General features: G+C 35.9%; 1 protein-coding gene across 1 annotated transcript; it reads right to left on the minus strand.

Moving 5' to 3' along the window:
* Positions 1-30,867: 30,867 nt before the first annotated feature.
* On the minus strand, positions 30,868-31,593 carry LOC149846758 (protein MIZU-KUSSEI 1-like). The gene has a single exon (XM_089992381.1). It carries the CDS (start codon positions 31,591-31,593, stop codon positions 30,868-30,870), a length of 726 nt encoding a protein of 241 aa, XP_089848507.1.
* Between the last annotated feature and the right edge of the window lie 40,496 nt (positions 31,594-72,089).

Consider the following 72,089-nt stretch of genomic DNA (forward strand, 5'->3'; position numbering starts at 1 on the left):
TCCATTGCCATCCCTAGTGGAGGAGGCTTGAAACGTGGATAAAGAGGGGACCTGCTATGTGGCCCTTAATATGTACATCCGACATATATCACAATAAATGAAGTGCGAGTAGGATGAGGCTAAAAAATCTACATTCAAATAAGAAGCAATCAACAGCTTTAATGTCAGCAAAACAAAATATTGAAAAGCTTGTGGCCAAAATCATGTCTCTCATCCTGAAAGCATTTAATAAGAAAGATTCATATGTGCAATTATTAAAGAAGAAGTTGAAGGAGTCATTGACTGAGTCTGAGGCTGTTGCTAACCTCAATACCTGACTAGATAAAGCAAAAAATGTGGTCACCTGCAGTGGCAGTGATGAGATACAAAGGGAGAGTGTGGACACTATGAGGGTAAGAATGGCAGATGAGGTACCTTAGCAAGGGAAGGATGTCATGGTTAAGGTGGAGAATATAGAAGGTAGAGATGTTGAGATAGAGAATGATGTTGATGGTTTACAGTTGAAGGAGAAGGAGAGTGCAAGTTCTTTTGTAGAGAAAGTAATTTAACAAAAAGAGAAGGCTGGGGTGGAGAGTGTAAAGGAGGATGCTTAGGAGTTTGAAGAGGTGAAAGATCAACCCTTGGAGGAGCAAGTTAATTATCTGAGGAAGCGGTTGTAGTGTTAAATAAGGTCAAGTGCTTGTGAACATGTTCTTTTTTCATTAGTTATTGTGTATAATATATTTGTAATATTTTTGCAATCAATTTTAATGTTATATGAGTTTGTTTCTGAAGCATGTATATGATATCACTATTTTGAATATGAAATGCATTGATTAATTTATCATATATGTGTGAAGCATGTTTTTAGAACAACTAGTCTGAGTATAGACATACATTTTTTAAATTATCATATATATGTGTGTGTGAAGCATGTTTGTAAAGATAAGTAGTTTGATTCTTGCAATTCAATATTTAAAATGTTAAATATGTATGTGTGAGACATGTTTATAAGATAACTAGTTTAAATATTATAATTCATTGATTAATTTGGATATGAATTTGAGTTAGAATTTTAAATAAATTTTATATTATGAATTTTAAGAGCATTTTAATTATAGGTTTAGATTTTTGATATGAAACTTGAATTTAAATTTGTATTTTAATTTAGAATTTAAAATTTTTATTTTAAAATTGAGTTTGAATTTCAAATTGATTTTTTCTTAGATTATAATTTGAATTATAAGTTTGGATTTGAATTTTATTTTTGAAATTTAAATTTGCATTTAAAATTGAATTGTGGCTTTAGATTTGAATTTGCATTTAACTTTTAAATTAAGAATTTGAGTTTAAACTTGAGTTTGAATTGAGATTATGAGTTTGGATTTGAATCTGAATACTAAATTTTGAAATGTGAATTTAAATTTAAATGGGTTTATGTTTGATTTGGACTTTTAACTAATTTAAGAATGAACAAGAAGGTAGCTTGTGTTAGAGGAAAGACTGATCATAAGGTAGACAAACAATTGAGGGCATTCTTGCTTTACATTTTTAGTACATGTCTATTCATCGACATTGATGCAAAGTCGATCCTTTCTTTATATATGCAACTGTTGCAGGACCTAGATCATGTCAATGAATATGCATGGGGTGCAACTTTATTTGCGCACATGTATGCAAGTTTGAGTAGTGTAAAGCGTGAAAGAAAAAACTTGTCTAAAATCTTGGTGTTGTTGGAGGTACGAATATTGATTTGATTTGTTTGATATAAAAGCATTGTTTTATTATCTTTATGTACTAATGTGTGAATAATCTGTGTAATGATCCTTGTAGGCTTGGATATGGGGACACATATTCATTGGAAGGCCCCTTGGACATGACCTAGTCCCTAAATTTTCATGTATAAGTTATGCACTGGAGGCAACCTAGACTCTTAGGAAGAGGAGGTGGAGATTGATAGAGGATGGATGAGTCCTCAGTTGGGAATGGTCCAATGCATTGCAAAGTTGCATGTGTTGACCATAGCACATGTAAATATACATGAGAAAAAGTGATTATATTTTTATATATAATATAATATAGGACTCTAACCATGAATGGAACTTCAATCTATTGGTAACGTGGTGCCCCTATAAAGACTTTAATATAGAGAAGGATGTTATTGTCTAAGCCATGGACCTCACAAGGAAGGGACATTTGGTTGCATAACATGACTGAAGTTAGATGCTAAATGGGTAGTCAAGTGGTTTGGCAGTTTGGGTATGCTCAGCAACAACCTTGCCACTCTCACCTAGTTAGTGAAAGTGTATGTCTGTTTAAAGGATCAGTCAAACAATTACTCCAGGTTGTTCTCCTCTGAACTTGAAAATTGACATGACAATGATGATGACATTGACTTGTATTTCATGGCATGTGTCGGCCAGGAGAACATAGCTGCTGACAACCAGAAGTTGTCAAGCAGTTTCAATGCAAGGAGGGGAATTTAGATGGTAATGCACTTATGTGTATATTAACTCTATTTATAAATGTACTTTTATTATAAATTTATCACATCGCACACTTATATATATATATATATATATTTTGATAACAAATAAAAGGAGGATGATCAAATTGGGTGGAGGAGACAAAAGCCTAAAAGAACTACAAGTGATGAAGGTGCATACTTAGCTCTTGCAAGAGTTAAAATCCATAGGTTGTAGGATCTGCTTGAAACAAAGGAGGTCATTATACATAATCTACAAGAGCTTTTATGATCTTAGGCAACATTGTTCTCTTGCAAGGATAAAAATCTCTCTATCAATGATAGAGAGCTTGAGGAGTTAAGAGCACGAGGGCAAGATATGCAACATTCACAAGAGTAGCTAGCCCTAGATTCCTCACAATTGTAATCAGATTCACAAACAAATTTTTTTATGTATAGATACATTCACAAACAATTATAAATTGAAATACTCTTGTTTGTATATACTTATGTTTCATCGTTTGAATGTATATATTATAAATGAGTATGTTCATTTTGAATAAATGAATGAATGATTATATGACTGGGTTTATTCATTTTTTAATACATGAATGAATGATTGTATGAGTATGTTCATTTTTTAATGAATGAAATAAAATATATGTATAAGTATGTTCATTTTTAATGAATAACATGAATATATGTATGAGCAAGTTCATTTTTTAATAAATAGAATGAATGCATGGATGAGCAAGTTCATTTTTTAATGAATGAATATATGAATATATAGATGTAAATTCGTATTAGAGTGAGGAAAACCATGTATAATCACATTAGAGTTGTGAACCTTAAGTCATTCATATATAATTGAGGACAACCTTATCAATTGGATGATATTTGCACATCAGAATATATGAACCTTTGGACATTCACAATTGAGGACTTAACCTTATTAATTGGATGTCATTCGCAAAATTAGAGTGTGAACCTTACGACATTCGTATATAAGAGTGTGTAAAATTTATTTTTTAGTAGACAAGTGGTTCACATACAATCAACACATATTTGTGAACCTGAAACTATATTTGTGAATGTGGACGCGTGTTTGTGGTCCATCTTCGAGAGTTGCGAAGGTCCAAAGGATTGCATAGCATATTTGTGAGCTACATGTATTTGATGATACTATTTTTAAACTTTAAGTGATTGTATACTTAAAGGTGATCTGCATACAACTAACACACAAAGTTCTCACATCCGTAAATATGTAACACTAACATATAGACCTCATCTCCATCTTAGCCTTAGGTTGGGACATTTGCATCACATAAGCTTGTATTTGTAGATGTCCTTTATTTGTGATTTATGACCTATATTTGTGAACATAAGCTTCTATTTGGGATGTCCTTCGTTTGTGAACTAAGACCTATATTTGTGAACATAGGCTTCTATTTGTAAATGTCCTTCGTTTGCAAACTATGACATATATATATATATATATATATATATATATATATATATATATATATATATATATATGTCAGTGTACAACTTTGTGTAACCTTTTATTATATAACGAGTGCATAACTTTGTAATCAAAGTAAATTTTACATAAAGGTAACAATAAACATTAAAAGTGTAAAATAACATTTATAGGTTAATATCAATATTTTAATTTATAAAACTTTTGATTACAATGTTGTCAACAACGACTCATTAAATCCTATATTTCCTTCATGTCAGCTTCCTTATCAAGGTCCTCTGGTTCCTCTTCCTCTACTGCTTTTTGTTTGTCATCTGTTGTCTTTTATTTGACCTATGGACCTTTTGTGGTAGTTGGATTTGCTTCTCTTGTCTTTGTTTTGTGTTGTGGTCATTTTTACTTGTTTGCCTTCTTCTCTACCTTTTTTTAACTTCCTCTTTTTGCTTCTCATTCTTCTTCTTCAATTTTCTCATAGTATTTGATTATATGCTTCCCGCACTTTGTTGTATCAACCTAAACAAAATATTATTAGTAAACAACTAATTAGCTTACATCACAAAAATACAACAAAACAAAATAAAACATATAAAAATGTACTTGTATGAAATTGAGTTTTATGTTTTTGCCCAAATATTGCACGTATATCAGGATAAATATATCATAATCATGCATGTAATAATCATATACAAAGTCAGCAATATGTACATGCATGTATTGATTTTAGACACATGTGTAAAGTAATAAATCATTCTCTTGTTGAGAAATATCATCCATAAAATATATCATCAAGTAAGCATTGTAGTCAAAGCATTCTCCAACAAAATAAACCTGAAACCCAACATTAATCCTACCTAATATGAGAGAAAACCTATGATATTATTAAATAAGTAATGAATTCATACTAGATTTTTTATGTCCTTATTTGCATTAGTTATGATCTCTGTGTAATTGTAGAGTCGAAACTCTTTTTTTTCATGATTATTTCTCATAGAACCCAGTGATTATTGCGTCAATTGAAAGAAATTAAAATCTGCAACATAAATTGAGTTGAAGACATAAACATGCATCGCATGTGGTATAAACGTAAATATAGGTATGTAATGTTGTTCACCAGATATCTTGTCACATTCCTCAAAATGATACGACAAGTTTTAGTTCTTCAAAAAAGAACGAGTTCATTCTTTCATATTTAGATATTTGACCATTTGTAGTTTCTCTTAGTTGGTAGAAAAACAAAAGGACTATCACTTTAAAGACTCACTAAGAAATACAATGTAAGGTAAATGTTCTTTGTTAATTATGTTTTTGCTGTCATGTCACGATTGTGATTCTTAATAATTCTTTTTATGAATCTATACATATGCTATATAATCAACAAATATGATACATTCATATTAGATTAAAATAAGTCTACATACAAACATAAAAAATAAAAAACAAACATGCAAACCTAACACTTACATCACTAGTCAACAATGTGTCTATGAAAAATTCATGTTTGGACACCTATTCTTCTTTAACACCAAGTAGTTGGCTGTCATCGACCTGTTTTCATGGCTGGTTGTTATGTAATACCACTAATTATTTACACACATAACTTGTTTCATTATACATTTTACCACAATTAGATCTTTGTTTCAGGTTGAGGCTTTAGTTTCTTTTCTGTTGTCAAGTTTACATTGCAAGAGACCTAAGATACACATAGAAAACATAAGACATTAGAGTAGTTCATTAAAAAATGATTGATAAATGCATAGAAGCAAACAATTCTTAACAAATACACATACATAAAAAAATACACACACATTTTGCAACAAGAGATGTAGCCCAAAATTGTAGTTTCATATCGGTGACAATATAACCATATGTGATTGTGTTTTGCTCCCAGTTTTTTTTTAAGAAAATATGTGCACTATGGATTCATGGTTGCTCAAGTTGTGCTCCACCAAAGTGTACTTAATGGTGAACCAAATTTCTTAGAAAAGTTTTTTGTTAAGTGCTTCGTGCAATATCCAACATGACATCTACAAAAAGTATGAGAGATGACATACTTTAGCCCTAGGTGTCTATTTGAGATAATAGTCAATTATGTTTGCTCTCTAAACTTGTCAAAGTGTTTGAATTCGCGCTTCAAAGACTCCAAAAATCATGCCCATGAGTCCTTGAACTCCTTATCTATAACTGCAAATGCTACTAGAAGTATTTTACTATAAGGATCAATACTATGAGCTGACAACAATATATCTATCTATTTTTCTTTCAGTAATGTGTCATATACTATAAGAATTGAAAGACACCCTTTTAGAAAGCTATTAATGCATGGATGAAAGGATAAGAACATGTACTTAAATTGATTTTACCTATCAATCTTAATGAACCTTAGCATTCTTAAGTTTGCCTTCATTAAATGATTCAAATAGGCAAAAATCTTTTTAAAGGAGTTTCATATAAACCATATAACTCCTCATTTATGTGTTCATGTCTATGTTATGCGTGTTTGTAACTAATCTCCGTACTTTCCTTGCGACTGATGTCATTGAGGATTTTTCTTGGAGTCATCTTTGGGTTATAGTGCAAGTGTTTGCAAACAATTCCTACAATCCACATGGAAGACACTTTTCTGCTCAAAGGTTGCCCAATAATCTCTCTTACACACTTCTTCACTTAAAAGAATGCTACTCTTCATACCTTTGTAGAATAGATCTTTCAGGGGCAATCACCCATAGTTTGTGAGTTCTTTCTTGTGCATATTACTCTATTGTTGTCGCTCCTCATGAATTTTATTTTATAATTATTCTTAATCACAAGATCTTTCAAAACTTACGAGAGTACTTTATGTTGAGAAACTCTATTTTAATGACACATAATATGATACACTGTCTTATTTGATTTCATATGATATGATAATATGTCTTCTTGAAAAATGTTATATTATGACTGGATATGTTTTGCCATATATCTAACGAGTATTTGATGCAAGGATATCTCACCCAAAAAGGATGGAGACCTCCTGTTCAAGTACAACCGTGGTGCAATCATACTCCTTAAAGAAAAAGCTTGATGAGCCATGCATTCCTAAAGATCATCTAAAGAGATCAGCTACCTCAAGATGAAGATCTTTTTTCTTCTTTAGAGTCATATGTAACAGAACCTTCAGAAGCATGCATATTGCATATTACATACTCATTCATAAAAGCTATATTTCATAAAAGTATACGATAGTTTCAAAAAGCTCCTTTTTGAAAACAAATAATTGTACCTTCTTACAACCCTTTATGAAAAAGGTATTTTGACATGATTTCAAAAAGTAATAATTGTACCTTCTATCATATACAAGACAACTTGAAAAGTAATGATTTTAAATAAGTAGGAAAAAGACAAAACATGGAAATCGGCTAGACAAAGAAAAACAAATATAATATGTTTTGAAAAGACTTTAGTTACCTTTTTACAACTCAAAGATGTAGACTTACTTGAAGTCATCATTCTCTTTGTAAAACATTAAATACCTCCTCTAAAGATCTTTTTAAATAACTAGTTTAATCCTACTCAAGAATGTCGACTTGCTTAGAGTCTTCATTCTCTCTGTAGACATTGAAAAACACATCATAAAGAAAACTCTTGATATGACTATGTACAAATAAAGATCTCAAAGCATTTATTGTACTTACACTCATTTAAGTAAAGAAGTGACAAATTCTAAATAAAATACTTTAGTACTACAAATCATTAATTAGTATAAAGACAAAACTACATGATGGCCTATAAATTCAACGTTCAATGTACTATTGTAAGAAATAAACTTTTTACATAAAATATATCATACCTAAAAGGTTACAACGACTAGTGTACCCCAAATATTACTTTTATGGAAAGAAGACTTTTTCGTAAATCCATAAAGATGTTTTTTGAAATGACTTGACATCTCACATCCCAAAAAGACTATCATTTCAAAAAGGCAGCGACTATTTTTCTAAAGGCTATATAAACACAAATCAAATAACTTATTTGACATGGACATGTGAGCTTACAACGAGAAAAATTCATATTCGATATTTGAAAGAGAGCCTAGAAAAAGAAAAAGAAAAAGTCAAGAATAGCTCTTTGACAAAGAGTATCCTTTGAGTGAAAAGAACAGAACATTCTGAGAATCCTTCATTCGTGCATTCATATCATTCTGAAGGTTCTATAGAAAGTATTGTAACTTTCTGTTATTCACTGTTTTTCTTCTTTGTTTAAAGAAGTAGACCTCTGAGAAAGAGGGTGTTTTCCTTCTCTGTTGAGAGAAGAAGACCTCTGTGCAAGAGAGTGTTTCTCTTCTCTGTTGAGAGAAGAAGACCTCTGTGGAAGAGGGTGTGCCCCTTCTCTGTTGAGAGAAGAAGACCTCTGAGGAAGAGGGTGTTGTACTATTTATCCGGTGACTCGGATGTTATAGTGGAAAGCTCAAGTGGTTTGCTTGGGGACTGGATGTAGGTCAGGGTTTTGACCGAACCAGTATAAATTCTGTGTTTTTGTGTTGTGCCTTTATTGCATTATATTTTTAATTTATCGATCATATTAGAATTTCACTATTCACCCCCCCTCTAGTGGAATTTCACTTTAGATCATTAAACCTTTGGCCACCAATAATGTCTTCATTATTTAAGCTTATTGTTAGCTACTAAAAAGATTTTTAATTATTAAGTTTTTTGTTATGCAACTTGTCAATCAACTGATATTTCTTTGTTTCAATGATTTTCAATTGCTCTTCATTTTATGAAAATCCATTAAACGAGAACATATTTATCCATGACTTATTAGTATAAAAATAGAAAACAATTTCACTGTTCAATAAATGCTCATATAGCTTGTACAATATACCAAGGGTTTGACTTTTCAATTGTCATTTCTACATCATTTGCATTCATCATAAATTATCCCATGTCATAAGTGTCTTGGTCCTCTTCTATCATTTCTAAGTCATCCTCATCCGATATAGTATAGTCATCAGCATCATCCAATTCTCCATTGTTAATGTGATCACAGCTACGATTAATTGATTGTTCATATATACAAACTAAATAAAAAATTTATTGTATTTCTTAATTTATTTGCTTTCATGCATGCAACATTTCTACATTTTTAAATTTCATGATTAACCATAAAAATAACACCTTCATCATCACACCTATATATGAAGCATAAATTATAAAGTCCAACAACTTGTACCTAGTTATATCATATGCTCTGAAAGTCTGGATGTTATCCAAATTATTGTGGTGAAGATCAATGACACTAAAGATAGAGTGTGCTTTAAGGATCTTCACTGTCGATTGCCTCAACTAATAGAATTATAAAATTATACAATCCCTTAGCTCGATTAACACTCGTAGGTGTTCACATTATTCACTGCACTCATACGCGTATTTCTATTCGCACACAGGCGTTGAGGATTCACGTGCTCACGTCAGGTGCGCACTGATGGCAACACACACGCAGGTGCACATACAAGGTCTGGAGCGGTTCTCTGCAGTGTTTAAAACACAATAGTGAATGGATGTGCCTTCGAATTAGAAAATCAGTAACGAGCCTGATGCACTTAGCTGATCGTCTTGGATCAGTGAAGAGAGTTTTTGCTCATGTTCACTGGAGATAGTCTAAGCTCAAGTAGCATCAGATGCTTCAGATCTTTCCCGCAATTTTCTGTTGTTCGCTAGATGTACAGATCCTGCAAGGAATGAGCACGTCTCTGCAGTAGAAAATAAGTTCCAGATCTGAATAGAAAAGTGAATACACTTAACTTTCTACTAAATGTCGATGATCTAGAGCTCATGAAGCTCTAAGGCTCGTCGTAGGCTTTCCTTCATCTTGTAGCTAAACTCAGCCATTGCGGTAGTGATCAGTAAATTCACTGATCGAGGATCGTCCGAACGATTGATCTACCATAGGGAATTAAGAAGGATGAAATGAAAAGAAAGCAGCGAATCCTTTACTAGTTTGTGAATGAACTAGCAAGGCCTACTCCTGTCAACGAGGCCATCTCCTATAGGAGCCAAAATGGAAAAAACTTTATTGATCTCAATTCACTTTTACAAAAGGTATCACTCACAAATCTCTGAATGCCCCAAATACAAAAGACAACACATATTTATAGCTTTGACTTTAAGTGATGCCCAGCTAGTTGGGCGGCCCATGGATCAAACTCCATTGACATCAACCTTGTTCTGGTTGTGCAAACCACAAGACTTTCCATGACTGATGTTGTCTAGTTGTTCCCTACTAACTGACCCAACTGCAAACCGTTGAAACTACTTCAATCTATTGAATACCAGTTGCAGTGCTTAGCTGACCTTACTGATCTTGGACTGAACCCGAATGATCTGATGACCTGTCAACCTTGGCTATAACCAAATACACCAATTCTGTTGACTGACTTTTCAAACTGGTCTGGCCCTTCTCTAACCGCTCCTACTCATTTATGCCCATACACTATTAGGCTTTTCAATAGGTCTTGTATCAATCCCTCCCTCTTGAAACTGTCCTAGTACTCTAGGATTAAAATCTGGATATCTATTATTCATGTTATAATCTCATTCCCAAGTGGCGGATGCTTCTCCTTCATTGTCCCATTCAATTCAAAATTTTTGAATTCTCCTTATTCCTCTTCACACCAATTTAGATTTCAAAATCCTTGTGGGATGCCTTATGATAGTCTCTTGTATTTCTTTACTTGGGTGTGGTCCATGATATGGATTGAGTCGAGAAACATGAAATACCAGATGAATGAGTACACTTGGCGGTAATTTCAACTTATAAGCTACTTCTCCAATTCTTGCCACAACTTGGTAAGGACCAAAGTACTTAGGCAAAAGTTTAGTTATGGGATTCTTGCTTAGTGAGAATTGTCCATGGTGAATGCGCTTAAGCCATACCCAATCACCAATTTAAAATTCTCTATTCTTTATTTGCTTGTTATAAACTTGTTTCATTCTATTTTCAGCATTCTCAATATTCCTCTTTAGGATTCTTAAAATCTCGTCTCTCATCCGTAATTGCTTGTCTTCTAAAGGAATATTTGTCGTTCCTTCTTTGTATAAGAGAGTTTGAGGTGGAGGTTTCCCAAACACCGCTTTATAAGGGGTCATACCGGTAGTAGTGTGAAATGAAGTGTTGTGACACCATTCAGCCCAAGATAGATACTCAACCCAATCCTTTTGTTTCTCACTTGTAAAACATCTTAAGTAAGTCTCAAGAGTTCTATTAACTACCTCAGTTTTCCCATCCGTTTGAGGGTGACTCGCTATGCTAAAACACATTTTGGTTCTCATCAATGTAAAATACTCCTTACAAAACCTACTAAGAAAGGTCGGGTCTCTATCACATATGATAGTCTTAGGCATTCCATATAGCCTAGCCACATTTTGCAAAAAGACTTTTGCCACCATTTGCATTGTATAAGTGCTTGGTAAAGGTATAAATGATCACTCTTGAAAAGATGATCCACTACCACGAGAATTACCTCCTTTTGTGAAGATGGTAACTTTTCAATGAAATCCATACTTAAGTCGGTTCATATTTGTGAAGGAATAGAAATAAGTTGAAGAAGATCGGGAGGTCTAATTCTTTCTTATTTGCTTGCTTGACATACTTGACATTCCTTCACATATTTCTTTATGTCTTTCTTCATACCGGCCCAATATAATTCATTTTCACCCTTTATCAAGTCTTATAAACTCTTTCATGTCCTCCCACTGTTGAGTCATGAAAATGTTCCAATACCTTTTTGATAAGTGAAGAGTTACAAGGTAGAACAATTTTATCCTTGAAAAATAATTTATCTCCCTTTACCATGTAAGAAGGATGACTAGTAGGATCTTTTCTCAACTCATGTATGATTCTTTGAATCTCTTCATTTTCAATTTGAGCTTGACTAATGTTTCCCGCAAAAGAACAAGCAACATTAGAGATGACTAAAAGAGAGTCATCTTTCATTCTTCTTGATAAAGCATCGGCAACCACATTTTCCACCCCTTTCTTATGTTTGATTTCAAAATCATAACCCATAAGCTTGGTGAGCCATTTTTGTTGGAGAGGAGTAGAAACCCTTTGTTGCAAGAGGTACTTAAGGCGTTGGTGATCCGTTTGGTTTAGGAAGTGCCTCCCAAGTAAGTAAGGCCTTCACTTTTCCAAAGCCAAGACAATAGCAAGGAATTCTTTTTCATAAGTAGAAAAACTTTTGCTCTTTCCCGAAAGAGCTTTAGTCAAATAAGTCAAGGGGTGTCACTCTTGCATAAGCATGACTCCAATCCCAATGTCATAAGCATTGGTTTCTAAAACAAATATTTTGTCAAAATCGGGTAAGGCAAGAATCGGTTCATCGACCATTGCTTGTTTTAGCTTACAAAAAGTTTGTTTTGCTTCACTATTTCACCCTAAACATTCTTTTTTAATAAGTCGTGAGAGATTCGGCGATTATACCATAATGTCTAATGAATCGACGATAGTAACCGGTAAGAACTAGGAACCCTCTTAAAGCCTTAATGGTGTGTGGTGTTGGCAAACTAGCCATAGCTTTGATCTTTTTAGGATTGACACTAACCCCTTTACTTTCAACTATGTGCCCAAGATATGACACATTTTTTTGTCCAAAGCTATATTTACTTCGCTTGGCAAAGAGAGTGTGTTCCCTTACAACCTTCAACACCATCTTGACATGCTTGAGATGATTATCCCAATTAGCACTATAAACCAATATGTCATAAAAAAAGACAAAAACAAACTTTTTCAACATCGGTCTGAAAATATCATTCATGGTCCTTTGAAAGGTGGCCGACGTATTTGTCAACCCAAATGGCATGACTAGGAATTCATAGTAACCATCGTGGGTGCGAAAAGCGGTCTTCTCTATGTCATCACTTGTCATTCATATTTGATGATAACCGGCTCTTAAGTCAAGCTTTGAAAAATATTTGACACCATACAATTCATCCAAGAATTCATCAATAACCCGTATTGGATGTTTGTCTTTATAAGTCACCTCATTAAGTGTTTTATAGTCAATGCAAAAGGGTCATGTGTTGTCCTTCTTGCGCACAAGGAGAATCGACGAAGAGTAAGAACTTGAACTTGGGTGAATGATGCCACTCTCAAGCATCTCTTGCACTAGTTTTTCAATTTCACTTTTTTATACAAAAGCATACCGGTATGGTCTTACACTTATTGGCCCTTGTCCCAACATAAGAGGAATGTAGTGATATTGAGTATGAGTAGGAGGTAAACCTTTTGGTTCTTCAAAGATCTCATGAAATGACTCAAGCAACTCACTCATGTTCGTAGAGATGTAATCTTCTACTTTGGACTCCTCTTGTTGTATAAGTGGTTGTGCCAAACATATAAAAGTCATGTGAGTAGCCCGAAAAATTTTTAATGCCTCTTGGCTATTCACAAGCTCTCCATCAAAAGTGCTATTAGCTTTTAAGCTCATAGGCTTTCCCGCCTTGGCGAATGTCATTTCCATATTAGTGAAATTTTATCTAACACTTTCAAGTGAGCGTAGCCAACACATTCTAAGCACAACATCAGCTCCATGCATTGGCAAGATAAATAAGTCCAACTTGAAATGAGAGCCTTGAAAGTTAAGCTCAACATCCGTGTAAAGGTGGCCACATTTGAGATGGCTTTCATCTCCTACCATAATATCAAACTTCGGATGTTCATGTGGCCTAAACTTGAGTTTAGACACTAAGTCTTATCTCACAAAGTTGTGGGTAGACCCCTTGTCTATGAGCACTTCAACTCTTTTGCAGGAAAGTGTGCTAGAAACTCATGAAATTTGGGGCGGATTTACTTTCCAAGGCATAACATTGGCCAATTGGTCCTTGCATAATATCAATTTCTTCTTGGTCCAATTCTTCCATAATATCCTCCTCTTTTGACTCACTATCATCTTCATTAGTAGTCACAATTAAACATTTAAAAGAGTTGCACTTGTGACCAGGCTTCCGATTAATTTTACAATTGAAACATAACCCTTTTCTTCTTAATTCTTCCATCTCTTCCCTAGAGATGTGCTCAACTTTAGGGTTATTGGCACCCTTGAATTTGACTCCCTTATTAGGTGTGAGCCTTGGTATGAACTTGGAATTAGAAGTAGAGTTTCATAAACTCTTGAGCACCCTATGCATTCTTTTATATTTTTTCTCAATTATGCAATCTTGAAGATAACAATCCTCAAAAGAATTTGGGTTTTTTGCTAGAAGCTCATGGCAAATCTCATCTTTAAGTCCTCCTATGAAAGAACTCAAAAGTGCCCCTTCATTCCATTCCTCGCATAAGGAGCATAAGTCTCCAAAGTAAGCTTAATACTCTTACACACTTCCCATTTGTCGAAGTTGTTTTAACTCAACCCCATGGTTGGTGTAAGGTATAGGACCGAACCTCTTAATGATTTCTTGCTTAAGAATATCCCATGTTGGGTATCCATTCCTTTGCTCAGACCATCTAAGAGCTTCACTTTCAAAGCTCATGATAGCACATTTTACTTGGTATTCGTGCCTAACATTATGGCTTATAAAAAATTGACGAGCCTTGTAAATCCACTCTTTAGGATCCTTTCCTGAGAAAGTTGGAAAGGGTAGCTTTACCGACCTAGGAAAAAAAAACTCATTTTGTTTTTTAAAGTTGGTATGGTTTCTCCCATAGTTCTTGTACCCCACCATGTTTCCATATTCATCTAAATTTTCTTCGGTTGTAAATTCATCTCCAACCCACGCATTGTTTGAATAGGACCCATTCCCATGTTTGCATGGACTATGTAGGTTATGCACCTCATCACATACATCATTCAAAACCCTAATGGGTGCATCATAACCATCACACCCATTTTTGGTTTTCTACGCATTATGTGCCTCACAAGTGTCATGTGCGTTGTGTGTCGCATGCCCTTTGTGCACGCAAAACATTCCCTGAGCGTTGCGCATACCATGTGTCGCTCACTCATCATGCACGTAGTGCCTTTCACAATTATCGTGCATGTCATTCACCTCGCAAGCGCACCGCATGCACATCTTGCATGCACTATGCATCGTGCGTGTCACACGCGTACTGCATCTCATGTACATAGGCAACACAGTAGGCTTCTTGTTCATTGTACGCATTCCATTCACATCGCATATAGCGCATCATGCCATTCACGACCGTAGCATGCATCCTGAGTGCAGTGCGCGTCAGTTTCCAATACCTCAGGTGCATTGTGTGTTGCGGCACGACACCCTGACATTTTTTTGTCAGGTTGTTCTTACATACTTGCGCATTGCAAGAACTCATTCAAGTGATGCTCGACAGAGGTTTGTGCCTCCTGCATAACATGCTACTCCTCGATCATGTGATCTATAGGCAAACCGACTGCAATTGCCCTACCTTCAAATTCAGTCATGATAGGAGCCTTTCCTTCTCGTTTGGTCTGACTTTTTAGCTTGGTAAGTATTTATTGCACACTCATCTGCAAGGAGATGAGCAGCATCTCCAATCCACCTAGCTGATGGTCAGACCTTTCCATTTTTTCCTCCATGGCTGCAACACGAGACGTGCTTTCATCAAGTCGATCTTCAAACTTCTATTGCAGCTGATCCAGTAAAATTTCCTTCATCGGCATTGACTTCAGCGACATGGCTCTGATACCAATTGATAGAGTGCGCTTTAAGGATCTTCACTGTCGGTTGCCTCAGCTAACAGAATTACAAAAATATATAATCCCTTAGCACGATTAACACTCGCAGGTGTTCACGTTGTTCACTGCGCTCACACATGCATTTCTATTCACACATAGGCGTTGAGGATTGACGTGCTCACGTTAGGTGTGCACTGATGGCAACACACACGTAGGTATGCATACAAGGTCTAGAGCGATTCTCTGCAGTGTTTAAAACACAATAGTGAATGGATGTGACTTCAAATTAGAAAATTGGTAACGAGCCTGATGCACTTAGTTGATCGGCTTGGATTAGTGAAGAGAGCTTCTACTCATATTCACTGGAGATAGTCCAAGCTCGAGTAGCGTCAGATGCTCTAGATCTTTCCCGCAACTTTCTATTGTTCGCTAGATGTACAGATCCTGCAAGGAATGAGCAAGTCTCTGCAGTAGAAGATAAGTTCCAAATCTGAATAGAAAAGTGAATGCACTTAACTTTCTACTAAATGTTGATGATCTAGAGCTCATGAAGCTTTAAGGCTCAGCGTCGTTCATCTGGTAGCCGAACTCATCCATTGCGGTAGTGATAAGTAAATTCACTGAATGAGGATCGTCCGAACGATTGATCTACTGTAGGGAATTAAGAAGGATGGAATGAAAAGAAAGTCGTGAATCCTTTACTAGTTTGTGAATGAACTAGCAAGGCCTACTCCTGTCAACGAGGCCATCTCCTATAGGAGCCAATATGGAAAAAAAACTTTATTGATCTCAATTCACTTTTACAAAAGGTATCACTCACAAATCTCTGAATGCCCCAAATACAAAAGACCACGTATTTATAACTTTGACTTTAAGTGATACCCAGTTGGTTGGGCGACTCATGGATCAAATTCCATTGTCGTCAACCTTGTTCTGTTTGTGCAAACCACAAGACTTTCCATGACTGATGTTGTCCAGTTGTCCCCTACTAACTGACCCAACTGCATACCGTTGAAGCTACTTCGATCTATTGAATACTAGTTGCACTGCTTAGCTGACCCTGCTGATCTTGGACTGAACCCGGATGATCCGATGACCTGTCAACCTTGGCTATAATCAAATACACCAATTTTATTGACTGACTATTTAAACTGGTTTGGCCCTTCTCTAATCGCTCCTACTCGATTATGCCCATACACTATTAGGCTTTTCAATAGGTTCCGTATCACTAGTTTGTTGATGCTGTTATATATCATCTACAATGATCCTTTGATCATGTGCAATAATTGTTTGTGAAAATTCTTCATTGCCTGCACGTCGAATATCTATATTCCTAATTGGTTTAACCAATTGCATGCCCTCCACGTGCATATTAAGAATATCAATATTGCCCACTGTTTGGGACAATTGGATGTTTACTAAAGAATTGAGCTCAGTTGATTGTGTCTTAGATATATGCATATTCTCCACAGAATTTCCATCATTATCAATATCAACGACTTTTTGTATATCACTTCAATTACTTGTTTAACTTTGTGAACATCCAAATAATCGTCCAAAGCATCTATCCATATTTGATGGTTATCGATGTTTGGAGAATAACTATATCAAAGGCTCAATAACTTTTTCGCATATCTAATTTTATGATATATCAAAACCTCAAATTTCTTAAAGTTACTATTTTTAACCTTTTTAAAGGCCATCATTAACCACGTACACTAACCATACAATATGTCATTCATCTAATAAAAATAATATGCAAAAAAAGGCTATCAATATATTTAAAATACATTTAATTAACAAAACTACCTGCAACCATTATGAAAAGCAACTGCTTACAAAAACCCTAACCCCTATTTAGTAAACATCAACCCCATCACATTAATTGAATGATTGTGCACAGTCAACCCTAATCCATTACCCCAAGAAAAAACCATCAAATATTAAATGAAGAATAAGAAAACAAACATAAATCCTCTATAATAACAACAAATATATATATATATATATATATATATATATATATATATATATAAATATATATATATATATATATATATATATATATATATATAAACCCTAAAAATGGTGAACCCTAAACAAAAAATCCAGTGCAAATATTAAATAAAATACAAGCAAACATGCATAAATCTTTCATGACAACAACCAAATACAAATACTACAAGGTTTTATTATATATATATAAACTCACTTTAAGATCTAATCAAAAGACAAAGTTGACCAAAAAGATCCCACAACTTTGTTGAAATGTTGCAAAATAATTACAAAAATCATCGCAATAGAGAAAGGGAGAGGAAAAATAGTTAGGGTTTTAATAACAAACAAAATAAAAAAAAATGACTTTATATATGAATCAACAAACATGCGAAGGACAAACATGTGCAACAAGTATTTGCAAATATTAAAAGAGGTTTGCTGCATTTTTTTTGTGAATGTCATACTATATTTGCAAATGTCATACTGTATTTGTTGAGGTCTCATCAGAGTGCAAAAGTTAGGGTTATTTACAATAGGCATTTATGAATGCCAAGTTCGTAGGTTTTCTTTGCGAATATTGTACTATATTTGTGAATGTCATACTGTATTTGTGGAGGTCTCATCAGAGTATGAAAATCGAAGACATTCACAACAAGTATTTGTAAATGCCACACATTTGCAGAGGTTCTTGAGGAGTATTTACTTAAGTGAGGTTCACAGGTTATATTCATGAATGGTGTACTATATTTGCACATATGTTCAAAATCTCCTTTTTATTGAAAGGTTACAAACTTTCTTCAGTGTAGCTATATATCGTGTGAACCTCAACAAGTTTGCATGTGTGAAAGGCAAAAATGTCACAAAAAAGTTAAGAGTCATCGATTTTGGATATAAGAGGAATTTTGCCAAATTGGTAGGTATTTCAAAAAATACACCATTTTGCAAGGACAATATAATTATTTTTTATATAATATATACAAAATATATATAATAGATATGTATGAGTCACCATAATATGAGAATAGAAAATATGAGAACTATTGTATGAACTACAATTTTCATAGTTTTTTTGTTCTTTTCTCTTGAATCTAACCATACAGATGTTATCTACATGTTTGATTTTATAAGGACTGACTCTTGAATCATTTGATTATGATGCATAAACGATATTTTTTTAAAGATTTAAAACCAATGGATCATAATCTTAATAAATATTTAAGCATTCAAAAATCATATTTTTCATAAAAAATACACAACCCAACAACTTATTCCCAGCAACTTTACCATGTGGAACACATCTACATGGTTGAATTTACAAAAAAAAAAGCATTGGAAATGCCCATATTTTCTAGTTCTCATATTTCAATTATCATTTCTAGTGACTTTAATAAGTATATTATAAATATAACATATATACTATATGTATAAAATATATAATATGCAAAACAAGCTTATAACAGTCGAGCTGAGCTGGGCTTGTCATGTTCGTGCTTGGCTCATTTACCTAAACAAGATGTCGCATAGCTCGGCTCATCAAGCTTAATTTCTGATCAGAGCTAAGCTGAACGACAAGCTGCTTGTCTTGTTTCCCAACCTTACATGTAGGTATGAGATGGGGTCATGGATATGTTAACCCCAAAAGAGACCATTTGTTATGCAGGACAGGAAGGGAAAGCCCTTTTGTGAGTAAAGGCACACACTTTGGAAGAAACATGTGGGCCTCCTAGGCAAAAGCAGAGCCAAGAATCTAAACTAGGGTTGGCACAGACGTATAGTAAAAAAATAATAATTATTAATAAACTATACCAACAATATATTTAAAAAACAAATAGTTGTTTTAAAGCGTACCTTCATGAAATCAAATGTCCACATTGTTAAAATAATTGGATGGTCAAGCTATCTCCATAAAAGTATAGTTACATGAAAGACTAAAACAAATTTTACACACAAAAAAATCCTAAAATCCTACTAGAAATCAAACATAAAATGATGATGATTGCTAATTGAAAAGAAAGAAAATGGGCAACCCTTAAAACCCTAATTGACCAAGGTAAATCAAAATACCTAAATCCTAGCAAAACTCTTATTGATAAAAAATTTGCTAATATTCTAACCAAAACCAGTCATTCATTATTCATGGATTCATGTCTAATGGTAATTGAAAAAAAATATAGAAACCCCTTAAAAACATAACTAAACATTTATATTATTTTAGAAGAAGCAAATCAAAATCACAAATCCTAACAAAAATCATTCATACATATCTTAATTGAAAAAAAAAACCCTAAAATTTTAATTAAAATTAAACATGCATTCATAGAACCATGTTTAATATTGATTAAAAACAAAAACTCAAAAATACCTAAAAGGTCTAATTAAATATTCATGGAACTTGAAAAACCAAAATAAAAACCTTAAATCCTGACAAAAGTAAAAAAAGTAAGAGTTTGATAACCAAAATCAAGCATTCATTAATGAAATCATCTTTAATGATAATTGAAAAGAAAAAGAGCAACAAAAACCCTAATTAAATATTCATGTCATTTAGAACAATCCAAATAAATATTGTTATCTTAAAAATCATTTAAAAGAAAAACTCCTAATATTCTAACCAAACTCAAGCATTCATTATTCATGGAGTAATCCCTAATGCACTGTCCAAGGGTGGGCATGGTCGAACCCTGGCCCAACTCATGGTGGGCACTGCCCAACCCTGGCGTGAAACACCTCTTGGGGATTCTCGGGCAAGGGCGGGCACGTGCCCTCCCTGGATCCTGTGTGGCTACACCCTTGCTCCTAGAAAAACGTGGAGCTGGTCAAGGTGCCATGCAGGCTTTCTTTCTAGGGTGGGCAGTGGGCCGGTGCGGCCTGCTAAAGAACCGGGCCGATTGGGCCATTGACTGAACTGGGCTGACAGGCAAGGTCTAGGACCAGTTCAGGCCAGCCTGTTGCCAAGGTTCCAGCTTGCAACCAGGCCATCTGTCTCGAATTGGGAATGAAATGGTGGAGGGCACAAGAGGAGGTGGGATCAAACCCTGGTCCCTCACGTTTGATATGCTTTCCTCATAAAATGTCAACCTCGAACCGAGCTCAAACACTTACCACCCTAATCTCGCAAACCTCAGTTTCGAGCTCGGGTCAGCTGCCAGTAGTGTGCAGCGCAAGACACGTCTCCATTGCTTGTTTGAGCATGTCCACGTGACGTAGAAAGAAAGGGAACGACAAAAGATAAAGCAGAAAAAGTTCGCCGGATTAGTTAGCATGAGTAGGGATGGCCACCGGGCAGGGCTGCCCGATGGGCTGTCAGGTACCCGGCTATATTGGGTCTGGCTCGGCTACATTTTGCAGTTCGGGCTAGTTTAAACTCAGGATAGGCCCGGCTTGATTACGTAATTGGGCCCGATTCGAGCCAGGCCCATGTGCAAAATAAACAAGGCCCAACAAGCCCCGATCCAAGCCACAATACAACTGGGTCGGGCTGGGCTCAGGCCTATTGGGCTCTCATCGGGCCCTAATCGGAACGGGCCGGTCAATGTTCACCCCTAAACATGAAGCTTTCACGGGTACAGCAAGCCAAAAAAAATAAAAAAAATCAAAAAAATCTTGCGCTTTAAAAACATTAAAATCAATACAATTAAAAAGTATTAAAAAAAAACATGATAAAATCATTATACAAGCCGTACGGTGGGGGAGGTGTAGGGGTGTCAATGGGTCGGGTTTCGTTCGGACCTAGGTGTTACCAGACCTGACCTTGATTTTTGGGTATGGTATAGGGTCCAGATCCGGGTTTAATCGGACCCATCACAAGAGAAACCATACTTGGACCCGATAAGAACTACATGAATCAGACTCGGGCCATACCTGATAAAATACTATTTTTATCATTTTAACATTGCAATTTTGTGGGTATTAATCAGAATTCGGGTCGGGCCCGGGTCTGGTATAAAATTTCACAAACTATACCTGCATTTATGTATTAATTGAACATCTGGGTCTGAACCCTGATCTTAATTGGGTCTTCTTATTTATCACTATACTGGGACCCTATAGGGTTTGGTATGGGTCAGGTCCGGGTAAACTCGAGCCGTTGACACCCCTAGGGAGGAGGAGGATGCGAGCAAAGCAACAAAAGGCCGAATGGCTCTTGGCCCGTTAGCTGACAAAGCTCATTGGAGGGGGGTTTGGGGGTTGTGGGCCCAACCTGCCAACCAAAGCATTGGATCAACTCAACCATGCCATTTTGGTCCCCAAAATAATGAGCAGGGTCCGGGAGTGGGGCAGCTTTAGTTTGAAATATCGGATCGTGTCTGTGGAGGTTGGCGTTGCTTTTGGGCTTTTGGGGGATCGGACGTGACTTGACGATGATGAATGCAAGTGGGCTAACTTTGTTTGAGCTGGCCTGTTGGTCCCATCCCCAATAACCACCCACACCCACTGCCGGTTTTGGTCTTATGGGGATGATTATCCCAAACGTTAACTTGGCAATCACCTGATTATGTAGCTGCACCATATCTGTGTATGCACGAGTGTTTAGGCCTGCCGTACGTTGTTTATTATTAGGTACATGGATTCAATCTTATCAAAATGATTAAAATATTTAAAAAATAATATTTTTAGAATTTATGATTACTTTTTAAGGTTAAAAAAGTAATGATTGATTTTTTTTTTTAAAAAGATATTGACTGATAAAGTTACTTTTGAAAAAGGTGTTTAACTTTTCAATTTTCTTCAAATTTTAAAGACCTATAATGTTAAAAAAAATAAACATGTTTTTTTTAAAATATAATTTTTTTAAAAGTATTTTAGTTATTTTAATAAAATTGAATTTATTGAATGTTAAATATAATTAATTTAATTTTAGATTAACTATATATATATATATATATATAAGAAAAATATAAGGTGGTTTTATATGGTGGTGTATGCTCTTGTTTGTATGGATCTAACCACTAAATAGTAGATTTAGTCATACAAATGTGTTTTAGCATGGTTTCTTTATTATGTTATAAGGTTTTATTATTTCTAGTACATCATACGATTCTATTTTTAAGACAATAAAAATCAATGACTCACATTTCATTAAAATAAAAATGGTATAGAAATGATATAAAACATTATATTTTAGTCAACTTTAATATGTGAAAATAGTAAATATAACATATTAAACGTGATCCCGATTTTGCTTCTGGTTATATATGAATATGGATTTTCCGATTCCCTTTTTTTGTTAGGTCACCTTAGGACCTTCAAAAACCCAGAGTTTTAGGAAGTTTATTCTAGATATGAACAATTAAGAGTGGTTAACATTGTTTATTCAATAGAAAACATGTTTTTGATTAAGCATTTTTATACTCAAATGTGTATTTTAAAGAAGTAAAAAAATCTATGATTGATATTATACTAAAATTTTATAATAATATTTAATTAATAAGCAATGATAAACACGTCTAATGATTCAGATCTATAATAAAATACTTAAAACTATAATTTTGTAAGAGGTCCTAAGTTGACTTAACCAAAAAAGTAGTAATGAAATACTCTCTCTCTCTCTCTCTCTCTCTCTCTCTCTCTCTATATATATATATATATATATATATATATATATATATATATGGTTAATCATTAAACGAGTTAGGTTTAACATTAAATCAATTCAATCTTATTAAAATGACTAAAACTCATTAAAAATGACATTTTTGAAAATACATTGTTACTTATCGAGGTAAAAAATGTAACCTTGCTCACTTCCTAAAGTTACTTTTGAAAAAAGGTGTTTGGCCTTTCAATTCTCTCAAAGTTCAAAAGACTTATAATGCCCAAAAAGGTAACCTTAAATTTTTAAAAATAACATTATTTTAAGGTATTTTTAGTTATTTTCATAAAATTGAATCCATCTAATGTTAAACCTAGTTAGTTTAATAATAAATTAACTCATATATATATATATATTCACTAGAGTATGAGGACTACAAATATGGGCATTTTCAACATTTTCTTTTTGCAAATCCAACCATGTCGATGGGTATGACATGGTGAATTTGCTAGGAATCAACTATTGGATTGTGCATTTTTTATGAAAAAATACATCTTTTTAATGCTTGAATATTTATGAAGATTATGAGCCATTGATTTTGAAGCCTTAAAAAAATCTTTTTATTTATCAAAATCGAATAATTCATGTTCTTATAAAACCTATCATGTAGATCACATCTGTATGGTTAGATTCAAGAGAAAAGAACAAAAACTCCATGAAAATTGTAGTTCACACATTAGTCCTCATATTCAAGTATATATATATATATATATATATATATATATATATATATATATATAAAGAGAGGAAAATCATTTTATTAATGAAGCAAACAGCAGCAGCATAATTTGAGAAGGATACATGACAGTAGTTAGATTATTTGGCCAATAATTTTAAATTTTAGATTTTCACAAATGGCACCCATTAATAACTGTCAGGTTACACCAATGAGCCTTGAATTAAGATGAAAACACCATTTCTATGTATTTTCAAAGTACGGTTTTGCCGAATTGTGGTGCAGAGAATGGAGTTGCCAGAAACTTTCTTGTGAACGGTATTGAAATGTGTCATTGGTGCTGCCAACAGTATTGTAATTGCAGTGTTTTGACAAGTTCACTGCTTCCAAACAGCACAGAGCATGAAAACACTAGGAGAAACCACAACACACCTCCGATTCAAGGCTCCCAAACAGAGTTTACAATGCAAAACTTGTAACCTTTTTTTGTTTATCATTTAAGGATAAATCGAAGACTTTACATTGACTCAATGGGATAATGCCTTCATAAAAAAAAAATCAATGGGTTAATGCATTTACCGAACAAAGCAGATGATGCAGATGCTCCAGGCAGAGTTGGCTCCTTTTTTTTCTTACTAAATTTATTAAATACCAAAAAGGAAGTAAATTATGAATTTTTATTTTGATATATTGACATTGGTAAAAGGGATGGTAATATATTTATGTTTTGTACAAACCTTAACGAAAATTCTATAATTTTACTAGTTTCTAATATTTAATAAATTTCTATGCTGGGTGTGGCAATTATGCTATAAATGCCCTTAAACCTTGTTTATGCAATATGTGGCTGTTTCAATTATCCCGATAACAGAAGTTTCCCCAATTCTTGGTACTTAATTACTTAACTACTTATTTGTTTATATATATAATTATGAGTTGATATCATGATAAAAGTTTTGGGACTAAGATACGGTTGTGTTGTGAGCCAGACACTACAAGAAAAACTTTAATTAGTGACGGACGTTTAATCCATCGTCAATTTGCGATGGATTAACTAGAGAAAATTATTCGTCGCTAACATTTGCGTAATTAGCGACGGAAAACTTTCGCCACTACTTGGCGACAGAGTAGCGATGAAAAAATTATGTTTTATATTCTGTCACGCTTTAGCGATAGATCACCGACATAAATTTTTCGTCGCTACTCCCTTGTCAAGTAGCGACAAAATTGTTTTGTCGCTAAGCCATCGTTAATTTCCCCTGTAAATCTCAAATGTGAGCCCCTTTTCCCTTTTTGTTTCATTTGTCGCCCACCCGCTGCCCGTTGACCTCCCGTCGCCCGCCGCCCATCGCCCGCCCGCTGACCAGCTACCTCCTCTCTCGTTCCCTCTCTTGTTCTCTCTCTCGTTGCTCGCCCTCTATTTTTTTTGTCGAGTCCCGTCCGACGACCTCCTCTCTCGTTCTCTCTCTCGTTGCTCCCCCTCTGGTTGCCGGAGGGTCGACGACTCCAGCCCGCTCACAGGTAATCGTCCCCCTTTCCCCTATGTTGGAGCCTCCCCCTATAGTTGCCAGAGGGCCAGCAGAGGCTCGACAGCCTCTGTCGGGCCCTACCCACTCCTCTGTAGTCGACAGGGGCTGGTAGAGGCCCTGATCGTCTCTGTCAGGCCCTCCCCTTGCCCCGATCTTCGGCAAGACAGGGGGCTTCTCCCCTGTCCTTTCAAATATCGACAGGGTTTCCCCTATTTTCTTGACTTCTTCTGCAATGGGGCTCTGCCCAGCTGTCAGAGAATGATCGACAAAGGGTGAAACCCCCTACCCTTTTGTTTTTCCTGGCACGGGGTGGCTTCACCCCTCATCTCCTCGATAATTTTGATAGGGGTCAAAGCCCCCATGCCCCTTGCCTGTTTTCCCGGCAGGGGGCGGATCCCCCTGTCGAAAATTTTTTCGTCGGCAGTGGGAGAGACCCCCCTGCCTCATTTTTTATTCCTGACAGGAGGCTTAGCCCCTGCCTCCCGATGTTTCCCTTGGGAGGGGAGTCTCACCCTCTGCCTCCTGTGAATGTTCCGGCAGGGGTTTTTGCTCCCTGCCTTGAACTTACTGCCGACAGGGGCAGCGCCCCTGCCTATCTCGCTTTCAGCAGAGAGCTGCGTCTCCCTATCCGGACTTATTTCCGACAGGGGACGTCACCATCCTTATCATCGGGTAATAAACTCTATTTTAACACAGTGTCTCTTGCAGATTCCGCAACGGATCCCGCTTGTGCCCCGCGACCCGTGATAAGTAAGTGACAAAAATAATGCAAATCGGGTAAATACCTATGGTGAGTAAGTGATGCATGTGCATCACACATTATTTAATTTCTTGGATGCAATACTTTTTTGTTCACACACTCACTTAGTTGTGGATATCTAGTACTGCTTTGATGGGGCTCGGAGATCATGCTGAGCATGATTTTAATGTATGAAAATAGAAGTGTTCTTATTTTTGAAGTTCGGATTCCATGATAGTCTTGATAGTAGTTACTGAGATATTGGAGTGTGTTTGTTGAAGATATATGTTTGATATTGTTTTAATATGAATGATTTGAATGTATTATAATATTTGATGTGATTGTATTTATGCTTGCATGAAGTTACTTTCAATTTGATTATGACTTTCATATGGAATTGTATCATAAAAATATTCTTCAAATGAATGTATCGTGTTATGAATGAGTTTGCACATGAAAATAAATGATAAGTTATCAATGCTTCAAGCATGCTTCAAATGAATAGTTTTGCACATGAAAATATTAAGTTATCAATGCATGCATCATAGTTTTTGTGATTGAATGATTATATATATATATATATATATATATATATGTGTGTGTGTGTGTGTGTGTGTGTGTGATATATATCAAATCATTACATCTACCACGGATGCATGATAAATCTGATATTTTCGTCATCATAGCATTCTAATGTTTCTCTTTTAACTGGTTAGGATAATATCTGTAACATCATAAGACAAAATGACTGCAAACCGTGAATGGATATACCGTAGGTTAGTTGACAATGAGGTATCGTTTAAATATATGGATGGTGTTGACAATTTTATTGAATTTGCAATGGAAAGTGTTAGTACATTGGATCCCACAGGTCAGATTAGGTGCCTCTATACGATATGTAAGAATAATCAATTTATAGAACCTCATGACGTTAGATATCACCTATACATAAAGGGTTTTGTGAGTGATTATCTGAATTAAACGTTTATGGTGAAGAATTTAGGAACAATTTTGATGCACGAGTGGATGTGGTGCACGATAATCCATATATAAGTTTAATATTTGATGTCGCATGACCATAACTAAGTTCTACTATGGGTCCTAGTGATGTACCAACTGGGGTAGAGGAAGAAGCAATTAACAATGCAGCTAATAGACTTTATGATTTACTTAGAGATGTTGATGAACCACTTTTGAATGGTTGCGAGAGTCACACTATCTTGTTTGCAGTTCTTCAACTACTGAATATGAAGTCTGAATTTAATTTGAGTCAATCGTGTTTTGATCGTCTGTGCTCTATTGTGAAGAGTATGTGGCCCAAAGATGAGAAATTGCAACAAAATTTTTATCATGCGAAGGTTATGCTCAACGATTTAGGTATGGGGTATCAAAAGATAAATGCTTGTCCAAATCACTGCATGTTGTATTTCAAAGATCAGAAAAATAGCAGATCATGCCCGTCATGTGGGCATCCTCGGTTCAAGCCAAAGACAAGAGGTAATGATAGCACAAGGTCAAAAGAAGTGTCATACAAGTCGCTCTGCTACTTCCCTCTCACCCCTAGATTGCAACAATTGTATATGTCTTCGAGGGCAGTTAAACACATGAGATGACATGCAAATAAAGTTCAACATGATGAAGACACGATCACGCATCCTGTTGATGCGTAAGCTTAAAAGCACTTTGATTGTACTCATCAGACCTTCGCAATGGAAGTGAGAAATGTTAGGCTCGGTTTATGTACAAATGAATTCAATTTATTTGGGGGTAGATAAACTCCATACTCGTGTTAGCCAGTATTTGTCACCCCATATAACCTTCCTTCAAGCTTGTGTATGAAGCATCAAAATCTTTTTTTGTCTCTATTGATCCCTGGTCTGACCTCTCCGAGCCAAAATCTTCTATAGACAATCAGTGACTTCCCTACATATGGTATGTTATCTGGTTGGAGCACACATGAGAGGTTGTCATGTCCGTACTGCATGGAGGATACATAATCTTTTAGATTAAAGCATGGAAGGAAGCCGTGCTGGTTTGATTGTCATCGTCGATTTCTACCTAGCGACCATCCATTCTGACGACAAATGAATGTATTTTGAGCAGGCATAGTTAAAATGGAAGGTCCACCTACAAGGTTGTCTAACATAGAGATTTTAAGAAGATTGCGATACTTTCCATATGGACTAACAGATGCCCGTAGCCCGACATCATTCCTTGGATTTTAAAAAGATTGTGATACCAGGATCGGTCGCTCAATAGAAAGAATAGCCGAAGAAGGTGTTGGACAGATTGTGGTCCCCATTCATAGTATATAATTGTTTTTTATAGTTAATGTGTTTCATATTTAATTTTTTGTTATAGTCATGTCTACTAACTTTCTAAAATTATTTATAGACTTTGAATCGCTTTACGACTACGATGGAAGAGTAGAACGCGAGTAAGGTATGACAGAAGGTAGCTGTCAGTCGATTTACAGACATGCTGCACAATATGAAGACTGCAGCAAGAAAAGCTTCTAGTGAGATAGATGCTCAACTGCAGTGGAAGGGCCATAGCCCTCCTACTATCAGGTCAGATGTTTGGGATGTAATGTGCGACAAGTCGGCATGGCATGAATTCTGAAATCGCTCAGCGAAGGCTGCACAAAACTGAGCGAAGATGCCTGATGTCCATCTACACACAGGTGGATCTAAGACTTTTGGGAGCCACTTGAAGAAAATGGTAACTCATTAATATATATATTGTCAAATTTATAAGTATTGTTGCATACTTGTTAAATAATTTTTTTATCATTTAACTTCGCAGAAAGCAGAAAAAAGAAGCATTATGTCATACAAGGATGTGTTTGTTGAAACACATAAATGTAAGACCATCAGAGAGTTCGTATCAGAGAAGGCGAGAACGACAACGATATGCATTTATTGTATTAATAAACATTATAATATACAAGTTATCATAAATATTATAATTCTTAATTATTAATCCACATTGTAATCATTACTTTGTAGGAGTCATACGAGTAACAGATGACAGAGCGATATGGCGATGACTCTACTCAGCATCCGACTTTTGATCCTGCAACATGGGTGACTGCAACATGTGAACCAAAAAACAGTCGTCTATTTGGGTTTGAGAGTAATATGAACACCTCACCAATCGTTGCCTCCTCCAGTCATAGCTCTCAGAGTTCTCCCACTAGCATCAACGCCAAGCATCCGACTGACCAGCCTAATTTTGAGGATGGTGTCTGCCAACTTGTTAAGGATACAATGCGTGACTATTTACATGAAGCAATTTTCGACGTTGTCCATAATGAGTTCTACTACTTTTTTCATGACAGGGAAACTTCGTCTGTAGGTGCCTGTTAAGTATGAAAGTTTTATCTCATTTGTTTCATGTCGTTAGATTTCAAGCTAGTATATGCATGATTTCATCATATATGAGTATGATTTCATCACTATAAAAGTTTTTTCCTGCCTTATAACACATATATGCTTGATTTCATCATTATTAAAGATTTTTTACTACATTAAAACACATATAAGCATGATTCCATCACTATAAAAGTTTTTCACTACCTTAGAACACATATATGCATGATTGAATCACTATAAGAGTTTTTTGACAACCTTAGAACACATATTTGCATGATTGAATCATTATGAATTTTTTTCTGTCAGCCTTAGAACACATATGAATTCTGTTAATATCCTTCACTTTATTGCTAGTTAGACTATGTGTAATTCACTCATGTTACTTTGATTGCCTTAGCTTAAGTACATTGCATATAATTTATTTCATTATATTTTGTTTATCAATACTAATCTTTCTTTTCTCTTGTAGGAAGTTGAAGATAATCAACGTAGAGGAGTTGAAGGAGCAGATCGAGACAATGAAGAAGATGACGAACAAAATATTGGTGATGATTAGATTCATGTGTTGAATTTGTTGTACCTTATTTTTGTTTCAAAAGAAACTCTTTGTAAATGTTCACTCGTAAATAATTAGAACTTGGCGACGATTATAGTGGATCAATAAATTGTTTGTAATTGCTTTGTATATGTATTTTTTATGTGTACTTTATTTTTTATTCACAGAATGTATAAATTGTATCACGAGAAATTTTTTCTCGATATTTATATTTTAAACAAAATTTTTATTTTTTTTTTATTTTTTACGATGAATTAGCGAGAGATTTTATCCGTCGCTAATTGGTATCAGCCTCTAATTTAGCGACAAATCAGGGATAGATATTTAATCATCGCAAAACTGACTCGGCTGATATTGTGCGATAGATTTTAATCTGGTGCAATTTCGCCGCTACAATAACGATAGAATTAGCGACGGATTCATATCTGTCGCAAATCCAAATCTTTGCAAATTAACAACGACCTTGCAATGAATCATAGCATTCGCTACTTCATCGTAGTTTAACGACAAATATGTTCTGTCACTAATTAGCGACTAAAAATTTGTGATAAAAGTTAGCCATCGCTACTCCGTCGCTAAACTTTACAGCGAGGGATTGACGACGGATTGTGACCGTCACTAATCCACATATTTCTTGTATTGAGAGTAGTGTATAATTTTGCAAAAGAGAAACCTCAATACTTATTCTTGGTCACTAGGCATGACTATCTACACTGGCTTTCACACATTTAAAGTGAAAAATAAAAAAGAAACCATGGTTATGACAGTATATTGAGCTTGTTAATGTTAAAGGGGAAGGCCATCATGATTGCATGCCCTAAGCCTTGAGCTTTCATGAACGATAGAAGAAGATGCTGAGCTCCTGACTCACATTCCCATCCGGGTTGATGAGATGAAACGACTCGGACTCACCCAAACCCGAGACCCTCTTGAAATTGGCTCGGAAGTACATGAGCTCGTCTGCATGGTCACCTTCCCAGGCGTCCTCCGAAACCATCTTCCTGCCGATGATCCCGGCACCGACAAATATCGACCGCATCAACTTGAGGAACCCACCGTCAGCCTTTGTGGGGTTCCTTCTAATGGCGAACCCCACCTTCTTCCCATTGAAATACATGGTCCAGACCGGTACATTGAACAAGGAACCGGTTTTATCGGCATCTCCATCCGAGACGTCGCACTCAAGGGCGATACGAAGCAGCCCGGTTTGCATCTCCCTTGCTAGTACCCGAGTCGGGACGGCCAGATCCAGCAGTAGCATGGGGGTGGTGGCCTTGGAGTTCTGCTGGATGCAGAAGCTCACCCTACCCTTCCTGTAACCAAATATGGTGCCAGTAATGGTAGCGCCACTCCGGCTGGATACGTCGGTGCTTGGCCGCGGGATCTGGCTGTCTTCTGGTTCCTCATGTTCGATGTAACTGCAGCCGCAGCAAGGAATGAGGAGCACCATGAGTGATCTGAACAGCCTCCAGCACCTCATCTGCTTCTGGCAGTCGACCGCAGTCGAGTCGCTGATAAAGTGCCGCCTGCCAACAGCTTGATGGTGCATAATTGGCATCTTTGTAGCAGTAATAGTAATGGTGGTGGTGGTGGTAATGGTAATGGTAATGGTAATGGTAATGGTGTAGAGGGAATGGTGGTAGTGCTCAAGCAGGTAAGGAACGGTATTGAGGTGCAGTTATATAAAGGGGGGATGGTGATGTATTGAGTTGAATGAGTTTAAGAGAGTAGTGATAAAAAGTGAGGGAGGCTTGCCGGCCACAAGGGGTTCATGGGCTCAGAGGTTGGGAAAGGGAGAGGTGTTGGAAGGAGTACAGCAATAAAGAAGGCTGTGGACAAAGGCAGGAAAATGGAATGATAGGTTTGGCAGCCGGAATGTCTTCAACCACTTTTTCTCTGTAAGGGCGCTTTTCCTTTGTTCTGTTTTTGTTTGCTCTATGATGTTTCTTTCCCTCTAGCTCTCACTTTTTACTGTTTCATCATCTGAAATACTGAAATCCTTGATAAACTTGGTAATGTTGAAGAAAAGGAATGCATATTATTGTTGTTGAGTGATGTGCTAAATCACAAACCTGGATGCCTTAATTATTGTACAATGGTAGGAAGATGTTGAATTCTTACTCCTAATTCATCAATAAATGATGGGGGGTGGGGGAGACTTTAATGTTTGAGGCCCCAATGCCACTTTTTTTTTTAAATATTGCATGTCGTGTTATTAACATATTTTTTTATGTATTTTTTATTTTTAGTGTTTTTTAATATTTAATATAGTTTCCTACATATTCTTAAAATTTAAAGATACTGATATTTACCCAAGATTATTTTTGGAGAAAACATAAATTTCAAATTTATTGCAAATTTTACTTTACTGAGAAAATCACAATACCAATGAATGGACATTGTCATTTTCCCAAGAATTTCAGAGGAAAAAGAACTAAAAGACATAGGAAAAAAAACTACTTTTTAAAAAAGGAGTATTTCTAAGGAGAGCAGATCTGGTGCTTGACCAAAGAACTTGAAATTGTTGGCAAGTTTATGAATTTGAGCAATTATTAATTTTTAGTACGAGATAAAGGGATTTTGCTGCCAAGTTCACTTAACTCCCAACATTTATGACGCCAAAAGCTCGTGGGGGCAAGTGGTCATGTCCCTGAATTATTTTAATTATGTTGGCATCTGAAACAAAAGGAATTGGCCTACCAAGTTCATGATATATCAAAACGAGTTCATGAATTCAATTATTCACTGGATCGGATCGACTAAGGGTACGTGGGCAACATTATTCCTGAAACCAAACCTGTCTACCAGTACCAAAAATAATCGAGGAGCTACCAAGTTCGTGATTTGGTTCTTGAACTCCAGCATTTGTACTACTGAAGTCATGTTTGGTGATCACAAGAAGCCTAATCACCCTCCTCCCGAAATCCACCATCTTTACTGTTAGTAGAAATGACCAAGAAGGGTTATTCTTACCATGACAAGAACTTTAAAAGTTTGAACAATTTTCAGCATTTAGGACGTGTTTGATGGTAAAAAAAATGGTACACTTATCATAGAGAAAAAGTTGCTGGGGTGGTATCCCATGTGGTAAGCGGGGTCCTGTGTCAAGCTGAAGGCGCAGGATCAATTTCCTCTGCCACATGGGGCGGCTGTTGTTCTGGTAGGCGTCTACCTAACCCCACCTTCCCTTTCAAAAAAAAAAAATTTGTTGGGATCCCTCAGCGACTTTTTCTCCTAAAAAAAATAGGAAGAAAAACTGAAGACAACGGATCGAACCTCATTGGTGCGTGGGTGTGTTAGTAGCTTTCAGAAGTGGGCCACATAAGGCAGGGTGGTCGTGGGGCCCCACCTGGGGTTTTCCTCATTTCAGTGAGGGCTCTTCATCGTAAAAAAAAAGGAGAAAAACCCCTCGCCGCTGGGGGTGTCAACGGGTTAGGTTTACCGGGACTCGACCCGGACCAAACCCTATAGGGTCCGGGTATTGTGACAAATAAGAAGACCCAGGTCCGGACCCGAAGGTCTAATTAATATATGGACCTGGGTATAGTTTGTAAAATTTTATACCAGACCCGGGGCCAGACCCAAGTTCCGATTAAGACCTGGGTATAGTTTGGATCATTTTGCATGGCGGCTGACATTCACAAATTAATGCATGGTGAGCGGTTTTGATAGAAACACCAATTTTATAAGGCTGCCCTATGGGCCACAACCATAGAGGTAGGGTTTATGTAGTGTGAAGATGAAGCTCCCTTGCATGAAATAATGTTAAGTCATAGATAATTATTAAGAATGATCCTTCCATTGCAAGTGGCCATTAAGCCACCAGATTCAACTGTGGTTAACCCACATTTGGATAGAATCTTCCACCACAACAGTTGGTTGGTGGAGGCAGAAAAAGCCCGAGGGTGGATCAGGTCCAATTACATTGTGCACTTTTAGTGTGCTGCTGCACCTGACTGCCGTCTATTTGCTGTTGGGCCCCACAGTTGACAAGGTGTATCTCAAAGATGGAGGGTGGCTTGGTGCAGCGGCACATTATAAGTGTGCAATATGATTGCACCTGATCCGCTGTCAGTAACGCCCCCCATTGATACCAGACGATTGGGATTATCTTTGGTCTTCTTACACGCACGTGCCCCATGCACACAAAAAATATTCTTCCAATCAGTTTTATGTCCCAATTGTTCCATCCACATTTAGGTATCGGATCGCATCAAAACACTTGGCACCTGTGAGTTTCTACTCATTGATACCATTAGGGGTGGCAATCGTGTCGGGTTGGCGGGTCAGCATACCTCAACCCGAACCTGACCCGTTTATTAAACGGGTCGGTTGTGGCAAACACGAACCCGGCCCGTTTAATAAACGGGTAACCCGACACGACCCGCCAACCCATTTAATAAATGGGCTGGGTCGGGTAAACGGGTTCTCAGGTTCGCAGGTTGGCAGACGGGTTGGCAGGTCGACCCGCCCGCCTAACCCGTTTATTAAATGGGTCAGCCGGGTTGGCGGGTTGGCATACCCCCAACCGGAACCCGACCCATTTAATAAACGGGTTAGGCGGGTCAACCCGTTTATTAAACGGGTTGGCCTAAGCCCAACCCGAACCCACCTAAGAGGCGAGTTGGCGGGTCGTGTCAGGTTTTGCCACCCCTAGATACCATATGCATCTCCATATAATATATATATATATATGGAGGATGGTCATATCCTTCCTTTTGTTAGGTCCGGTTAGGACCCTCTAGAAATTGTACTTTCAAAAAAAAAATTCTTGATCTGAACCATTAGATGTGTTTATTGTTGCTTATTGATTAAGAAACAAGTTTTTTTATTTGATGTAAAAATGTAAATATTTTATCATTAAATTTCAGTATAATATCAGCTATTGATTTTTTGTACCTGAGCATAAAAAAATATTGATCAAATACATATTCTTTATTGAGTAAACAATGATAAACACATGTAACAATTTAGATCAAGCAAAAATTATTTGAAAGTATAATTTTTGGAGGGTGACCTAATGAAAAAAGGGGAGGACCATCCCTCCCTCTACCCTTTATCCCGGATACCAAAGACAATGATGTCAAATTTTTTTTGATAGGCAAGTTGGGGTTAGGCACACTACAAGAAAAATATTAATTAGCGACGAAAATATGTGATGAATTCTTTTCGTCGCAAATTTATGATGGATTAGCTAGAGAAAACTAGGCGTCCCTAAAATTGAAATTAGTTGCGGAATTAGGGACAAAAAAATTCTATATCAAAATTCATCGCTAATTAGCGACGAGAACATTTCGTCTCAAACTCCGTCGTAACTTCACGATAGATGAGCGACAAAATTTTTATGTCGCTATTTCATCGCTAATTAGTGACAGATTTCAATACAAAATTTTTCTGTCGCTAATTAGCGATGGATTTTGAGACCGATTTTTTTCGTCGCTAATTTCGTAACTAATTCTAGTAAAACCCTAATGCAGTACATTGTTTTTGTTTCATATCCTCCCTTTTCACTATTTGCAGCTATCCTCGAACCTTTTTTCACCTCCCTCTTCCCTCACTCCACCTCTGTCGCTGACTCGCGCCACCGCTAGAGACCCAGCGAGGCTGTCGTCCTCCTTCAGTACGCCAAGGATCAGCCGCCTTCTCCCCTCTACTCTCCTTTCCCTCTCTCCCCAGTTTTCTTGAGGGGTCATCTCGGCCGAAAGCCACCAGCAGAGCCTCTCTCCCTTCGAGGTGTTCTCGGGTTTAAGAACCACCAACAGCTGTCCATCCGATCGACAGTGGCCATATTCCTCCCCGTTTGGGTGTCTATCAAAGACCCATCACCATTGTGACTTCCTCTTGCCTCTTTTTTTCTTCATATAGGGACATTGCCTCAAATCGGAGCATGGGGTGCATCTCCCGCATCCCTATATAAAGAGAAAACCCGGGAGGCTGCCAGACTATCTACCTCCCATCATCATTCGACGTCTCCGGTCGAACCCTCCGTTTCTCCAACATCTCTCTTTGTGCCTTTTGATCGTTCATTGTAGCATGGGATGCCCTAATTTTTTTCGTCCGTTGGCCTCTATTCGCTGAGATTCCGACAAAGCGAAGGTGGAGACGATGCATCGCGGATGGAGAAAAGACCAGAGTCTGTCTGATCTTTCATTTCCAAGCAGAAGATTGGCCCCGAGAAGACTGAGATGCAGCCTCTCCTAACACCTGGTAGCAATGTTGTCACCGTGGCCGGCGGGAAGGGGAAGAAGAAGATGGGAGCCTGGCTCTGGTTGAGGTTCGACTGAACGGGGCAGTCAGATCTCATCAAGTGCGACAAGAGCGCAATCATGAGTTGTGTAGCTATCCCGGCGAGGGATTTGAGGATCGTAGGCCCCATCTTCTCGCATTCTTCCAATATTCTTGGTAGTCCCTTCTGCTTTGGTCTTGTTTTCCTTTGAAATTTGAGAAATTACGCGTTCTTTAGGTCAGATTGTTTTGTTGTAGGCTGACGTTTGCAGAGTTTGGTGATTTGCATCACTAGCGAGTTTGTGTCTGACCAAGATTTTTCAGGATAGAGACTATCTCAATTCGTGTGAAAATTTGAAAACCCTAGGCAACTTGAGATAGAGACATATAGAAAGTCTGATTGATGATCCTGTGTGGTCGTATCTGTAGAAACATCCAGAAGATTCTAGAAATGGACATGAGGCATTTTAATTTTTCTTTTGATGTCTCGGAGAGTTGTTTCTCTTTGGATTTATAACTGCAAAGTCTACTTTTTATATGAATTAACAACTTACATGTTACCAAGATTTTTTTTTCTTTTGGTTCTTCTTAATTGCTTATGGTATTTTACTTGTGACTGAATATTTATGTCATTTGTGAATTTTCATATTGTGTTTTGGGTAATCCTTCTCTGCTCTAAATAGATTGCTTTTATAAAGAGATTGTACATGTGGACATATCCAAGGACCATGCATCAAAATAATCTTTCGATTTGTGATAATCTTCTTCGGCTTTGCATATGCAAGTGTAATGAAGAAAATACATGTAACCAATTTTCATTGTCTAGTTGTTTGAAGTAGTTTCAAACCCTTTTTTATTTTATTAAATGGTGAATGTAACACTCCAAGGTTAGCTTAATTAAGATTAAATGAAACTCATGTATTGGGCCTACTGGCAACTGAAAGTGCAAATCCATTTACATACAACAATGCTTTTTAGGTCTATAGAACCTGTCATATACTTTCCTTCTCAATCTTCTTGTGAGAAATTCCATAAAACATGGAAAATTTGTATCTTTTTCAAGTGCTTTCATGTGCATTTTAGTTCATCAGTTGTTGATCATGTAAATGATCCTCTGCTAAATATGATTCAGACAATTCTGTTTCTAGTCACAACTTTTTCAGTGTTCATTTTTTAGGTTCAACTTATGTTTGGATTTTTCTAGTGACTCCTTATAGATTCATCATGTAAAGTTAGATAGATCATTTTGTTAGAATGGTTGAACCAATTACCTAGTTGTGGTGATATCAATGGAACCATGTCATGGTGCTTTGTATAATTGTTATCGAAGCTGAAACCCAGTAAATGTCAAAGGACTATATCTTCTAGTTTCAACTCATCCAAGCTGAAACAACTTTTGCTTAAATAAAAATGTTGTGGTATTTTTCTGTTATTGGAAATGACCTGTATTAAGATGAGAGTGATCTATGCAATTCTCTTGCCTTTCCTATTATTGATAAACAATTTTCATCTGTCCACTATATTTCGTTGGCTTTGACAAATTTGAGTTTTAATGATAATCTGCATCAATCTATCATTTGTAAGCTGGTGAGGTGTCTTGCTGCCCTTTCCATGTGATGGTAGTTAAGTGCTAGGTAAGTAAGTCCATCCTCTATATTGGAGTTTTAAGTTCTTTGTCTAACTTCAGATAGAATTTCCATCCCTTGGTAATAGAAATACTTGTGTAATCCTTTATGCTTTTAGTTATTACATGCACAAGGAAACTCTCTCTCTCTCTCTCTCTCTCTCTCTCTCTCTCTCTATATATATATATATATATATATATATATATATATATATATATATATATATGTGTGTGTGTGTGTGTGTGTGTGTGTGTGTGTGTGTGTATTGAATGCTTATTGAAGAGAATTTATAGAACACACACACACACACAGTATTTTCTTGGTTTTAAGGTGTTTTTCTTAGCATGACGGAAACTTGAGAAGAAATTTTTAACTTCACATTGTTGATTCTCATTGTTGCATGATGGACATGTTTTTATGGGATCTGATTGCTTGAAGGTTGCTTGTACTGTTTTTAGATTAATGTGCTAATAGAATTCTTGTTGGAAACACTGATACAGATCCTGATACTCTGGTATGGAGCTCCTAAGGTCCTTTTGGGTGCTACTCACTACTAAACTTCAGTAGACATGGTATGTAGGTTGTGTCTTTGGTAATTGTTGAAGAACAATTAGAACTTACAAGCGACATTGTTATTCCAATTTTTCATTAACATGAATTCTTCCAATTACATGTTTATTATTATTTCAACAACATAAAGATTGAAATTATGTTGCAGCTGAGCTTGTTATAAATCAAGCACTCTTTCCAGGAGACTTCGAACTTCAACAACTATTGCACATATTCAAGTTCTACTAGCTCACCCTTAACTTTATTAGTTTTTGCTTCTATATGAACTACTGCATTGCTTCAAATGGTCAGTTAGAAATTATTTCCTTTGGATGTAGATTGCTGGAAACTCCAAATGAAGAGGTGTGGCCTGGTGTAAGTGCACTAAAAAACTGGCATGAGTACCCACAATAGAAGCCAAAGAATTTATGAACAACAGTTCTTGATCTTGACCCTGTTGGCCTGGATCTTCTCTGGGTATTATATGCCCCATTTCATTTTTTTTCTTTTAAATCAATAAGTTCATGTTAACTCCTTGACTTACATATGTGCTCTAACATCTACAAAACATGTTGCAATATGATCCCTCAAAAAGAATCTCTGCAAAGAAGGCAATGGAGCATGCTTACTTTGATGATTTGAACAAAACTCACCTTTGAGAAGTGGTTTTCTCATTGGCAGTGTGCAATCTCACGCTCTTAAGTGAGATCATTTGCTTTTCTTAAGCACTTGTTTTAACATTTGTGAACAGCAAACAGATCATGTTGGATGCACTTATATACTTAACATGTTTGTCGGTTCTCTTTTCTAGTTTTTTAATTAACATGTGCACAAGTGTCAAATTGTTTTAATTTTTTATTTCAAACAGTTTTTTTTTAAATTTTGTGACGGATTAGCGACGGATATTATCCATCACTAATATTTGGTTTTGCAACGAAATATAATCCATCACTAAAATAGAGACGGATTAGTGATGGATATATATCTGTCGCAAAACCAAATTCATGCTTATTTAGCGACAAACTCGCGATGGATCATGATTGTCGTTAATCCATCGCAAATTAACGATAGAAGTAGTGACAGATCAGTTCTGTCGCTATTTAGCGACCAAAGAATTGCGATAAGCGATATCCATCGTTAATCCGTCACTAAACAGTTCAGTGATGAATTTGTGATGGATAGCGTTCGTCGTTAATTCGTATTTTTCTTGTAGTGGCAGACCCCTAGCAGATATATCTTAAGCCCCATGTGTCAGGGGGATTCGAACCTGGGGTTAAGCGTGGCACAGGACCCCGCTTACCACATGGGATACGACCTCGGTGGTGCAATGATGTCAATTTATGATAACCTGAAAATCAATCTTTTTTACTCTGAATGGTTAGGATTTTGAAAGATCCAAATCCAACATTCATCTCTCTCTCTCTCTCTCTCTCTCTCTCTCTCTCTCTCTCTCTCTCTCTCTCTCTCTCTATCTATATATATATATATATATATTGGCTACTAATGAATGTAAGGAACTAATGAGTATAAATCATTTTTTTCTTAAAAAAATTCTAATTTTTTGTAGATAAAATATTATGGATGATATACATGGTTTTTTTAGTAGAAAACTTGTTTTGAATCATGTGATTGCAATAAGTAATTAAGTTTTTAAAAGAAACCAAAAATCAAGAGCCCACAGTGTGCCAAAATTTTATAACTCAAAAAATCACATTTTTATATCAGAAAAGGATGAACCAAGGTTTGATCCTTAGCAAACAAACCATGTTGAACACATCTACCTGCTTAGATTGATTCAATGCAACTTTCACCTATGATTTCTAATTCATTAGTTCCTTACCTTTATTAGTAGCAAATATTTTCTCTCTCTCTCTCGATGTATATAGAGAGAGACAAGTTACGAAGACAATGCCAACACCTAAAAACTGTATGGAATGAAACATGAATATGGAGAATTTCAAAAACTATCTGGTTGTCGTATCTGACAAAGCTAGCAGACTAAACCTAACAAGGCCATGTGATATACGAGGGGCATGTCTTTGGATGGTCGGGCTGTTTGGTTGTCACGAAAACACTCACAAGATGACAAGAATCAAAATATCAATACCTATGTATGTAAGCAAAGCGATATATATATATATATATATAGAGAGAGAGAGAGAGAGAGAGAGAGAGAGAGAGAGAGAGAGAGAGAGAGGGCCATTTTTTATTTTTCTTTATTCCCCACATATGTAAAGCATTTTGATGATAGAAAGTGCTACAGTAAAAAATCATAAATTTTTTTGTTTGGTTGGCTATGCTCACTGATGGCACGTTGACAAAGTTTGGCTCATTAAAACCATTGAGATCCCCTCTTTCCCTGCTAGGAAGTACATCCAGTACACCCCCAGCTTTCTTCTTAGCTTAAAGGACGAGAGCAGATCAAGTGATCTGCCAAATCACTTTTAGAAAAGTGATTTGGCATCCTCACCGTCCACAATATACATGAGGTCCTTGTGGGAATGAAGCAATGGACGGTGATGATGTCAAATCACTTTCATAAAGTGATTTAACAGGTCACCTGATCTGCTCTCGCAAAGGACACCTCTATGGATTTCCTGTCAACTTGGTGACATACACAAGTCTCGCCCAGCAGAAGAGTAGTACTTAGTACAATGCTCAACTGTTACCCCATATTGAATGCATGAGCCCACTGATCATAGTTTACTCATAAGATCTTCTTTAGTTACATAATTGAATCATGATGGACAGACCTAAAGATCTTTCTCTCTTTGGAGTAATATAATATAAAAAAATTGAGTTAAATAAAGTGGCAATGGCAACAGCATGATTCATGGCATAGACAATTTTTTTCAGCTAACAAATCCATCAAGTTCAGGACAAGCTACCGACTGTTTCACAATTGCCCAGTTGCCCTCATTGAGGAGAGCGGATCAAGTGATCTGCCATGAGGTCCTTGTGGGATGACGCAATGGACGGTGAAGATGTCAAATCACGATGAAGCCAACAGGATTAGCAGCCTTGCCTTGTATAGCTTGCAGACTTACTGAAAGGGATGTGATTGGCTTTGAGTATATAGATATGCTTTATCCTCTTAAAATATTGATGACTTTGCTTCTTATCCTTTTCTCCAGTAATGTTTCTAAGGCCCTGTTTGCAATCTGAAAAGATAATTGGAAGAAAAAAAAGTAGGATAAAGTTTTTATGAGAAAAAGAAAAAACAGATTTTGTTCAAAACATGGGGAAATGGAGGTTTCGATATGTTATGAAAGAAGTTTCGTTCTTTCAAAAAAATTTCCTGCAATCAAATGGGAAAACAGAAACAAAGAAAAAGAAAAAGAAAAGTGTGATTTCCTAAAAGAGGAGTTTGTTATTAAAAGTGCATACAAACCGGATAGTCATGATTGATACAAAATAGATCTAAATTTTAGGCAAGAAGTACAAAAAATCTGAATCAGGTATTAATAAGGTCCAATGAAGTAGAGTTGAAGCATGTTCTGTCTAATTTAAAAAAAAAAAAAAAAAGAATCGCGACAAGCTTATTACATATAAAGGGTATAAACTCACACCTCGAAGAGGTTAGGCGTAGTGGAATGGGGCCTAGGCGCCAAGCAGGCGGTTTAGGTCACCCCTTGCACAAGCTGAAGTGTGGTGATTACCTAGGGGCAAGGGCTAAGGCTCACAGAGTTTTATGCTGTCAGGTCAGTGATATAAATTCATCAGATTTAGTTTGGGTCAACACATTTATCTGACAGAAAATAGTGATTCAGAATCCAAATTTAAAAGTCGTCCTACTAGATGAATTTGAATCCGATCCGACTAAATAATAAGATCTTACATTAAGATCCGCATTCGAGTCACGTTCAGATTGGAGATCTAACTTAACAAGATCGATTTGCACCTTAATCTTGCTTCACTTCTGAAACCACATTAAGGGCTCGTTTGTTTCACAGGGCCCTGCCAGCCACATGTTTTCCGGGGCGGGTCCTTGGGAATGATTTTCATACGAAAACCCTTCATTCTACGAAAAGATGTGGGGCCCATTGGGCTCCATTGCATACCACATGGGCCGACAACTTTCCGACAGAGTGCGTTTTACGTCCGGTGCAAAATGAATCGGCTTTTCATATGAAAATGACCACCCTTCCCGTGAAACAAATGGGCCTGAAATAAATTTTCTGCTTGAGCATCAAAACCTTGTGCTTGGTCCTGCCCTTGGACCACCAAGGTAGAAAGTGACTTATTTGGTATTGCCATCTACAATTTGAGCAATGATGTCTCGTTCAACTTTGGATGCCATGGACCACCAAATCAACAGGCAAAGGCCCCATCGTATCCATAAACACTAGTCAATAAACTACTAAGGAAACTTTTTACTTGGTCCCTACCTTTAGGGCATGTTTGGAAGAGAGAAAAATTCTCATAGAAAAAGAAAGCTTTGCCCATGAGAGTTTTTTATATCAAAAGTTTTTCGATTGTTTGTGCAGCATGAGAAAAAATGGAGTGAGAAAATGTGAAAAAAATGAGAGAGGAGAAGGTGGATGGTGGGTGGTGGTTGTGAGATGCGGTGAGATGGGTGGTGGCAAGTATAAAAATAAATTTTCTCTTGGTAGGAAACATTTTTCCACCTCTCACCCCCCAAGGAATGTTTTCTATCAAAAAGTGTACTTTTTAAAGAACTCTTTCAGCCAAACAGTCTTTTAGTTTGGAAGGGTAAAAAAAATAGTTCTAATTTTTTAATTTTGCATCACTTATCCTGCATCTTTCTCGCTTCCAAACGTGCCCTTAGAGCTTGCTTTGTTGGGGAGGAACATGAAGACTATGTCACAGTGATACGTCATTTAAAATGCGTCCCATGGGTGGGAATGAGACATGTCATGACACTTTGATGCAACCCTAACACTGTTTTCGTTTTTCTATTTGGGTAAACAAGGTAGGGTTAGGCAGACCCCTAACAATACAAAAAAGTTTACATATTTGTTAGCATTGATGACCACTCAGGTGGTTTGTCCTTTCTGATGCAAGATGTTCAGCTACAAACATTATATCTTAATATTTTTAATAATGTTTAATGCTATTTTAATAATGAATGCGTTTTTATATATTTAAAATATTAAAAAGGATTTTATTATTAAAATTAAAAACAAAAAACATGTCCTCGTGTCTTATTTAAAAAAAAAATCGATCTTGTGTGACAAACTCGAGGCAGGTGTTAGTTCATAGTTGGTTCAGGTATCTTTATGACATAAATTAAGGGAAATTCTTCAAAAATCCCCTCAAACTTTCTAACTTTTTGGTCTAACTCATGAGCACATCAAAAGTTTGAGAGTTTTGCAAAATTTTACTTTTCTTATTGTTTAATCAAATTTCCCCAATTATAAACAAGCGTTGGGTTGTCGTTGAGTTAACACTAACTCATATTTTAAAAGTCATCATTTTACACTTAGTTGAAATAAAATTACTAATTTAGTTTTATTTTAGAAAACTAAACAAAGTTTGACAGTAAATGCTAGAGCCGTCAATGGGTGTGTCTTTATGTATTTAATGAAAAAAGTTAACTGCAATAATACTCAAAATCTTATTCCCTCAATAAGTAACAAGCGACTAACGATCCTATACCAAACAACTTGTTAGCAATTTTGAGAAAAGCTTTTATATAATTAAGTTTAAATTCTACAAAGCTAATCAAACCAGTAATGACCAACCCCTTAATGGCGCAATAAGGTTTGAAACTCAAAAAATCATATATGTTCTGGTTCAGTTCCTCAATGATTGACCCGATAAAAATCCAAATCCAAATTCAAACTAAATCAACCTAACTAAATGCATCTTCATTTCACCCAAAAACCAGTTAGTTATTCTCATGAACGTGAGAGAGAGAGAGAATGGTTAGGAAGATTGCAAAAAGAATTTTTTTCTAAAACATAGGCCTCTCTTATGGGAAAGGTATATGGATAGCATGGTCATTTTAATAAATATAGAAAAATTTACAAAAACTTGACTACCTTTTGACCTATTTACAAAGACATGCTTAATTTTTGAAAATTATGAATACCCTCTTCGTTAAGAAACTAATTCTCAAATACACGCCTTCTCAAAGTCAGCTAGTTTTTGCTGTGGTTCAACCATAGTTAGACATCATCAAATTACTTCATTGCCCTTTTTCTCTCTCTTAACAGTCCCCACTAATCATAGGACCAAGTCTCTCTCACTCCATCCATCTATCCTCGAGTTGTGATGCAGGAGCAGAGCAGCTACAATCCTGGTTCATGAGAGATCTAGTTTAAAATGATCTGAGTTTGTTTATTTAGATTTAGATATTTTTTTATCATGTAATGGATCCACTTTGGTTCTAAAACAGAACTTTGAGTTTCACTTATTTCACTGTAAATACCCGTTATAAGAGATTCTCAAGAGAAGTTGAATTAGATGAATTGAGTTATTATTATTTTTCTTGAATTTATGCATTACTTTTATTGATTTTTCATTGTTTTATGTATGTATAGTGTAAACCCGCTAGGAATAGCGTAACTTAATCATTTCTTCGCGAATAGAGTTTTTCTATTTGCATCAAGTTGCCTTTCCGCTAGATCTTAGATTATGTTGTTTGTCATCACCGGCTACAGGCTTGGAGCCCAACTAAGATGTTGCATATTTCTCTCTCTCTCTCTCTCTCTCTCTCTCTCTCTCTCAAACAGGAATGAGGTTGGAGAGCCCGATTCACATTTTTGGAGGCTCAGACCTGGGGTGGCTCAAGAGAAGTTGAGGCCCTAAGCATATTTCATTGGAGGCCCATATTTCTCCATATATTTTTTTTCATTGGAGGCCCTCAGCATGTGAAATATAAGCGTTATATTATTTTTCATTGAGGCTTTAGGCGTGACCTCAAATCTCAAAGAGTCCAGCCGGCCCTGGCTCAGACATGTTAAGCAAATCAAAAGATTCAAAAGAAAAATCTCCCACCAGTTGAGAATGAGTCTATATTGGAAAGAGAGAGAGAGAGAGCATCAGTTGGGATTTTGGTGACCCAATCCGATGGGGGGGCATCAAGGGCTTCGGTGATGGCAATCCAGCAATAAGAAGAACTTTGGCCGCATGGATTGTTGCTCAGGTGTAATGAAAGGTCTTCTTTGCGTGTTTTGGTAAAATGGTCAAGAAAGAATAAAACGGGGGGCAATATCATAAGTTGCACATAGCTAACCATGGTAAACCTCATCGAGTTATAAGAAGTGGGTCTTTGAGAATTATTTTGCTAACTAAGCGGGTTTTCATAAAATCTTTAAAATGTCGACCTTTTTTGTAAATTAGACAAAAGTTAGGTCGGCTTTTTTAATTTTTTCAAAAATATATAACAGGATTTTATTAGAGATAACTAAGTTGGGTGTCATTTGATTAACTCAAGTAAAAACTTTGATAAACTTTTTGTGTGCACAAAAGTTAGACCAGAAAGTTTGAGGGTATTTGAATTTTTTTCTTAAATTAAGACTATAAAGGTAAAATTCTTTCTCTTTCACATATATATATTTTGTGTTGGGGTCTAGGGTTGGTAATTGATACTATGGCATTGGCCAGAAACCACAGTAACAGGCGAGGTCGGCCATTGGTGGTGCGCATGAGGAGCAGTTTCTTGTACGATGGGCAGCATGCTTAAGTCATATGCACAGTCAAGTCAATTCACCAGGCTGCCCTTTTGCAGGACCATGTATGGTCCGGCAGCAGGCAATAGCAATCAACTTTGAGAGCTAAAAGAGATGGCGCACTAAGCTGTGTTTTGCATGCCCTCCCAACTCTAGGGCTGTCATCTCTCTCTCTCTCTCTCTCTCTCTCTCTGCCCTCCCAACTCTAGGGCTGTCATCTCTCTCTCTCTCTCTCTCTCTCTCTCTCTCTCTCTCTCTCTCTCTGGTACATCCAGTTTATTGTCACTGTTCCAGTACATGCATTGTCACTGTTCCAGTACACATCAAGGTCTGTGCCTTAGGAAGCCATAACTGAAAATTTTGCTAAGAGCAGCGTGACCATGTTCCCAATGTTCCTTTCTTTCCCATACACGTTCGTCTGCACCCCTGTCCTGACAAAGGCAACACAAACACAAACACAAACACAAACAATGTGAAACTTTATTGGATTAGATTTTCCAAAGCAGGTTATATGCCCCCCCCGGCCGTTAGCTACATCTCATGTTCGGGGGTCTGAATGAGCACCACATATATAAGCATGTGGGGCTCGCGACATCACCTAGCATTGGAGTTGCAAAGACTTAAGTACCCTTTACCGCCATTATCGTCATGAAACGATAGTTGAAGATAAGGACAAAAATGCCCTCTATCTAGAAAAGTGAAACATTGGTTTGAGAAAAAGATAAAAATACCCTTCATCTAGAAGAGTGAAACACCGGTTCGAGAAAAGAACTAAATTATCCTCGATTCAGAAAAGGGAGGATGATCTTAACTCTTAAAATAGTCCAAATGTTTCGTTTTTGCCCTAAACAGTAAACTTTTGCAACTTCTGCTGTAACAGGAGCTCCCTTTGACGATGACCCTTTGTCATTGTCTGCTGCCACCGAACCCTCCTTTACCGTCGTCTGCTGCCACCAGACCCTCCTTTGTCGTCGTCTGCTTCCATCGAAGCACCTTTTTCCATCGTTTGTTGCTGCTGGAGCAACATTTGCCTTCGTCTACTGCCGTCGAAGCACCCTTTGACGTCATCTGCTGCCGTCAGAGCATCCTTTGTCATCGTCTGCGCAGTGGCAGCATCATTGCCACCATCGGCTGCGTCTCCCTTCTAGGTGTTTCTCCTCTACTATCGGATTACCAAAACTTCTATCATTTCGGTGAGTTTCGTTATGCAAATAAATCGATTTGTAAATCTGAATGCTAAATCTTACAACTGGGTGGTCGTCTTCATGTTGAATAACATATTTTCATACTGAAATAAATCGATTTGTACCTATCCACCTTCTGGGCATCGAAAAATAGTTAGCATGATTTATTCTTATGAAGGCCAAACATTTCAACGATATATACTTATGAAAGCTAATTTTCTATAATGATTTGTACGTTTGAAGCATGAACGATTTATACGTTTGAAGCAGTAACGATTTAATGAAACTATCACGCTTTGTACGTAATTTTGATAAATTGTACAACAATGTATACGTATGAAGCCAAATGTTACAATGATATGTATGAAGGTTGTGATTTATACAACGATTTATAAGTTTGAAACAACAACTATTTATACATTTAAAGCACTAGCGATGTGTATTTATGAAGTTACCTTGATTTGTACTTAAGTTTGCTAAATCTTATTACGATGTTTACTTATGAAGCCAAATATTACGATGATTTGTAATGTTGGTGATTGTTTAATGAATAGGATAATTTGTATTATTATATACTTGGGGAGGCGCTTGCAATGTATAATGATGCGGTTGAAATTATGTGTTGTGCAGGTTAGCAATGTCTACAGCTCGTCAGACAAGAAATAACCCTTCGTTCTATGGGATGAATATTAGAGAAGTTATCCGCCAGTCCTATCTATATGAGCGTTATGAAAGGTACCAAAATATAATGAAGATTGAGAATGATAAAGACAAGGAGAAAGCCTTAAAATTATATTATGTGGAGGATTATCCATAAGATATTGAGGCTGAAGACCAAAGGAAGAATGATGAAGAGCTAAAGATGAAGAAGAAGAAGGATGATGATGAAGAGAAGGAAAAGCAAAGGAATAAGGAGGAGGAGAACGAAAAGCAAAGGCAAAGGAAGAAGGCGGAGGAGAGGGAAAACAAATGAAGAAGAAGGAAGAAAATGAAAGGCAAAAAAAGAATAAGGAAGAGGAGGAGAAGAGGGAAAGGCAAAAAAAGAATAAGGATGAGGAGAGGGAAAGGCAATTAAAGAATAAGAAGAAGGAGAAAGAGAAGGAAAGACAACTGATGAAGCAGAAATATTTTGAAAAGCAAAGGAAGATAAGGCAAATGAAGAAGGAGGTGGAAGAGAGGGAAAGGCAAAAAAATAATAAGGAAGAGGTGGAGGAGAGGGAAAGACAATTGAAGAAGGAGGAAGAAGATAAAGAAAGGCAAATGATGAAGATGGAAGATGAAAGGCAAATAAAGAAGCATCAGGATGAGGAAGAGAAAGAAAGGAAAGGCAAAAGAAGAAGAAGGAGGGCGAGAAAGATAAGGAAAGAGAAAGGAAGAAGCAAGAGAAGGAAGAGAAGGTAAGGAAAAGGAAAAAACAAGAGGAAGAGAAAGAAAGAGAAAGGAATGAAGAAATTGAAAAGCAGAGGAGGGAGGCAATGCAGTGAAGGATGAAAGAAGTAGAAAAATAGTGGGATGTGGCGGAGCAACAAGAAAGGCAGAGGATGGAGGGAGGGGATGAAGAGAAAATTATGACCAAAGTACCTAAATCGATCTTGTCTATCACGATTTACTGTGATAGGTATTACTATGATAGTGATTATTATGTATAGTGATTATTGTGATAGCGATTACTGTGAATGATTTACTATGTATAGTGATTACTATGATATCGATTACTATGTATAACGATTATTGTGTTAACGATTACTATGATAGTGTATGTGCAACGATTATTATTTATAGCAATTACTGTCTACAACTAGGTGTATAAGTACAAATGAGACTAATTTATAATTGATACGAATAATATGCCATTTTTTATTACAGGGAGGTCAGAAGAGAAGTAGAGCACCAGGTGAAAAGCTCAGAAGGCAGTGTCAGTGGCCTGTAGTTCTGTCGTGGTATGGTCAGCTGAGTGCATATCAGAAGGATCATTTACGAAATATGCACTTTGGTGGCCTTTTAGACCAACATTATTTTGAAACATGCTGGAACACCATGACCCACCTGGTAAATAAGTGGAATCATCAGACGAACATATTCCAGTTTGATTTTTTTGAAATCACCATGACCCTAGAAGATATGGCACGGATTACTAACCTTAAGTGTCATGGCAGTGGTGTCCTATTACGGGATTCAAACTATAATGCAAGAGAAAAGTGCACGACCCTTCTAGGAATGTCGATGGACGACTGGAGTCAATGTATTTCTGGTGGAAGCAATTTTACATCGATAAAAGTTTCTTCTTTCCGTAATAAATGAGAAGGCCGGTCCGCTACATGTGCATCTAAAAGAGCTGAGCAAGAGTTGCACAACTTCTTTCTTTATTTTTTTGGTCTTACTTTATTTTCTGATTGTTCTGGTTCGAGAATCAGTTACTTATAGCTACAGTACCTGGAAGACTTAGACAAAGTTGACAACTATGCATGGGGTGCTGCTATGCTCGCACACTTGTACAGTCAACTTTACCGTGCGAGTAAGGGTAAAAAATCGTTGGGGGGGGGGGGGGTTGGTTATTTGTTCAGGTACTTATTTATTACATATTTAGTACTTGTAAACTAAGCTCATTGAAGGTTGTAATATTACTAATATATTATTTTTATAGGCCTGGGCGTGGGAGCATATTGTCGCGTTGCATCCTCAGTGTGGCCCTGCGATTTGTGGTTTTCCAAAGATCGATCGGTGGACTAGAATAAATGTCAAGGAAGATAATGTTAAGTTCATTTTAGATGAGCTACAACTAAATGAGGTAAATGGTTTAAAATTGTTTACAATCGGTTCAGCATTTATCATTCAGTAGTATAAATCGTTGAAATGTTTAACATTCTTAAGTAATCATCGTTGTAGGATTTTGTCTTCGTTAGTACAAATCGTTATCGCTTTAGCATTTATCTTTTAGTATTATAAATCATAGTAATCGTTTGCATTCTTAGTAACAGTTGTTGTAATATATTTAGCACTCGTTATTATAAATAATTTTAATATTTAGCATTCATTAGCATGAATAATTGTCTGTACCTAAACCATAATCTCCAATGTAGAGGTTGTGTGGAGACCGTATGGAAATGGGGAGGACGAGGACCAAGCATTTGTTGCTGAGGGTGTGAGATTGTCTGGCTGCGATATTTGGTTGTTTAGCAATTATGAAGCTGAGTTGCAGCATGGTAGTCGAGTTCTCCTACAATCTGGCTTGGGACAGTCTATCCCAAAGAAGTTTGTGGAAGTGAGAAGCAAGATGAATAGTGGTGGAGCCAAGAACGCAAATTGGAACGAACATTACAGAGAAGAATTGGATAGCTGGAACAAAGGAGGTGTCAGTGTCATAGCGTATGATTATAAAGAATGACAATATGATCCTGACTATTTCTAAAAATATTGGGAACCCATGCATCAAAATCTGAAGATTGAGAATATTGGGAACCCATGTCTCCCTCTTGTCCCCCATCATGTTGCATCCCACCATAGAAAACCTGTCCATCGTCTCCCTCCGGCTACAACAATGATTACCTTAGTAACAGTACACGATGAAGAGCGATCAGAGCTCACAAAAGAAAATGTAGTCTCTGACACAAGGTTCCAGATGTTGGAGAGGGAAAATAAGGACTTACGAAAGGAGGTGAGCAATTTGGGGAGACAAATGCAGTCACTGGTAGAGATGATGATCAGTGTTTATAATAAGATCGAGGGAACCAAGAGGCCACCGAGGATAAAGAGTCCACCAAGAAAAAGAAAGAGACGATTTGTATGTCATAGTGCATATGAGTCATTAAGTGCCACTGAATAAACGATAGCGATTCTTTTTATCCCGATAATTATTTGTTGTAATTCTATAATTATTTGTTGTAATTCTATAATTATTTATTATAATTCTATAATTATTTTTTGTAACTTGACATTCTTTAATTATTTAATTCTTTTTTTAATAATTATAACACACAAGTGCCACTGAACAGATCATTGTAATGTTCAGCCTTCATAAATAAAAGTGATCGTATTTGTTTTTTATAAGAGACCACGATTGACTTGCAATCAGTTATATATAAGAGATCGTGATTTATTTTTTATATAAGGTGTTCTATCACGATTTGTACAATCATCTCATATAAACCCATCAAATAATTGATCCAAATCAGTTTGAATATCCTATTGCGATTTTCCTTCACGAGTATTGTCCTAGGGAATGATACCTTCCATCGCGATTTACATAATGACATTCAAAAATGGCGAAAAAAATAAATAAATAAATCGACATGATGTTTAGACTTAGTAAAAAACAAATCAAAGTTAACTTGATTGATATAGACGTCATTGTGTATACCACTCTGGGCATGAGAGCATAGTAAAGAAAAAATTATTGAAGGTTATAGTCTTACTAATATATTGATTTTGTAGACCTGGGCATGGGAGCATATTGTGGTGTTGTGGCATAAGTGTGGCCCTGCGATTTGTGGTTTTCCAAAGATCAGTTGGTTGTCTAGAATTAATGTAAAGCAAGATAATGCTAAGGTCATTTTAGATGGTCTACAATTAAATAAGGTAAATGGTTTAAAATCGTTTATAATCGTTTCAACATTTATCATACAGTAGTATAAATCATTGAAATGTCTAGCATTCTTAAGTAATCAACGCTGCAGGATTTTGTCTTCGTTCGTACAAATCGTTATCGCTTTAGCATTTATCTTTCAGTACTGTAAATCATTGTAATCATTTTCATTCTTAAGTAATGATCGTTGTAGGATTTTGTATTCCTTAGTACAAATCATTATCACTTACGCATATACTTTTCAGTACTGTAAAATGTAGTAGTCATTTGCATTCTCAAGTAATGATCTTTGTAGGATTTTGTATTCCTTAATACATATCATTATGCCTTTAGCATTTAACTTTTAGTATTGTAAATTGTTGTAATCGTTTGCATTCATAAGTAATGATCGTTGCAGGATTTTGTATTCCTTAGTATAAATCGTTATCACTTAATCATTTAACTTTCAGTATTGTAAATTGTAGTAATCATTTACATTTTTAAGTAATGTTCTTTGTAGGATTTTGTATTTCTTAGTACATATTGTTATGTCTTTAGCATTTAACTTTCCGTATTGTAAATCGTTTGCATTCATAAGTAATGATCGTTGCAGGATTTTGTATTCCTTAGTACATATCGTTATCGCTTTAGCATTTAACTTTCATTAGTGTAAGTCATTGTAATCGTTAGCATTCTTAGTAACAATCGTAAAATATTTAGCACTTGTTATTATAAATAATTTGAACGATACATTACAACCACATTCATTTACATGAGTATTTAGTTACAATACATCATGACCAATGGTTTGGCTTAGATGCAATACATGACAATCATTATCATCAAAGAAAACAGACATCATCATCAGCATCAACCCACATCCAAATAGTGATGTGCTTCGAAACAGACATCATCATCAGCACTTTCAGTTTACTCAGTGGCTTTTGCTAGTCACTCGAAATGAATGAAAGCAAATCTATCTACCAATGGAGGTCCTTATCTATTTGCAAGTTTTTTTTCACGATGTATATTGGCAATAGATAAAGGTATGGATCCCAACAGGTAGAGAAGATTCAACTTGCACGACTAGCATATTTGTCATGAAGTATATTGAAGATTAGGCAGATATTTTTCTAACTCAAAAGTGTGGTTTGTGAATGATTGAGAGTCCGACAGTAGAAATAGATCAAATAGATGGTCATCACCACCCACCTGTCTATCATGTAGAATATTTGTGCTTGCTTCGGTATGGTGGCAAAAATTGAGGATGATTATGGTCATTATATACTGCGTAGGCTTCGATATACCTAACGACAAATATGACACAGTCGTATGTGTCATGAATATATCAATGTATCCACAGAAGATAACGACTATAATCATCATCAAGGATTATACAAATCTTTTCTTACAGCGTGAAACAACTAGGTTATCAGCATCAAACACCATCCATAAAGCAAAGGTAGAAGGAACATAGAAGAACAAAGATGAAAGAAAATTACAAGGAAGAAGAAGAAGGAAAAGAAGAAGAAGAAGACGAAGTCGTAAGAGAAGAAAGAAGAAGAAGAAGTTGCTCTGCTGTAGAAAAGAAAGAGGAAGAGAGGTTAAATAGATCAGGGTTTTAAACCTGTACAATGGGTCGGGTCGGGTCGGGTCACTCCTCCACCTAAACCCATCACACAAATCGAGACGTTGTTCAGACTACAAATCTAGATAACTTAATAAATACAAATTTAGGTAACTTAATAAATACAAATTGACTTACAACCACAATACTTTAAGTTTCATAATTTAACAATATTTATCCTATCGCAATTTGCTGTTACGAGCTTTGTCAATGTGAACGAAATGTCATATCGTGATTTACATAATGACTGATTCATAAATGGTGGAAAAGAAAACAGTAAACATATCAACACGATGTTTAGACTGATACATCATATCGCGTTGACTAGTTTTGTAAAAGGCAACTGAAATTATATATTTTTATTTAATAAAGACGCAATACAATTAATTTGTGTGTGGTTTTTTAAAATGGGCGGTAGGTGAAATGATATTTTCTTTATATATGAATGACATGTCGCACAAGTTCAGGAGGGTGTCGATTCACTTTGCTTCATGATTAAGGAACAAACAAACTGGTGATTCCTTTAGAACGACGTATTCGTGAAACAAACATATAACCTGCTTCGTCGTGAAGGGGGTATAGATATCAAAGAAGGAGATGACAACAACTATAAGGCCAGCAATGTCGATGAAGAAGACGATGACAACTAGACGGCCAACGATGGTGATGAATGAGACGACCATAGCTACACGACCAGTGATGGCGATTTAGGCTTATATTTTCTAAACCTCGTGACTAGTTTCTACAACATTTGCCTTTTATATGGCGTATATTTGATTTGTATTGTGTACTGTAGAAAGCAATTTCAATATCGAATACTGAATATCATGCTCATATCAGTGGAACATCCACAAAAAAAGGTATGCAAGAATGCTGAAAATAACTCCAAGAAAACATCAATCGGATATAAGATGAATTTGCAGAAGTAAACACTATTCATAATTTTATACGTATGAAACCACTATCGGTTATATATTTACGCATGTCATGGGTATGTATGTTAACAAGTTCATATTTATTGCAAACAGACTATATCCAATTTTGTCATGTATATTAAAAGCAACGCAACAAGCAATACTAGACGCATCGTCACCCCTTATTTCAAGGTATATTGGTACTCTTATTTGTTTATTTTATTTTATGATTTACTGTTGCTGCTTCGTATTTTAACCTAACTATTATCACTCTTTCGTTCAACAGACGTAGGTCCTCCGAAAGCCATACACCATTGAATTTCAAGATGCACTACCATGCTGGGGTAACAATGATCACTGCAGAGACTTTTGGTCAAGTGAAAAGGTAAGTGAACAAACCTCTTGTCCAAGGTTTAGGCCTAACATTCCAAACATGATTTGTTTATCGATTTCTAATATATTGTATCGATTCACAGATATCGATTTCTACACTCTGGCAAACTGCTGAGCATTGGGTCTTATACGTGATGGATTTATGGGAAAAATAAATATGGTGTTACAACTCATTGGACTTTTACAATGGTGTACAATGTGACATTATGCATTTGGTAAGTTTTTGTCTATAAGTGTATCGTATCTTTTACGGTGACCTGGATTTTACTATATTCTGCATTAACCAAAAGAGAGATTCTTAAAAGATATTTTGGGTGTCGACATTGGCAAGTGAAGCTTGCTCTGTGTTGACCATGCTCCTTTACAAAGTAATGGCGTCGATTGTGGCATATTTGTAATGAAGTATATTGAAGCAATATACAATGGACGAGAACTTGGTTTCGATGTTGTATGCTCTTTATTATCCTCAGTTATTGGGGTCTCAATTTATATATTGGTTTCATATTACATTTTTGTTGCAGGATGATATACCGGGATTCCGCACCAAACTATGCCAAAAATTAACTGAGTTTCTAAATGTGAAAGAGAAAAAGAATCAGCTGGCAAGAGTTACAAGGCAATGAACGACGCGACCCTTTCAGGATTAATATGATGTATAGAGATTACTAACAGATTTTGTAGACTGTGTATACCAAATTTTGTAAGATTGTATACAAATTATGTAAATCTCTCTGGGTTGAAATAAAATTTCAATTTTACTAAACACGCGAATAAGTTGGACTATTATTTGTCACCTCTATAGATGACTACTCTCTGTACATGTATCTCTACTTGTAATTTGAGAATGTTCGTTGTAATTGTTGTAATGTTTGAGAGGTTTGTCTATGTGAACAAATCGTTGTAGTGTTCTCCCTCATAAATGTTCGTCCTTCATAAATGAATATCCTATAAGCGATTAGAGATATATATTGTTCAGAAGTCGTTGTAATGCTCACCCTCCATAAATGAAAATCATAAAAGGCATTATTGTTGTGTACATTGAACAAAGGCTTGTAATGTTTGCCCTTCGTAAATAAAAATCCTATAAGCGAATAGAGATGTGTACTATTCAGAAATCGTTGTAATGATCACCCTTCATAAATAAAAATTGCAAAAAGGATTAGCGATGTATGCGGTGAACAAATGCTTGTAATGTTTGCCCTTCGTAAATGAACATCCTGTAAGCGATTAGAGATGTGTACTATTCAGAAACCGTTCTAATTTTCACCCTCTGTGAATGAAAATTGCAAAAAGGATTAACGATATATACGATGAACAAAGGCTTGTAATGTTCGTCCTTCGTAAATGAACATCCTATAAAAGATTAGAGATGTGTACTGTTCAGAAATTGTTGTAATGCTCACCCTCCGTGAATGAAAATCGCAAAAGAAATTTGCGATGTATGCAGTGAACAAAGGCTTGTAATGTTCGCCCTTCATAAATGAACATTCTATAAAAGATTAAAGATGTGTACTATTAAAAAATCATTATAATTTTCACCCTCCGTGAATGAAAATCTCAAAAGGGATTAGCGATGTATGCGGTGAACAAATGCTTGTAATGTTCTTCATTCGTAAATGAACATCCTATAAGCGATTAGAGATGTGTACTATTCAGAAATCGTTGTAATGCTCACCCTCTGTGAATGAAAATCGCAAAAAGGATTAGCAATGTATGCGGTGAATAAATGCTTATAATGTTCGCCCTTCGTAAATAAAAATCCTATAAGCGATTAGAGTTGTGTACTGTTCAGAAATGGTTGTAATGCTCACCCTCCGTGAATGAAAATCGCAAAAGGGATTAATGATGCATGTGGTAAACAAAGGCTTGTAATGTTCGCCCTTCGTAAATGAACATCCTATAAAAGATTAGAGATGTGTACTGTTCAGAAATTATTGTAATTTTCACCCTCCGTGAATGAAAATCGCAAAAGGGATTAGCGATGTATGTGGTGAACAAATGCTTGTAATGTTCGCCCTTCGTAAATGAACATCCTATAAGCGATTAGAGATGTGTACTGTTCAGAAATCGTTGTAATGCTCACCTTCCGTGAATGAAAATCGCAAAAGGGATTAGCGATGTATGCGGTGAACAAATGCTTGTAATGTTTGCCCTTCATAAATAAAAATCCTATACTCGATTAGAGATGTGTATTGTTCAAAAATCATTGTAATGCTCACCCTCCGTGAATGAAAATTGCAAAAGGGATTAGCATTTAGTGTTTAGGGTTTAGTGTTTATTGTTTAGGTTTTAGGAATTAAGGTTTGGATAGTAGGGTTTAGGTTTCGGGTTTAGGATTTAGGGTTTATTTTTTAGGGTTTAGGTATTAGGGTTTATGGTTTGTGGTTTAGGGTTTAGGTAGTAGGGTTTAGGGTTTAGGGTATAGGTAGTAGGGTTTAGGGTTTAGTGTTTAGGGTTTATGGTGTAGGGTTTAGGGTATTTAGGGTTTAGATAGTAGGGTTTAGGGTTTAGAAATTTAGGGTTTAGGTAGTAGGGTTTAGATAATAGGGTTTAGGTTTTAGGTTTTGGCTTTAGGGTTTAGATAGTGTGGATTTAGGGTTTAGATAGTGTGGATTTAGTGATTAGGGTGTTGGGTGTAGGGTTTAGGATTTAGGGTATAGGCTTTTGGGATTAGGGTTTAGGATTAGGGTTCAGGGTTTAGTGTTTAGGGTATAGGGTTTTAGGTTTTAAGAAGCGACTGTGACAACGATATATCAATCATTGTCTTTGCGAACGATAGTGATATATAATATTGCAATTTGACGAGCTTTGTGTTTTAGGTTTTGGGTTTAGGTATTAGGAGGGTTTAGTGTTTAGGGTAACGAGTTTTGTCTATGTGAACGATATATCCTATCACAATTTACAACTTAATACTGATTTAAGTCATAGTTGCAAATCGATATCGCTGTAATGATTTGTCCTATCGCAATTTGTTTTGATGAGCTTTGTTTAAGTTAACGATTTTCCTATCATGATTTACATAATGAGATATAAAAGACCAAAAAAGAGGTTGAAAAACAAATCCACACGAGATGTGCTATTGTGATTTGACTGTTACATCCTATCGCATTGATTAGTTTTGTAAAAGGTAAATGAAATGATATTTTTTAATTTAATTAATGCACAATGCAATTTATTTGCTCACGCTTTTTGAAAATTGGCATTATTTTTTAAAAACTGACAGTCTTTGAAACGATGTTTCCTTTATATATGAATGACATGTCGCACAAGTTCTGGATGGTGTGGCTTTGCTTTACTTCGTGAACAAAGAACAGACAAACCGACAGTTCCTTTATAAATGATGTGTTTGTGAATTAAACATATAACCTTCTTCATCGCAAATGGGGTATCGATATCGATGAAAGAGACAAGGAAGGAGAAGACGATAGCTACACGATCAGCGATGGCGATTCAGGCGTATGTTGTTTAAACATCTTGTCAATTTTCTTTAAAATTTGTCTCTTTTATGGCATTTATGCGATTTGTATTGTGTATTGTATAACGAAATTTCAATATCTATTCTTGAATATTTTGCTAATGTCAGTGAAACATCCACAAAAGGCGGTGCCTGAAAACTCAACAAAGAGCTCCAAGATGACATCAAACGGATGCAAAATGAATATGCAGAAGGGAACACTATTGGTAATTTTGTACGTATGAAACCACTATTAGTAATATATTTACGTATGACATGGTATGTATGTTAAAAAGTTCATATTTGTTGCAAACAGACTATATCCGATTTTGTCAAGTATATTCAAAGCAACGCAACAACCAATACTAGACGCATCGTCAGCCCTTATTTCATGGTATATCGGTTCTATTTTATGTTTATTTTGTTTTTTGATTTACTATTGTTGCTTCATGTTTTAATATTGCTATTATCACTATTTCGGTCAACAGAGTATCGTACGTCGATTTCCATACTCCATTGGATTTCAAGATGGACCACCATATTGGGTTAATGATGATGATTGCGGAGACTTTTGGTCAAGTGAAAAAGTAAGTGAACAAACCTCTTGTGCAAGGTTATGGCATAATAGTCCTAACATCATTTGTACGATCGATTTGCAGATATTGATTCCTACACTCTGGTAAACTGAAGCGCATTGGGCCTTATAAATGATGGATTTAAAAGAAAACAACTATGGTGTTACAATTCATTAGAGTTACACAGTGGTGTATGTCGTGATGTTTTGCATTTCGTAAGTTTTCATCTATAAGGATATTGTATCCTGTACGGAGGTCAAGAATTTACTTTCTTCTGCATGAACCACAAGTGGGATTCGTCAAAGACGCTTTCGGTGTCGACAGTGGCGAGTGGATCTTTCACTCAGCAGAAGATGCTCCTTTACAAAATAATGACATCGATTGTGGTTTATTTGTAATGAAGTATATTGAAGCAATATACAATGGACGAGAACCTAATTTCAACGTTGTATGCTGATTTTGAGTAATATTACCCTCTATTATTGGGGACTCAATATATAAATTGGTGTCACATTACATTTTTGTTGCAGGTTGATATGCCTGGATTCCGCACATAACTATGCAGAAAATTAACGGAGTATCTAATTGCGGAAGAGAAAAAAACTTAGCCATCAAGAATACCTACAAGGTAACAAACGACGCGACCCCCCAGGAGTAATATGATGTACATCGACTTCTAACAAATTTTATGTACTATACAACCAAATTTTGTAAGGCTGTGTATACAAATTATGTAAATATCTCTAGGTTAAAATAAATAAAATTTCAATTTCACTAAACACGACAAATAAGTTGGACGGTTATATAGTAAAAGCAAATCGTTGTTATGTTCGCCCTTCGTAATTGAAAATCGTAAAAGCGATTAGCGTTGTGTAAAGTAGAAACAAGTTGTTTTCTTTAACGTGATTTTATATAAGTGTATAAATCTATTTTAATCAATGTAGCACACAAATGTCACTGAACATATAGTTGTAATGATCGGCCTTCGTAAATTAATATCGAACAGGTGTTTATATAAGGCTTAAATGATTTGCACAAACATTCATAAACGGTGATCACAATTTGCAATGAGGTATGTCTTTAAGATAATGAGCTTTGTCTAAGTGAACCATAAGTACCATCATGATTTACACAAGACGTATGAAGGCTATGTGCTATCACAATTTGCTTTTACAGGCAATGTCTATGTCAACACAATTTTCTAATCGCTTTTACGAGCGATTGGGGTTAAGGGTTTAAGGATTTTGGGTTTTACTTCAACTATACAAAACAAGTTAAATTCTTAAATACAAATTGATTTCATTCGCAAATACAAACAAAGACATCATTCTCGTCGTAACTTTGTAACTACAAATCCACATGATTTACATGATTGACAACCATATTCACATAGAAAAATTATTAGTATTTAGTTACAATATCAATGGGAGGACAATTCCGTCGAACGCAGATCTATCTTTTAGAGACTCAAATTTTTATAGAAGAGATCAACAAAACATTTGTATCGTTCATCATTGTGTCCTTCTATACTGAGGATACATCCTCTGCAAGCAAACGAGCTCGAAGAAAATGGTAGCCCACTGCACCATTTTTCTTGGACTAAGGCCGATTCTTAGAGACTCTAGCATTGGTTCTCTCTTGACAATAAGCTTCAAAGGTCAGAAACCGTTCCCTTGAAGAAGCTGAGAGGATACATGATAGATCGCTCACCCTACGTATTTGTCATGAAGTATATCGAAGATTAGGCAGATATTTTTTTAACTGTGAAGTGTGGTTTGTGAACAATGTAGGGTCTGGCAGTAGAAATAGATGAAATAGATGGACATCTACATCCCCCCTCCCCCGTCTATCAAGCACAGGTAGAAGGAACACATAAGAACAAAGAAGAAAGAAAAATACAAGGAAGAAGAAGAAGACGAAGGCGGAGGAGAAAAAAGACAAAGAAGAAGAAGTTGCGCTGCCGCAGAAAAGAAAGAGGAAGAGAGGTTAAATAGATTAGGGTTTTAGACCTGGACAACGGATCGGGTAGGGTTTTATATATAAATCTATATTAGGGTTTTAGGCACGTGTACAGGCATCGACACGATGTGTAGTCTTGGTAAAGTACAAATCAAATTAACTGTTGCAAAACGTTATGAGTAAATCCCTATATTACATATTAATACCATTCACATAGACAAACAAAGACATGTCTTTGTTTAGTGTTTAATACTTATTGTTTAGTGTTTAGGGTTTAGGGCTTACTGTTTAGGGTTTAGGGTTTTGTGTTTTGTGTTTAGGGTTTAAGGTTTAGGGATTAGGGATTAAAAAGTTACCGCGACAATGATATATCTTTGTTTGTCTTTGTTAACGATAGCGATATTTAATATCGCGATTGACGAGCTTTGCATTTTAGGTTTATGGATTTTTGGTGGAGGAAATTGGATTTAGGGTTTAGGGTCACGATCTTTGTCTATGTGAACAATATAGCCTATCACAATTTACAATTTTATGCCGATTTAAGTTATAGTTAAAAATCAATTTTGCTGCTATGATTTGTCTTATCACGATTTGTGTTGATGAGCTTTGTCTAGTTAACGATTTTCCTATCGTGATTTACACAATCACATATAAAAGACATAAAAGATGATGAAAAACAAATCCAAACGAGACTTGCTATCATGATTTGACTAATTCGTCCTATCGCTTTGATTAGTTTTGTATAAGGAAGATGAAATGACATTTATTAACTTCATTACTGCACAATGCAATTTATTGGCTCGCATTTTTTGGTAACTGGGTTTATTTGTTTGAATACTGGCGGTCTGTGAAATGATGTTTCCTTCATATATGAATGACATGTCGCACAAGTACTGGATGGTGTGATTATCCTGTGCTTCATGAACGAGTAACAGACAAACTGACGGTTCCTTTATAAATCTCGTGTTCGTGAATCAAACATATAACCTACTTCATCACAAATGGTGTATCAATATCGATGAAGGAGACGAGGAAGGAGACGATGACAGCTACATGACCAGTGATGGTGATTCAGGCGTATATTGTCTAAACATTGTGTCTATTTTCTTCAAAATTCATCTCTTTTATGTTGTTTATATGATTTGTGTTGTGTAATGTATAATAGAATTTCAATATCGTTTATTGAATATTCTGCTAATGTTAGTGGAACATCCACCAAAAAAGTTGGGCAAAAACTCAACAAATCACTCCAAGACAACATCAATCGGCTGCAAGATGAATTCACAGAAGGGAATACTATTAGAAATTTTGTTTGTATGAAACCACTATCAGTTATCTATTTATGTATGCCATGGGTATGTACGTTAACAAGTTCATATTTATTGCAAACAGACTATATCCGATTTCGTCAAGTATATTAAAATCAATGCAACAAGCAAAACTAGAAGCATCGTCAGCCTTATTTCAGGGTATATCAGTTCTCTTTTATGTTTATTTTGGTTTTTGATTTACTCTTGTTGCTTCATGTTTTAACATTGCTATTATCATTGTTTCAGTCAACAGAGTATCATACGTCGATTGCCATACTCCATTGGATTTCAAGATGGACTACCATACTGGGTTAACGATGATCATTGCGGAGACTTTTGGTCTAGTGAAAAAGTAAGTGAACAAACCTCTTGTGCAAGGTTACGGCATAACATTCCTAACACCATTTGTATGATCGATTTGCAGATATTGATTCTTACACTCTGACAATCTGAAAAGCATTGGGTCTTATACGTGATGGATTTACATGAAAAACAACTATGGTGTTACAATTCGTTAGACTTACACAGTGGTTTACAACTTGACATTTCGCATTTTGTAAGATTTCATCTATAAGGGTATCGTATCATGTACGGTGGTCAAGAATTTACTTTCTTCTGCATTAATCACAAGTTGGTTTCATCAAAGACATTTTGGGAGTCGACGTTAGCGAGTGGATCCTTTGCTTTGCACACGATGCTCTTTTACAAAATAATGGCGTTGATTGTGACATATTTATAATGAAGTATATTGAAGCGATATGCAATGGTCTAGAACCTTATTTCGATATTGTATGCTCTTTATTACCCTCTATTATTGGGGACTCAATGCATATATTGGTACCTCATTACATTTTTGTTGTAGGTTGATATGTATGGATTTCACACAAAACTATGCAGAAAATTGACGGTGTTTCTAATTGCGGAAGAGAAAATAACTCAGACAACAAGAATACCTAAAAGGCAATGAACGATGGGACCCCCCATGCAGGAGTAATTTGATGTGCATCAACTTCCAATAGATTTATAGACTGTACAACCAAATTTTGTATAAACAATTCTTGTAGACTATGTATACAAATTATGTAAATATCACTAGGGTCAAATAAATAAAATTTCAATTTCACTAAATACTCTAATAAATTGGATTGTTATATAGTAAAAGCAAATTGTTGTTATGTTCGCCCTTCGTAAATGAAAATCCTTTAAGCGATTAGCATTATGTAAAATGGAAATGAGCTATTTTCTTGAATGTGACTTTATATAAGTGTACATACATTATTTGCAAAAATATTAATAAACGATGAAATCAATTTACACAAGCAATGACATTGCACCTTTACCATGATTTATGCTCATGAACAGAGCAATTGCCAACCAGTTGTGACCGACATAGACATCAATCCATAAATTGTTATACCATCACGATTTACAAAATGACGTTTGTCTTTTAGACAACGAGCTTTCTCTAAATGAATGATACATACCATCATGATTTACACAATGACCTATGAAGGCTACATGGTGTAGCGATTTGCTATTACGGGCAATGTCTATGTCATCCATTTTTCCTAATCGCTTTTACGGGCGATTGGAAAAAATGGTTTAAGGATTTTGGGTTTTGCTTCAACGATAAAAAATGAGTTAGATTCTTGAATACAAATGATTTCGTTCTAAAATAAAAATAAAGACATATTGTTGTCGTCGCAACTTTGTAACTACAAATTCACATGATTTACAACCACATTTGTATATAAAAATTATTAGTAGTTGGTTACAATGTCTATGAGCAGCTAAGGATACATCCTTTTCAAGTAAACGAGCTCAGTAGTAATGGCATCCCACTGTACCTTATTTCTTAGTAAACGAGCTCTGCTATTTTGTTAAACTATTAAAAAATCTAAGAATGTGAAAATTGGGTCATGCAAAGAGGCATGACAACTAACTTGATGGTAATACTTAAAAATAGTCCACACGCGATTCTTGTGTTCCATAGCTCACTTTTGAATTTATCTGAACCTGTCATATAACAAAAAATATAAGATACTACATTAAGTTTCACAAGAAATAAAAACATCCTCCCAACATTGATTACATACCAAAAGACTTGTAAAACTGAAGCTATTATTCCGGGAAATCTGGTCGGGAGGGTTGAAGGTTACAATGTTGGAAATTATGTTTGTATGGTATTACTGCATGTTAGAAATTACACAAGTTAGATATTAATAAGTTTCATGTAATGCAATTTACATGAAAAGCAATATAATGTCTTACATACCTGATCATGTGAAGGGCTTTATTGCTTTTGATTAGAGGTTGATTGTTTCTTAGACTTTTTCTTGCCAACCAATTCTAGTGTACCCTTTGCCCTCTGACGACTGCGATCAGAGGCAGGTTTTCTTTTGATACCCTTCGCTTGGTGAATATTTTTATCATAATCAACAATGTTTACTCCTGACTTATTGAAGATGATGTTTACACTTCGGTGCAACTTCTCAGGAGTGTCAAGGGAAGCATGATTTTCACCTACGATGTTTGATCCCATTATCTTGGACTGGTATTCATGAGCTACAACGGACTGATGGTGAATTAACTGCATATTTTCAAGTAACTCCCTTGACGATTTTCTTATGCATACATAGGCTTCTTCACTTTTCGATTCTAAATCTGCAACATGCATAAATGACCTACACAGTTGTTGGTAACGGGAGGCTATATGGCACTTCTCATCAACACCAGATTGACTGACATTATTTATATCCAACAGTTCAATCTTTACTTGTCTCATCTATCTTCGCATTAAATATGACTCAGGTATTTCTTGTATCTTCTCTTGATTAAGTGCCTTTAATGCATGATGACATAAAATACCAGCTTTGAATTCATACATTTTCCATATACATTCAACTTTTTCATTGTCAACATTGAGCGTAACATGTGCTTCTTGCCTTTTCTGATGCTCTTCGCTCTCCTATAAAATATGGTATTTGTGCATATTTTCGGTTTGCATGAGTCCTTTTATGTTGCAATTCATGACATGTATTACTTCTTTCTTAATTCATTCAATTACAATTAGTGTATACAGATGTGCATGTCGCATCAATATTTTTATGCCCAATGTTACAAGACGTATATTAAAGCATTTCACATCTTGTTCAAGCTCATTTTGTCTTAGACCGTCTATAAATAATTCATATTGTTTCATGAAGTGAAATATTGTTAAACATGAATATAGGGTTTTTCTTTAGCGTGGCATGCATAGATTCAGCTCTTTGTGTGCTTATCATACCTGCACAAAAGTATTGTCTTTCATATGCCAATGCCCACTTCTCTTTTTCTGCATATAAATTTTGTAACCACATACAGTCTTCAAGGTCATATATCTGAATCATTTTCTTCCAATTTGATATAAAGGTGACCTCATCTACGGTCTCAAGTACATACCTTATAAATTTTTTGTCAAACCCTATCTTATGATTAAATATATGTCTTATGTTCTTTGCTGCATTTTAAAAGATATGCCACAAACATAGGCGATGATTTGCATCTGGCTACACATGAAACACTGCAGCTGCAATTGCGTGATCATCATCTGTAAATACAACTTCAGGTTGTTTCTCATTCATTGCCTATATAAATACTCTGAACAACCACTCAAAGTTTTACTTGTTCTGGTCATACAAAAAAGTGTTGCCTAATATACAACTCTGTGAGTGATGGTTCACTCTGACAAATTACGCAAATGGCCACTGTTCAGTATTAATCTTCACTGACGTATAAAAAACAAACACATCATTGAAGCATTCATAATCTACTCTTGACTTTGAATCTGCTCAAAACATATTCACAACATATTTATCTTTATCCAGTTGCATTGCACTAAAGAAACTAGGGTCAATGCTTGATTTCTTTTGTAAGTAATCAACAAAAAAACATATTTCTCTATTATTCATGTTATTTGTCATCTTTTTTCTTAAGTGGTTTCTTAGATTCATAGGTGTGAATGGCACATTCTCGTAACCACCATCTATGTGCGCAAACAACTTGTATGTCTTCCTTGGTGCAATATCAGCGTTATCAGCTATTTTTGCCATTGCAGTATGCGCTACAATTACTTTACGATGTGACCTTAACATAGGAGTCATAAATGAAGCAGATAAATCATGATTATGATCACTGATTAAAGTACGAACTATATATTTTCTATTCAAAAGTCTTCTTAACACCATTCTCGCTGGACATCTACATCTTGATTCTGGCATGCTCCTTGTTGGATTTCCAATTGATTTCTTTCAACCTTCCTTAGAACAAACATATGTCTTTCTCAACACGACACCCTGTGCATTTTTTGACCAAGAAAACCTTCTAACACTGAAGCCAAATTTTAAGGCATAATCATTGTAACATTTATATGTAGCATCCTTAGTATTAAACTGCATTCCTTCTACGGGGACAGAGTCAGGTGTACTATCATGTACATTCCCAGTGCTTGCACCTTTATCAAGTGTGCTGTCAGGATCGCCTACCTCATTATCGAATTGCATTTCTTCTGCTGAAACATTCAAGTCAAGAGTGAATTCAATGTTTGCACCCTTGTTATCATGTGCATCATTAGTGCACGTGTTCACTTCACCAGGTGCGTCATTAATACATATGTTCACTTCTCCATATCTTTTAAATGATTGAGATAGATCATCTTCATTGCAACCAGATAATAAGCTCACCACTGTTATAAGCAAGATATCAATTTGCGTTAGCAAACGCATATGTTTACTATGATTTATTCAAGATGCATATAACAACGGATACTGATAAGGTTAAGCAAGTCAAATAAACGATTTAATGATTCGCAGTATAAAAGCAACTGCAGTTTTTATTTGCTTATATTATGCATCGAGTTGTTACTTACCATGCTAATAAAACAAATGACATGTCGTACATGTGTGTTGACGATAGCACTTTAATTATATCTATGATGTTGTGAAGTGAGTTCAATAAAAATCGCTAAATGAGCAGCGATTTGAATTCGAAAATTGCCACCGCAAGCACGTAAAAATGTATTTTTGCACACACACCACTACAACAAAGCAGTAGATTAGCGACGACCACATTCCGTCGCTAAGAGGTATAGCGACGGATTAGCGACGACGAGGCGACGGTATGCTTACGTCGCGAATTTTTCGACGCTAACTAGCGACGGATTTATTCCGTCGCCAGGTCCGTCGCTAATTGCAACGGACTAACGAGCGCTGTATTCCGTCGCCAATCCGCCGGTACTAAACGGCGACCACGACTTGGCGACAGATTTACGTCTGTCGCTAGATTTATATGAATAGCGACGGATGGTTCTGTCGCTAATCCGTCGCAAACACGAAAAAAAATTAAAAAAATTTATTTGAAAATTAAATACCGAGAACGGTACAATTTATATTTTCTGTATAATTTATATTTCCTGTAAATAAAAAACAAACCACACAAAAAATTCCATATAAAAAAAATCTACAACAATTAATCGTTCCACCTTAAAATTAACAAGTTTAATTATTTACAATTCAACAATTACAATTAGGAAACATAAAAAAATAGAACTTCTTCAACACAGTTCTCTAATCATCGCCAAGATTTTGTGCGTCTTCTTGTTCATTGCCTTCATCTGTCCCTTCAGCTCCGCTACGCTGATTATCGCTATCAGCCTACACAAGAAAACAACAGTCAGTATTGATAAACAAAATATAATAAAATAAATTACACATTATATGTGATTCTATCATGTGCTCATGTGTGTTCTAAGGCAATAAAAAAACTCTATATGCGATTCTATCATGCTCATATGTGCTCTAAGGCAGGCAAAAAGTTATATATGTGATTCTATCATGCTCATATGTGTGCTAAGGCAGTCAAAAAATTGAATATGTGATTATAGCATGTTCATATGTGTTCTAAGGCAGCTAGAAAAACTCTATATGTGATTCTACCATGCTCAGATGTGTTTTAAGGCAAGCAAAAAACTATATATGTGATTCGATCATGCTCGTATGTGTGCTAAGGCAGTCAAAAAATTGAATATGTGACTATAGCATGCTCATATGTGCTCTAAGGCAGGCAAAAGAAAAAAAATTATATGTGATTCTATCATAAATGATATATGTTCTAAGGCAGTAAAAAAACTCTATATGTGATTTGTGCATGCTCATATGTGTTTTAAGGTAGTCAAAAAACTGAATATGTGATTATAACATGCTCATATGTGTTCTTAGGCAGTCAAAAAACTGAATATGTGATTATAGCATGCTCATATGTGCTCTAAGGCAGGCAAAAAAATTTATATGTGATTATAGCATGCTCATATGTGCTCTAAGGCAATAAAAAAACTTTATATGTTATTATAGCATGCTCATATGTGCTCTAAGGCAGGCAAAAAACTCTATATGTGATTCTATCATGCTCATATGTGTGCTAAGGCAGGCAAAAAGTTATATATGTGATTCGATTATGCTCATATGTGTTCTAAGGCAGGCAAAAAAACTTTATATGTGCATATAGCATGCTCATATGTGCTCTAAGGCAATAAAAAAACTCTATATGTTATTATAGCATGCTCATATGTGCTCTAAGGCAATAAAAAAACTTTATATGTGATTATAGCATGCTCATATGTGCTCTAAGGCAATAAAAAACTCTATATGTTATTATAGCATGCTCATATGTGTTCTAAGGCAAGCAAAAAACTCTATATGTTATTCTATTATGCTCATATGTGCTCTAAGGCAGGCAAAAAGTTATATATGTGATTCGATTATGCTCATATGTGTTCTAAGGCAGGCCAAAAAACTTTATATGTGATTATAGCATGCTCATATGTGCTCTAAGGCAATAAAAAAACTCTATATGTTATTATAGCATGCTCATATGTGCTCTAAGGCAATAAAAAAACTCTATATGTGATTCTATCATGCTCATATGTGTGTTAAGGCAGTAAAAAAACTGAATATGTGATTATAACATGCTCATATGTGTTCTTAGGCAGTCAAAAAACTGAATATGTGATTATAGCATACTCATATGTGTTTTAAGGCAGGCAAAAAAACTTTATATGTAATTCTATCATGCTCATATGTGTTCTTAGGCAGTCAAAAAACTGAATATGTGATTATAGCATGCTTATATGTGCTCTAAGGCAGGCAAAAAGTTATATATGTGATTCGATTATGCTCATATGTGTTCTAAGGCAGACAAAAAACTGAATATGTGATTATACTTGAGAGGGACCTGGAATCGAAGATCCCCTTTCCAGAACAACGGCCTTGATCTCATTTCGGAGAAAGGGGGCGACGGTGTCATGGAAGTAGTTATTCAGTGATTCTGTAACGATCTGGCGTACATCATCACCAAAAAGAATAGTTTGCTGCTTGGAGCTTATGTTGGCGCAAGAAGTCGGTGAGCCGTAACTAGAAGAAGCAATAACTGGTGAAGTGTTCATATTACTCCCAAACCCGAACACGCGACCTCTTTTGGGTTCACCTGCTACAGTCACCCATGCTGTAGGATCAAATGATGGATGTTGAGTAGCGTCATCGCCATATTGCTCTACCATTTGTTGCTCATATGCCTCCTACAAAATAATGTTTAAAGTATTCATTAATAATTAATGATAACATTATGATAACTTGCATATATATTGCAATGATTATTAATAGAATAAATACATACCGTTGTCGTTCTCGCCTTCTCTGATACGAAGACTCCCGTGGTCTTCCGTTTATGTGTTTCAATAAACACATCCTTATATGGTACACTGCCTCATTTTTCTGCTTCCTGCGAAGTTAAATGACAAAAGATTTAGTACACAAGTTTGCAACAATACTTATAAAATTAATATTATATATTGATGAGTTACCGTTTTCTTTAGGTGACTCCCAAATGTCTTAGATCCACCTGTGTGTAGATGGGCTTCGGGCATCTTCGATCGATTTTGTGCAGCCTTCGCAGAGCGATTTCTAAATGCATCTCCCGCCCACTTATCGCACATTTCATCCCAGTAATCTCTCCTGATAGTAATAGGGCCATGGCTCTTCCACAGTAATGGATCATCTACTACGCCAGATGCTTTTTTTGCTGCAGTCTTCATAGTATGCAGCATGTCTGCAAATCGATTGGCAGCCACCTTCTGCCACACCTTCCTTGCATCATTTTCTTTCTCCGTAGTTGCGAAGCGATTCGAAGCCTACAAATATTTTCAGAAAGTTAGTAGACATTACTTAAATAAATTAAATATGAAATATATTAACTATGAGGAACAACTGTATACCATGAATGAGGACCACAATCTGTCTAACACCTCATTTGGGTACTCTTTCCATTGAGCAACCGGTCCTGGTAGATGTTGAAGAAGTGAATTCCTAATCTCCCGTACTACTTCTTGTGGCTCAAACCTCGTGTTGCACATAAATTGTTACACAGTAAATATCAATATAAAATATTTATAAGATAAGCAATAATTGAAAACAAAATATTACGGTCGATTATCGATATACATTATTCGAATGAGTCTTCTTGTGCCAGCCTGAGAAGACCTTGTTTCCTGTGTTGGCTGTTGACTTGTGTGATCAACTGGTGTAGGTGGGTCATGTACAGGCGCAACATCATCTGTAAAAAAATACTTTAAAAATTCTCAGAATGTGCATTTGAACTAATCAAGCATCCAATTAGTTATATGATATACCTATCACAGGAGCCCGTGAAGATGAAGGCTGAGTCTGGCTACTACTTGATGAGCGACCACTATAACCTCCACAAACTATATTCTAACAAATAACACATGTCATACAATACATTCAAATAATTCACATCAAGTATTACAATGCATTCAAGTCATTCACATCAAGCATTGCAATGCATTCAAATCATTCGCATCAAGTATTACAATGCATTCAAGTCATTCACATCAAGCATTGTAATGCATTCAAATCATTCGCATCAAGTATTACAATGCATTCAAATAATTCAAATCATTCACATTAAGTATTGCAATAATTCAAATCATTCGTTGCATAAATTATAATACATTCAAATAATTTAAATCATTCACATCAAGTATTGTAATGCATTCGAATCATTCGTATCAAGTATTACAATACATTCAAATAATTCAAATCATTCACATCAAGTATTACAATGCATTCAAATAATTCGTATCAAGTATCACAATACATTCAAATAAAATTTTTAATCATTCACATCAAGTGTTGTAATACAACTCATGCATTCGCATCAAGTATTACAATACATTCAAATGATTCAAATCATTCACATCAAGTATTGCAATGCATTCGAATCATTCGTATCAAGTATTATAATACATTCAAATAAAATTTTTAATCATTCACACCAAGTATTGCAATACAACTCACATCAAGTACTGCAATGCATTTAAATAGAGGTTTGTAGTATAAGATTTTGCTCACTAGCTTGAGAATTCTTCCTCGTCACTAGTTTGACTTTCTTCTTCTTCTTCTTCTTCTTCTTCTTCTTCTTCTTCATTGTTTGCCCATCCACTTGGTACATCATTTGGATCACATTCCTCTATGAATGTTTCATCGGCCAATGGAGATATGACATGCATATCATGCGCAATATCATGACCATAAGCGAAGTCATAGACATCATCTGATTGATAGTAATCGTTGTCTTCAGCTAACTCATCTTCCTATAACTGATCATACTCGGGGTATAGTTTGGACTTCACCTTGCAAACTGCCCACCATTCATTTCTATCTGACTTTTTTATACTCGGATATGAAGTATAATAAACTTGTTGAGCTTGCGAGGCTAATATGAATGGTTCATATGTTCCAAACCTGGATTTATGATTCACCTTCACAATGCCTGAAGCTTTGTCGAGTCTTGTTGCAGTTGGATCAAACCAATGACACTTAAATAAAGTTACCCTGTTATTCATGCCTAAGTAAGTCAACTCCATTATTTCCTCTATAACACCGTAGTAATCATGTTCATTTTCACCGTAGCTGCTACCCTTGACACACA

This window comes from Nuphar pumila, chromosome 2 (assembly GCF_984573655.1).
Source record: "Nuphar pumila chromosome 2, dmNupPumi1.hap1.1, whole genome shotgun sequence".
In the NCBI taxonomy this organism is placed as follows: domain Eukaryota; kingdom Viridiplantae; phylum Streptophyta; class Magnoliopsida; order Nymphaeales; family Nymphaeaceae; genus Nuphar; species Nuphar pumila.

Coding starts and splice junctions, on each gene's coding strand:
- LOC149846758 (XM_089992381.1), bottom strand. CDS start 31,593: ATGCCAATTATGCACCATCAAGCTGTTGGCAGGCGGCACTTTATCAGC.